A 71845-nucleotide genomic window follows, 5' to 3' on the forward strand; every position below is an offset into this window, starting at 1 on the left:
CCATGCAGTCATGCGGGAAACACGATACAAAAACAACAACTGAAGATAAATGGCTTTATTATAGTTATTCACCGGTCATTTCGTGTAGGGCCAAGTGATTTTCCGCGAAAATCTGTCTGCACAGTATCCGGTTTACATTGCCCGCGAAGGCTATTAATAGTCGAAAAGGATAATCGTGGAGAAAATCCTCTACCCGTAGTGATTGAGCATTTATTTTTATCATTCGTACGGACGCATCATCGCATCCTTGCGTCACAACCTGGATGGTTGTCCCTTTCAGTCCTGTTTTATCCGCCTCCGCAGGCTGAGATACACCGCACTCATCAGTAGCACGATCCAACAGAACAGGGCCAACAGATCGTACCCGTAAGCGAGATCCGGCATGGACACGAACTCAAGGAAGCGCTTCAGCTGGCGGAAGTAACAGAACACCTCCGGGCAGTCGAGGTCAGGCCGGTCGAAGCCGTAGATCGCGTGTATGGCACCCTCGAAGGCGTACCGAACAAACGATATGTACAGGAGCGGCCGCAGAAGGATGCTCGCGTCACGCAGTGGTACAAAGAAGCCCGAGAACAGGGACGCCGGTACCATTATCAGGATGCTGACGAAGACGGAGTTCTGCACGGAAAGGGCGCTGCCAAGGAGCAGCCCGAGCATCTGCGAGATCCACCCGAATAGGAGGCAAACCAGTGCAAACGTTCCGATTCGGAGCCACTCGAACGGCTGCGAGGTAAAGTAGTACACGAGCATGAAGAACACCGACGAGGATAGGATCTGGTTTTAGGGGAGAAAGAAAAATTAATAGGACACCTAGTCTAGCGAAGATGGGAGTGAAGGTTGCACTGTTACGAATGGCTTACCAGGGTGGGCAACTCGACTACGATTTTAGCCAAATAGTATGCCCGCAGGGAGTACCAATTATTTTTGCTCTCCAGCACGAAGCAGGCCGATTCACGTGGGTCTGGAAGTGAATTCGAAAGGTAGTGTAAACCACAACCAAACAAAAAATAGAATCTGGAAAAGGACTGACACCAGCCTAGCAAACTACTCACAAATCAACACAGCAGACGCGATGCTTGTGAAGAAAATGGCGTACAGGTTGATGATCAGCACAGCGGTGTTGGCCAGGATGCGATCCGCGTTGTTACCGGTGTTGTAGAACGCCACGCTCGTGATGAGTGCAATGGCGATGTTGATGAGAATGCGTGCCTTAAATTGGTACTGAAGAAACGAAGGAAAATATACTGCACTGTTGGTGCATTTCCTTCTGGGTGCACTAAAATAATTCATGGACTGAAAAGATCCTTTTTCACTTGAACATAATGACTAGGGAGAGTGTTGGTTTGCATAAAGTTTCTCGATGAAAAACTAGATTACAAAAAACATCATGGTTTTCTGCACGGGCTTTGTAACATCGGATACTGTCCAGAAAATAGAACAGTTAACTTTTTTACCCATAAAAATACTACACTAGTTCAGCAGAATTGTTGCACCGCATAGAAGTTAGCACAAAAGCAATTCAATCTTCATTCTGCTTCCAGAAGCGTTGTGTAGAAATCCGTTAGAATGCTTTCCCTTCACGTGTTTCATCGATTGATTGAAATTTTTTGCAATATCCTCGGAAAAACATTCCAATTGAAATCAAATCACCACATTGAATTTTCCATGGAAATGATTTCCGTTTCTTGACGCGTGGACAAACAGAAACAAACCTAAATTAATACTATTGTTTCCATTACGTAGCAGATAACAGCGCAGGAAGTTAAAAACGTCCCTTTGTGCGTTTGAGAACCACTCGAACACTTTCCACTTTCACACTTGCTGGCGTTGCAATAATGACACTTATTCGGCTTAGGTTCAACGTGTCCGTTACTTACCGAGTCCCGTAGCGTACACCGGGTCGTCCGACGAAGCAACACTCGCAGCTGCTGAAGCGTAGTCAGTGCGTATCGCTGGTAGCCTCCATCAAAGCTTGGCTCCACCGCCAACTGGGGTGGGTTACTCTTAAAAATGTCCTGTTCCTGTTCCATCACTAACCGACTCAATCGTTTGTCCTCCTGATCGAGGCTAGCCACTTCGAGCGCGTAATCAGCTGGATTGTGCGAAACGGGACACTCGAGTCCGAACCGGGCGAAATACGTCACCATGGCCGAAGTTGGTCCGTTGTAGATTCGCCGGCCCTTCGCTAGCACGTACAGATCGTCAATCAGCAGCAGCTGCTGAGAGTTCGGCTGATGGATGACGCAAGCTATTACGCGACCACGCTCGGCGAGCTGCTTAACATGCGCCAACACCTGCTGAGCAGCAACCGTGTCAAGTCCGCTTGTAGGTTCGTCCAACAGCATCACTTTCGGATCGGACAACAGCTCCAGTCCGATCGAGAGTCGTTTCGCTTGACCACCGGACACACTACCCGTGAGAGTGTCCGCACATTCTACCAGACCCAACACCTGCAGTAGCTCACACACACGCGCTCTTCGTTGGTCCCGATCAGTTGATGATGGCAGCTTAAACTCGGCCGCGTAGTTTAGGCTCTCCTCGACGGTTAATGCTGGCCACAGGCACACTTCCTGCTGGGTATAGGAGATGATCTTGCGACTCCGTCGTTCCGATAGTCGCTGTCCGTCCACGCGTAGCTGCCCGGTGACGTTGGCTTTCCTATCGAAAGCACACACTGTTACGAAGCCGAAAGGCTGCGAGACTGATTCCCAAGGATATTTACTTGAATCCACTGAGCACGTTCAGTAGCGTCGACTTCCCAGCACCTGATGGGCCCATGATGCCCACCAGTCGACCAGATCGGAACGACCCGGATAGATTCTTCAAGATGGCGGTGTGTGTGCGATCTGTCGCGAATAAAATATTGCGTAACAAGACATTTTAAAAAAGGAAAAGGCTCCATAAAACTGCACCTACTTACCATGCCGATGCTTAACGCAATACGACACGTTCTGAAAGGACAGCTCAAACTCGCGCGGTCCTGGAACGCGCAACGGTTCCAGTTGAATTTCTTCGAGCTCGCGCTCCATCAGTGTGTTCGGTACGATGTTCCTGGGATGACTGGCAAAGATTGCGGATTTTGGCGGCTACCAAACGAGCCATACAAGAACAACCACACCGATAAGGTCTCCGTCGATCGACTACGATCGTTGCGGCTTGATTTTGGCGGGGCCGAAGTGTGTGCTGGTGGATCATTCAAAAATTATGCTCCCATGCTGTCATGCAGTTCGTTCGTTATCAGGAACTTACAGAGCACAAACACATCGGTTATTTTTGCCCGACAAGCAACAGGAGCAAAAAAGAACAGCCTCCGTTTATTTACGATCCATGTTATCGTGTCTCGGGGGATCAGCTGGGGGTTGAAAAAAAGCTGCGTGCTGAAAGTGGACGCCGTGATGGAGGTGAAATTTGGGTGAAACGTGTGATAATGTTAACCTTTTAGTTTCCACTCCGATCAGGAGAGTTTTAAGAATGAATGCCACAACTGAGAGGTGACGCGCCCTCTCAGTAGCATGGCGATTTGCTATCGACGGGTCTAATCTATCACTCGGTGGTCATTAGCGGCAGCCTATGGGAATTGGGAATTCGCGCCAAAGACACGCGATCAGGTCAGACAGTGTTTAAACATGATTAAATGGTTCGACAATCCGGTGGACTTTGCTTCAATGAACACCCGATGCAATCTTCAGGAGGGGCACATTCTTTCAACATTTTGCGCCCCATTCGCGTGCGGAGACCATTAGTTAATATTTTTATGATTATTGATATGGTGCAGGTTTGTTTTTACATTTGTGCCAGCCTTTTTATTGTGCTGTTAATAACACAGCTAGATACGATTTTTCTTACCACACTATGAACGCAATCATAAGCTTCTTATATATGTATGTTTAACAGCATCCATCTGTCTTGTGATTTTGAGGCTGACAGATGCACATGATCAGCTGTCGGCTTCCGAATAATGCATTGCCAAGAGCTCCAAACGTAAGTTGCTATTTTTGGATTGCTGCTCCCGGTGAAACTGAAGCGCAAATGCACCTATAGTATTAAATTCGGTGCCAAAATTAAACGCTAGGCCCGTTCTGGACGCAACGATGGTGCAAGGAGTGAGAAACAAAAAATAGGTCGACACAAGAGCCTTGCTGGGCTTGAGCGGTCTTGTGCCTCATGCCGGGACACTTCTGCAAGCTTCTACTCAAACATTAGCAAACATGAAATGAATGGGAACAGCAATCTGCATGGCCTGGTAGCCTTCGGGTTCTAGCCGGCATCGAAACCGAATCGTAACCGAATGTAAACAGTGTGTCGGAAATGCTACGAGTGATGTTTGGGTGGAAGAACAGCACCAGCGTATGGCATTAGAGCGGTTTTTACGGTCGACACAAACATGCAAAATTGTTGACAAAGGATGAGTTAAGGGAAAGATGAACATGAAAAAACTCGCACATATCCTCCCCCAGTGGGATGCTTTATTCGAGACGGGATCGTTAAAACGGACCACCAAAGATCTAGAGAGGCAAATCAACACAAACGTTTCAGCACGATTGCTAATGCGGTCAGCACCGGTGGACTGAGCAAATAAGGGACCTCCAGAGCTCGTCTTCGGCAGCCAGAATGCGTTGGAGGATTTGGGAAATCATAGCTGCCTCAAGAATAGCCAGGAGGTGGTTTTGTAATCTCCACTCATTTATGCACGCAACATCGAGTCGACTAACGTCACGGGGCCACTAGACTTGCCTGGATCGCTCCCAGGCGACACAAAGCAGCTAGAACAAGCTGCACCCGCTGTGGTGTGCGGAAAAGTTTGTTTGCCCACCAGGGAAACAGACGACTGAGAGCGGTTTTATCGTGCATTGGTGTCGTTGCGTTGTGGGACCATTTTCACACCACCCGCTATTCATGAGCACTCCATGAAAATCTCTCCCTCCCTGTAGCGTGTAATACTCCCGCGAGGACCAACTCCCGGGTTCAGTGGGATGGGTGGCTTTTCCCGGGTGGTCGTCCAATTGCAATGGTTCAAGTCCTCCCAACCCCGGGGTGTGTTTGTTGATCCGTGCGCATATCGTATGCAAGATGGGTACTGCCGATAAAGAGATAATACTTTTACACATTTCCTATTCCGGCTTAGTGTAGCGGCTACCGGTTCGGGTGGTTTGCGCCATCACCAGGGCGGTCCCGCCATTTCAGGGATTTCGTGCGTTTCCAGAGCATGGGAAAGCGCAACAACACCAACGAGAGAAAAAAAACTCACCTGCAACGTCGATGATAAATTATCCCGCCCGCTGAACGCGTCCTTTCAGCGGGATTATCCGTGAAATCCGTACAGTTCCGGGTTGTCTGATCGCATTCGGGTGGCGCCACGATGGCGAGCGAACCGGTATTAGGGATTAGGAATATGATTTACGGAGTACGCTCTGTGCCACGTGCATGGTGATGCTGGACGATGTTACAAAACGAGCGCTTTGTTTCACGTTTTACAATGTTGATACCAAGGCGCTTCGCGCATCTTAGGTCAAGGACGAAGAGGCGTAGGGCCTATTGGATGCTGATCCTTAGAAAAACTTACAATACAGCAGAGGGTTGGGGGATCTAGTATAACCAATCGCTTATGATTACGAAAAAAATTACTAAAATTAACGATAATGCTTCGAAGTAAACTTCTCTACCACGCTCCATTTTAGTGAGCTTTGTTCATACAGCCGTTCGACGATTGATGCGCCGGGCAGCTTCGCGTATCCTTGACGATCCCTATGCCCATAAAGACGAAATTAATGTAAGCTGCTGAACGGATAATTCATTATATGCAACATCATGCATTCAGTTTTACTCAAAAATTTACTATTTGGTTCAATTGATCCTTAGAAATACAGGACATGTTTGATTACGCTTTAGCGTGTAGCCGTGAGTGCAGAAAATGACCCGTTTTCAGAAAACGTACCAAAAGCTTTGCGTTCATCCGTATGTTCATTCCATTCATCGTGAACGGTGTATCTGTCATCTGTGGCGCCGCATATACGCGTGTGATGTACACGTTCATCCACGCCCGCCGGAAAAGGTAGCCGCTTTTGTCGCGATGTTATTTTGACATTTCGATGTAAACATTCGAGCGGTGCAGACGTGTCGTTCCGCGCTCCGTGTCTTCGCGAGAATTTTGTTTTGATAACGTAGCGTTTGGTGAAAATGTGCGATTCGTTTACTGCCGATAGGTAATGGTGCTTGCGATGGATAACGTTACCGGGAAGAAACGTGTCACGAACAATCGAAACGTGTGTATCTAAGGTTTTGATGTTCTGTGGCAACAAAAAATAAACAACCCCGAAGTGTTCACGGGGTATGGCGGGTCGAGTGTAAATAAGTGCTGCACATGTTTGTCTTATCAACGATTGGTAATGCTCGTTCCGGAGCTATTCCATTGATAAGCCGCAAGTGAAGCTGTTGTGTCTGAAAATGCAAATTGTTTGCTTTCAAATTGTCGTCGGAGAGTGTTTGATGTGGTGTACCAGCTTTGTAGTGTTTGGTCGTGTTCGCACGTAAGACGAATTTTCGACCTCTGTTCCGATAACTCCGCTGTCGCCGCAGTTATCGTCGTTTTTGTAGAGGTCATTGGAGAAAGAAAAGAAACGTGGTGGCCGGTGTGTGACAGCTGAGTGATCGAAATGGAAGGATCAGCTGATGAAAAATCGATGTGTCTCCATCGAGTGCGAAGGACCGCTGTGGGAAGAACGAGCCTGCTGTGTTTGCTGCTGTTCATCGTCCATCAAGCGGCGGCGCAGCTTATAATCAATGTACAAAATCAGGTTAGTTAGTCCCTTATTGCCATTACGTGGAACGGTGTGACGATTTTGAGCTGTTCTTCATCAACTGTTAAAAACTTGTTGCTTTAAAATGCGCGCCTCGGAATGCCGAATCCGCGCACGATGGTTTTTAATTCAAGGATTGTTTTGACGCGAACAAAACAAAAACATACGAATGAAAAAAAAAACGTGCACCCACGTTTGACAAGCGGACGGCACAGTCGGACTGCCGAACGCGTCGTGCGATGCTTTTTTGCGATGTTTTCTGTGTCGTGTGATGGAAATCGCTCGCAGCTGCGAAAAAGTTCGCGTTTGTTTTCCCGAAGTGTTCCGATTCATGCCGGGTCGCGTTTGCTCAAGGATCACATTTTAAGGAAAACGAGCCTTTACTTCAAAGTGAATAAGATTTCATCTTTAAAACACCCGAAAGATTCATCGTATAGCGACATTGTTGATGTCGATTTACTCTCACTGAATCGATTTTTATTCCTTTTTTTATGCTACGCTCTGTAGATCGTTTTCTATGAGCAACAAAATCACGCTCTTCCTTCATAGACCATAAAACGTGGAGGAAGATTTACAAGCAATTATCGCTAATTAATAAGCACCTTTCGAGCTTAACGGTTATAGCTTTTCCTTCGTCACACACCCTAAAGATACCATCTGGGGTGTTGAAATTCTTTTAAAGCTTTGCTTTTTTTTCGCATCATCCTCCTTCTATCCCCGTAAAGGTGGAAAATATTGGCACGTTTTTCCACGTGTCCTGGATGGAGACAGATTGCTTCCGGGCCAATGGTGCTTTTGCTAATGTTTTCCTTTCGCCGCCTGGAGGTAGCCTTGTGCTTTTCTTAGAACTGATTATTTTCGTATCTTATTTGGACAACCGCTCCATCATACCGACGTATTCCCCAGGCACCGCCCTGCGTCCTCTGTTAGATCGCTGTTGCTTTCCCTAGCTCTCACCCTCTCACTCTCTCTTTTTGTTTTCCCCTGTTTTTGCTTTTACACGAGTGAAGCGTAAAAGCCTCCACGCGGTAAGGCACATTTCCCTCGGTAAGAAAACAACGCTACCGCCGCGTTTCTCGGATCAGGGTAAATTGTTAATTGAACCAAAATATCTCCAAGGTTCCTGGCTGCCGGGCATGGTACCAGAATAAACCCCGGCCCCACCGCGTTTGTGCTTAGCCAAATATTTGCCCAAATGTGGCTCCATTCCTGCTCGCCCCATTCGCCCGTATCCATCTCGGGTGGGCATTCACCGCAACGCCCGCACTCGGCGGAGGATTGTTCGAGTGTTTCGCTTTTCGTCCTGACTTTTTTTTTGATGTTCAGACATTTTATTTTTATTTTTGCCTGGCCCAACTCAGCAATCCCATTCATTCTTGGGCCGTCTTTTATGTGCGCGTATGCGGCCCAAAACCGATGCCGGCCGTGGTTGATCGGAGGCGGGCTTATCGATTATGCATTCGAGGCTGAAAAATTCCACGTACGGGATGGCACGTTTTTTGGCCGGCGATAAAGAATTAATGGGTAGCCGGGATACCCTCCGTGCCGGGAAGCGCAGGTTGCGGCACAAAACCGCCGAGATGGGAATTATTGCTCGTCCATTCCGATGCCTGACCGGGTGTGTAGCCGTTTTTGGGATGTTTCGGCTTCTTTATTTCGCGCTCTGGCTGTTTAAATGCCAATGCCGGGCGCGTCTGGCGCGAACTCGGTTCCATATGCGCCATTTGCGCGGGTTTAGAAGGGTACTTTTTGAATGAAGATAAAAGAAACCCCAATCAATAACCTGTGGTTATGTATTGCTCATATATGCGTTGTTTAAATTGTTATGTTTCCGATGCTAGCGAGCATCGTGAGCGCTTCCTTGTTCCATATCTGTCGTCATAGAAATCGCACAGTATCTCATCGATGCTATCAGGATGTTTATGGGCATGGTCGTAAAATAACACATCAGCACGCAGCTGGTAATTTCGACCAGTAATGGTGATGCACCCGCAGCACGCCTAAAGACTCCAAAGGACTCATGGCCAATGCTCCTCAACAGCCGGAAGTAATTGCCGGGCATTTTAATGTCTGTCTATAGTATTAAAACAGAAAAATAAACAACACTACCATCCACTCACCGAAGTTGTTATCCTTTGCATCCACACTCGCCTCTGAGACGATGCAGGGCCGTTTCGTAAAGTAGCATAATTAAATATCGATAACATTAATCTGCATAATACACGTAGGGTGGCTTTCGTGTGAGACCAACCAGCTTTCCCAAGCACAGCCACGGGTTGACCGGTTCTAGTTAGTTGGCGTAATTTATGGTTTGATGGAGTCCTCTTTTTTTTGAGGAGGCATAAGAAGATCCACCGACGAGCAACATCGACGTTGTTTTTCGTGCACTTCATTCACGGGTCAACAGCAACGGGCTCGTCGACGACTCGAGCACGGTGTAGCACATGGCTTTTCGCACACGTGTTCGTACACACCCGGCGGGGCATGGTTTGATGTAGGGCGAGACTGTGCCAACAAATAGTTTCCGTCGCTCCGACGGGCTGGCGGTGGACGGGCAGATTGGAAATAAATTAGTTTTTAGGGTCGGTCCCGTGGGATCGGTTTCAGCTCGGTGAAATGCGCCCAGAGCGGAGCCAATTCATCAAACAGCAATCACGCTTATGGAAGCAAAACATACGCGTTCGTGCAAAAATGAGAACATAAAAAAGCTCCGAAATGCAGCGTGCACAAATGTTGAAACATCGGCCACTCGATTCAATCGTCGTTGTGGGCTAAATATTCGCAGCGATAATGTAAACACTTCTGTGAAACGAGTGAGCGTGCTTCTAAATGTTCTCGCTCCAGTCGATTGATGAGATGGATAGTACTTTTTGCTATTCCCATGACGCTTAACGGCGTTGAGTCATCGTTTGGAAGCTTGTGCCATAACGTTTCGCATCGCAGCAACCTTCATCTAATTGCTGTTTAAAGATAACAAGGCCATTTAAAGCGACTGGTTGAAAAAGCAACCCTTAACCGATTACATGTTTTTGGGCGCCTGTTTGTAAGTGCTCTAAAATCGTAAATTTATTGCCACATGTTCGTCGGCTCATCTCCGGTTCCCATCGTCGATTGTGGCCGTAACCGCAACCACGTACTGGGCTCCGGGCGTTGTCAAGCTTGTCAATGTCAAAAACAAATGCATCCATCGTGTCGTGCGCCCTACCACCGCACACTCGACACTAATGCCGGTGGATTTCCTTCACCTTCTCATACTTCTCCTGCTTAGCTCCAGCACACGGACCAACGCTTCTTTCTCGGTTTCAGCACCCGGGCAACGTGCACGGGACTTCTGCGTGGGTAAAATATTGCTCCGTCGCTTTTTCGCCGATAAGTCGCCCACCAAATCGCGTCTGAGGCCACAATCAGGTGCAACTTTATCCCGCGCCACGCAGGAAGATGAGCCCGGCAATGAGGCAACGGTGGGGCGCTGTTTGTTCGAACATTTACGAATACACGTTTTCGGTGGCGTAGGCGATGCGTAATACTAAATAACGCTTTTCCTTCTCCCCCAACCGACCACCGACCGCCCTTTTTGCGGGCTGATGCCACCGCTTGGTACTGATTGGACGTGGCCACAAAATTATGGTGCTTCCTGCAGATTAGTGTACCGTTCGTGGGGGTGTTTTGCGGACGAGCCAGCCATCCGACGGGAGGTGGGTCCTTGAGGCGTGCGGGCCCATAGTGATTTGTTGCGTGGTTGAGACATTCGCCATCGTTCGGCGGTGGTCGGAAGCCGTCGTACGTGTCAGGATAAGTCAGCCGGGTCCGGGCGTCTGATTTTGGGGCCAATCCCAAATGGCCTGTGCTGGTGCTCGGTGATGCAAACGTCGATAGTGTGCGTTGTGCGGCTGGAAGTGAGTTCTTCAGGTCGAACGTGACGGTGCGCGATTGCCTGTCTGATCCGTGGGGGTGGGCGCTGTTTCCTTTTTTGCCTTGCTGCCCACCGCACGAGGCTGGTGGGATCTGTTTTTTTTTGTTGCGCCTGATTCCGTGTATCGAGTAACAGGCTTGTAACGAACGAACAAACGTGGGCAACCATTTGATACCTGGTGCGTTCGGAGGCCTCCGTGGCACGTCTGTGAACCACCTCCACGTCCACGATGGAAGAACAAGAATGCCAGCTAAAATGGAGCCTCGGGCGACTATAGGACGTTTAGTGTCAGAAAACGGAGAGAGCCAAAATCGTTGATCCCGGTGCTAAAAGTTATTACTTAATTCCACCACCCATTGTCGGAAGTCGGAACATTTTAATTACAAAAATGGGATTTGTAATACATATATTTTTTTTTCAAAACTTATTAATGAAAATGTGTTTTCATTTTCGTTACAAAATAAATGCTCTGTATTTGCTTGCTTGATATTTGTAATTCTTCTGGGTATTTGTTTTATTCCTGACTCAGTTCTAAATTCATCTGGCAGAAGGCTACAAACATGCTAACAACTAACTAGCCTCATGCTGCTTTCCAGCGGCCAAATCCCACCGTGCGGCGACGGCGCACGAAACCCAATTCATTTTTCGGGACCATGGTGCAAATTTATATTGAGAATGTGGTCACGAAATTTAATCAGGACATTTCCCTGCACACCGGGACATCGCCGCCCGGGGCCGGGGAAAACTGGCTTGTACCTTTATGCGTTGTTCTCGGTTTCCCCATCGGTGGCTTTACACATCGCCCGTGTGGAAATTTCCTTATCCTCGTTGGTCCCAAACCAGCTAGGCTGCTGGCATGAGGTCTGATCAACGCATTCGTTCGTGTTCGCGATCGACCCGAGCAAGATTGACGGGGGTTCGCCATCATCGAGCCCGCTTTCAGATTCTTTCCCGTGGAAAAGCCTAGCTCTATCCTTAATCGGCGTTTGCGTGCTTGCGTGCCCTGGGATCGGAGAAAAAGCGCTCTCGCGTGCGAATCGCGCTACCCGTGGCTTGGCGCAGATGGTGAAGATTAGATTAAAGTTCGGCGTTTTCATTAAAAACGTTCCATGGCGCGTTGTATCCAACGGGATCCGACGGTGGGTGTGCTGGCATGATGTAACGAGCAGAAAACGTGTAGTGCGAAGGTTCGTACGTATGTTTATGTTTACGTTACATTTTATTTTGTTTAGCCAACGTGCAAACACCCCTGGGAGGTGGCCTCTCCGTGAATGCCTTTTGCGTTCGTCTTGCGCGTACGACGGAAAAGGTGATGAACTGTGAGCGAGTTACGGGGAAATTGTGATCCATTCCGCTACGCATGTCGTGGTGCCATATAATGGAAGCAGTGAAAAGGGTAACAGAGGGCGTCATGCTGACAAATTGAATTTATAATTGCGCTACACCGGCTGGGAGGAATTAGACGTAAGCGAGCTGCTGTTCAAATAAGAAACATCACACACTCTTTGGGGGGGTGGGTCGTTGAACACTTGCGTTGGCTTGGAAATGGTGTGGTGTGTTTTTCATTAAAAGTTGCGTGACATTTTGTGGACGACGGCAATGACGCATCTCGTTCAGCTTTATTTATTTATTAGCAGATGTAATCCAGGGGAACAAATTTACTCCCGATACACACAAGCACACACGGAGCACAAAGCGAACCATATTTGAGAGTCAAGTTTTCCATTGCTCGGGGGCAATGTAATTAAATTTATCACACGTCAAACGTAACTTACTCAAAAGGCCATTCGGTTGACGATTTGTTACGCTTGCGATTTACTTTCCCCTTCGGGGAAGCACTGCACCCCGAGTTGATCGATGTTATTTATTCGCTTCCGTTTGTATACCCCCATAAGGCTGCACAACGATAGATGCGACCGGAAAGAAAATATTTTATGCAATCCAATCGGTTATTGAAAAACAAATCATCCCCCTCCGCTGCCCGGCTGCTCGGTCGTCCGTTATCGATGGGGGGCGTGCTCGAGTTCGATAGGAATCAATCGCTTCACTTGGCAGCAGGTTGCGTATGAGCGGAATGAAATATTGGCAAACCTGCTGGCAGTCAAACAAACGCTACGCACGGAAGCATTCTGCGGACTTCGGTGTGGTGGATATAAAAGAGCGAAAAAAAAATCTTAATGCAAAGTTAGGCACTCGGGAGTAGCACATTATGCCTGCGGTTGAACCTCGTCGTCGACGTCGTTGTGGTTCCGTGCTTTAGAAAATTCATATCGCTCGCCCGACGTCAGTCGCAACGAACGCCAAACGTTGCTGCCCGTACATGCATGTCCTTGCTCAACTTAACACGTCAGCTTGTCAACGGGCTTTCACGAATTTCCATCGGGACAACTGGGTATGCCCGTCCGTTGTCGGTTTTTAAGTATTTTTTCCTCCCACCGGGCGGTAGTCGCATTCTAATGCTACCTCTCCGTGGTCGATTGTCGGGCGCAGGACGAAGGACGAAGCACACAAACTCACACACACACACACACACGCTTGAAAGTGCGTATGTTTGACGCACCGTGTCGCCTCGGAGCTTACAAGAAGCCGTGCGTGTCTCGGTCTGTTGGCGTGCGTATCGGCGTAAAACCGGTCCATGTTTTCATGGCGCAAGTATGCGTGTTCCTTGTGCTCGCTTCGAGCGTACAACTCCACTCGGGGTGCGGTGTGACACGAACTTCTTATCGACCCCGGTGGCGATGTTCGCTCGGTTATAAATAGGTGGTAAAGGGGATATTTTGGGGTTTTTTTTTCGATAGCCGTAATGAACATCGAGCAAACTTTATAGTTTAATAAGCCATTCATATTCAAGTTCATGATCCTTGGCATATTGTGCCGTCGTTTTGATCAGACAATGGAGCATGCTTTCGCTCGCGTTCTTTTACGTGTACGTGTTGGTTAAATATGCAAAATGATTACTTTGGCGCATTTTTATTTAACGCTGCGTTGGTCGCCTCGACACGATCGCACTTCCTCGAGTTCATACGTTGCTGTGTGTTCGAATTCTCCCTCAAACCATCCAGTTCCAGAAGTTGGTTCCAAATTTTGCAACATTTAGCCAATTGTCTGGATAGAACTCGGGGCGAGGGCTGAGTTGTTCCCGAACAGCACGTTCACGAATACTTCCCCATGGCAGTGTGCAACCTTCGCATGATTTAGTGGACGAGGGCGCAAATTTATCGTCCTCGCTGGCTTTTACTGGCCCACCCTGCTAGCATTCTGTTGATTCTGCAAAGGCACGCTGGAAAGGAATTTTGTTCTCGCTTGCACGAGTTTTTTTTCTTCGTATACTTTTCCTCCCCCATTGCTTTAGTTTCGATCGTCGCCTTTTTTTTCGTTCTTCTTTTTCGCCTTTTTCTTCTGTGGATGGAAAATGTGTGTGTGTATGTATGTTTGTATGTTAGCGCTGGTTGGCACGGCGGACACGGCGGAAAAGGAATCGTTGACGAAGGGTTCTTATCAGGCCAGTTGTCGTCGTTGCTGATGCTTTGCATGTTTACGACTCGCCGCCACCAGGAAATCCTGATGCACGCGTGTGGGTAGGCATGAGCGTAGATTCGGTCTCGTTTTGGTCTTTTTTTTATTTTTACATTTAATAGTGATTATGGTGGCACTTTTCCTCCATTAGGGCGTGTCGTGGCCCCGGTTGTGCCCCTGTCATCCGGGAAATGGTTCTCGCACGATTAGAACTCCTCACGGACGCGTCGGGAGGCGATGGGCGACGTAAAATAAAACGAATCTTCACCCTTAGCTGGCAATAATGCTGCTGCTGCTGCTGCTACTTCTGTAGCTGTACGCCGCATGCCTGTGCTGTAGACGCTGGCGAATAAAACCTAACGAGACCAGCGCGACGCGTTGATGATGATCGTTTCGGCAGAAACAAGTTAATGTGCCGGCAAACGTGCGTGGCGACTTAGCGTTTTATCTTGCGGCGCGAAATTTCCATAAAAGAATGACGGCATTTTTTCGTGACTTTTCACTATCGATGTGTATCAATTTTTGGTGTGGTTTGGAACCAGCTCGAACGGCGCTAGAATATACACGATGATAAACGTGTTCGAGCTGGACCTAAGGGCTTGGTTTTACCAGCAAAAACATTTGCATTTTAAATCCCAACAGCAACAATAAAAAGAATCACATTGAATGTGTTTTGTGCATTTTTCTTTTTGCATTAATGTTCTCCGCTAAAACGTCCCCATTTTCGGTTAGGGTTTTATTGTTTGAATTATTACTCTTTTGGCGATAAAAATATGAAAAGAAAAGGATCCCAGCTACAAACTCGCCGCCGCGCGGTGCAATTTGTGAGCGCCGTTCTACTTTGCCATGATTTATTATCAATTAATGTTGTTGTATGTGCCGAAAATCTGTATGTTGATGGCGGACGCAGATGACGTTTATTGCGTTTTATGTGCCGTTGAGCTTTGTCATCAAATCCCCACGCGCGTCTAATTCGTACGGGGTGGAATAATTTTACGATCCCCGGCGAGAAGCTTGAAAGCTTCCTCCGCCATTGAGTGCCATGTGAGTGTGAGCGTTTTCTTTGTCTAGCGTTCTTTCGCCTTTCGAGGCCTCTTCGAAGTGCTTCGCACGGATGCGACAGGACATCCATGGGTACAGGGCATGCGAGAGGGACGTGTGGCGCTAATGCTGTTTTATTCTCGCTGCGAGAAGTTTGTCTCCCTCTTCATCTTCTCTTCGGCTTCTCTTAGTTGGTCGTGAAAGAGTTTTTTCTTTGGCCTCGTAAATTTACGAGCATGTTTCTCGAAGAGTATGAATATAAATGCTGTTATCTCCGTGCTGCTTGGGCTCTCGTGTGGTTACTCTAAGCGTTACCCTGCTGCCTGCACGTGTGTATGAGTGTACGTGCCGGGCCGAGATCGTGGTAGGCCTCGCATGATGTTTGCGCTGCAAACCCAGTGAGGTGTTAGCAGGAAGCAAAAGAGAAAGAGACATGCGCCATGTTGCCAAAGACAAGCGAATCCGGCAATGTGTGCTTTTGGGTGGTGCGAGTGAGTGAGATAAAGAACGAGACCAAAACAAGGCTACCGGGGTCGGGGAAGGGGATGGAAAAACAGATCCAAACAAAATGCGTGAATAAATATTTAGCTTCCGGCCATGTTGTGCCAGCCGGGGCGAATCAAACTATGAATAGCATGTTGCCCGGGTGGGTAGTAGAGATCGTTGGGAGGGTGTGTTTCGAGCAGCGAGCTCGAGGGTGTGAAGCATTAGGCGCCCCAGTCATGGTGGGATGGGCCAGAGCAATACATGCACGTACCCGTGCCGACTAGCAACCAGCCGGAGAAAATGTGCACGGCAAGGATAAGGAAAAGCCCCGTGTACAAAGGCGAAAAGAAAAATGCGGCACAGTTGGCTCGCGCACAGTTGTGCTTTTCCGGAAGTACTCGAGTGTGCTCTCGAGCGCCGTGATTCGCTTCGGGAGCTTACCCTTCACCCCATCGTGGTTCCTTTCGTGTATGTGTGTGTGTGTCAGGTTCTGCAGTGCTCCGGATCATGGCACCGAACGTGTTTTTCTCATTGAGAATGGGAAAGATCGGACATCGTTGTTTCATAACTCGGAAGGGCACCAGGCGCCTCCATCGTGATGGATCTTTCTGTTTCATCTATAGTTTGCTGCTCATTTTATCATAAATCATCAGCAACTGGAGCGCTCGGTTCGTGTTGGGGTACAATTTTACTAGTTTACGCACTCCGCACACATTTTGCCCCGAATGTGCCCCAAGGGAGGAGCGTTTTCGAGAAAGTTTTCCCTCGATGCGTCCGCCACGTGCTTGGTTCCGGAGCCGAAGCGCCCGAAGCGTCCGATGCCGGCATCATAACTATTTCCATTATAATTTTCATGATTATTTTTAGTATCCTTGCTTCGGTGGGTGTAATTGGTGGCGTGCTGTGGCAGCAGAATTCGCATCCGGTGCCCCAAATTCCCGATGCGATCTGCTTCCCGTCCATGACCGTGTTGGGATTAAAAATTTATCTTCCAGCATCGATCTCGCTCGCATCGAGCCGAGGCTTGGGATGGGTTTGGCGATGAACCCTCGAAAGCTTGGCTACATTCGAGAGAGCTAGCCAGCTTCCCTCACCCCTCTATCGTCCCTCTCCCCACCTTCTACCTTGCTTCGTTACGGTTGGCTGGTCGGCAATGAGTTGAAAGTTTGCCAAGTCGCTCCCATAATGCCGGCTCGTTTATGGTAGGCGGTGCAGATCGAAATAATCACACTAATGGGGAGGCGAGCTGGAGCAAAGTTCGAACGCCTACGGGGGCCCTCAGAGTCGGTGATTAGGACGCGCTCACGACTGACCCATTCCCATTGCCCTTCATCGGCGAGTCAGCCCTCCAACAAAACGGTCCAGGCCTATATCGATCCGTTGCGTCGAGCTCGGGAATAAAAACGAGCAAAATGATTCGATTGCTACTGTAGCAATTAACGAGGGCAGAGATTTCTGCCGCCGGTCGCCCGGTGTGCCGCTTGGTTCCGGCATTGCGCGTTGCTTTCCAATCCTTCCGATCGCTAGCGATTAAAATGGTGGCCCTCTCGCCCAGCGCGGGGCCGGCTTTCAAGGCAACGAGGCAGCAGACGGTTTGATTAACAATCCGATTGGACTTTTATTACAGTTTTGCCGATTTTTCCAATATATCCAATATCGATCGCAATCAGTAGACGCTCTTCGTGGCCGATGAGAAGGGGGCGTCTTGGCTGCCAACGACCGCATGTCCCGCTGGGAAATGACGGAAAGAAATGGGCCGCTTTCCCGAAGGGTGGCAAGGACGACGAGCGACCGAAGTGGATTTCGGGTAGGTTCGAAGCTTTTCTCGCTTGCCTCTCGCCTGCTGGTGGGTTTCTATTTTTTTTCCTTCTCTCGCTCCTCGTTTCCTTCCCGCATCGCTTTGATTACGAGTCAGCCCTTCGAAATTGGTATTGATAAAATATTTCCTTTGGGCCAGATTTGTGCGGAATTGGTTGAATATTTCTCACCCCCGAGTAAGACCGGAGCGCCCGATCCACGTCCCGAGTGAGGCGCCTAGGGGTGGACTGCCGAACGTGGAGATTACCCACGCGTAAAAGCCGGTTCGGATGGTGTGGGTGAGTGGGAAAAATAGAATATGACAAAGTAGTAATGCCCGGTGGGTTCCCAAACGTCGCCTATCCCCGACCCGGTGTCCTTCCTCGTTTGACAGCTGCTTATGCCAGCATAAATTAGACCAGCAACAACGCGCTTTGCCCCACGGGGGGGACTGGAAGCCTTCCAGGAATTGTCGCCTCGGCGAATGATATCGACGTGATTTCTTTTTTTCTTCTTGCTCTTTTTTTTTTCTTTTTTCTCCTATCCGTTTTCCGTCGTCGATAACGATCTCCATCCCGGGGGGCAGTAAAATAATTCTGCAAACTTTGATGATTCGCAATTGGCATTCCGGATATTTGGGACGAAAAAAGCAGGGTCGCTTTCTTTCTCTTTTTGGTGTTGGTGTCTCCCCGGCCAGTCTGTTGAGCGCACGTAAATACGTTTTAAAATGCGGTACACGTTGAGGGTCAATGATTTTTCGTACTGCTCCAGGGATTATAGAACTCGTCGAGCAACCGTTTGCGCTCTCAAGTGGCCGATAATTCTTGCTCTGACCCGAGCCGCCAGGACGACTGGTAAGCTGCAATTTCTGAAGAGTTTCATGGGTCGGGCATTTTGTACCGGTATGAAAATTGTTGAATGGCTTGACGGCTTTTTAGAGGCAGGAAGTTGCTTGTTCAAGCATGGGTTGCAAGGCGATCATGAAAAAATAAAAATGCATTTGAATTCGTAATTCGGTGTTTCATAATCGACGGAGTGGTTAGCTAAGCAATTATTTTTGTACTTCCTTGAAATGTTGAACACTTGATTCCATTATCAAACGAATATTCATCCGTATCCTGAAGCTCCCATCAAAACATTACGTCGTTATGCAATTACGAGCACTTCTCGGTGTATCTCCAGTTTCGATGGCTTATCCATCAACTGAAGATTGCCCCTTAGCCATCAATAATCGAATGAAAACAATCCGACAAATTATGCTACTTCGTCGACCGGAATACACGTGATTTATCGTTCCGTTTCGGCCACTGTCCCGTGCTCTAGATGGGCGAACAGTTTGGGATGATAAATATATATGATAAAAAAAGGAGATCCGGAATCACATTACCATGCCGCGGGCGAAATTTCTCTTCATTATATTCTTTCGGGGAGCATTTTTTTTTCGTTCGCTTCTCCACAACGTCCATAATGTACCGCTTTCGGATACAATGTCTGCGGCGGAAGTTTTATACCATTTTCGGTTTCCTCTCTCCAGCGACCCGTCACTGACCCCCCGACAGGGTGTGCTCGTTCTGGCTCGTTCGCTTCGTCCTCGGGAGCCTGGAAAGTCGCTTCCTCTCACGCGAAACGCACAATAGGAAGCATTTATCATATTACAATTTTGATGTATGGAATGCTTTTATTCTCGCATCAGGCACACTTCCGATAAGCGCACTGGGCGCGAGCGAGAAATCTGGCGGAGTCAGCCGACACCACCGGCATAGGTCACCAGGCCGGGTGCTTCGCTTCCTTAAGGATGTGGGGTCCTAACAAAAAGCCATATCTAATGGTTCAATGCTTGTCGGTCGCCCCGAACGCCCGGTCTGGGTGTGGGTGGAAGTAAACCGACCCGATGAACGATAATGGCGCCTCTAGCTGTACTGGGGAGGAAGTTCGTTGGTTGTATGCTCTTGTGCTTTCTCGTACACCAGTGTGTGTGTGTGTCGGTCGGTTCCGTTTCTCGTTTTTCTCCACCCCCGGCATGCTGCTTCGCCAATAAACTTCCCGTCGAGTCGTCGAATCCCGACGGCAGCGGGATTGGTTTTCCGGTCATTGGCCGGTCTACTCAGCGTTGATTGCCCCCGGGTGTTGGTGACTCAACGTGAGCCACCGTCGAACGCAAAATAAAAGGTGGCGAAAAGGTTTTCCCACGTTTGCGGACGAAGAGGGAACGTGGGCGCGCACATTGGTGGCATTGGGGGACATTTTCTGCCAATCTTGATAGACAACGGGACGGAGAAAACAGAAATTAAGATCGCTTGCGAGCGTACGGTTGCTGCGTGAAGCTCCATCAAGCCAACGATGGTGGATGTGGGGCAGAATGCAGGCGCTCATGTATTTTTTCAGCTGCCTTTTTTTGTGCGGCAATCTCTCTCACTCGCCGACAGCTTGTCGAGACAGTGCGGCGACTTTTTGGGAGGCGACTGGAATTTTTTTTTGCCGTTGCCATCTTCAGTATCCTTCGAACCGAAGCCAGCGAAGCTACCTTCTGTGGGATGTTTTTTGTCGTTGTTCTGCTATCGCTAGCAAGTTGCCAGTTGAACGGCATCGCCCTAAGCGTTACAGCAGAGGGGGCTTGGAGACGGCCATAAACAAAATAAAAGAACTGGGTAAAGGACTAACTTTCGGTCGTTGGTTTGCTTGCCGACGACCATACCGAACAGAAAAATGCCCTTTTGTTCAGCCTCGCGAGGCTCGCTAGTTGTCGGCGAAGCGGACTCGAAACTAAGTGTGTTGCCTTGCCCCACTGCTAAGTAGGAGCCTTGTGTTCCGCATCTCGCAAGGCTGTTGCGTCTTGCGTGTGTTTAAAGTACGGTTGAATAGCTGAGCTGGACAGGTACCAAAAAAGCAGCAACGGAAACTATATACACTGCGGCACACTGCTGTAAGCCTGCTTGATTGAATCCACACAAACCTTGGGAACTTGGAGCTTGCGTTTATCCGGCCGAGGTGCTTACAATTTTCGCAATTGAATTTCGTATAAATATTATTACTATAACGCTTTTGCAGGCTCGCTATAACTTTCATAGGATTGTACCACAAAATCCACAACGTCTAGTTTTAACGATATCGGGCGCGGTTTATCGAATGCTAATGAAGCGTGCATTCATAAGAATCGCTCGGGGATTATGCAAATGAATCCGGCACCAGCGGTGGTTGTAATTAGATGCAATGTTAATGATTTTTTCCCGCTTTTCTGCACATAATTATGATAATCAGTGCAGAAGTGCAAATCAGTTTATTCATCGATTAATTAAAGCTGCTCTTCTGCTGTCTGTTTAAATTTTTATCCACCCGGGTGCACAGTGCCGTTTGGTGAGTGGCGTGATTTGTGAATTTAATTTTCCCAGTGGGAGACTACCGAAGAAAATTCTTCGCTTGTGTCAGGAGTGGAAAGAATCAAGCCATACGAATTAGTAGCTGCGTGTACGCACCGGTAGATGTAGTCACGCAACCGACGGGGAAGATTATTTTATGGCAGTAAAACAAGAAACAGTCCCTGCTAGAAAGCGACAAGGTAAGCGTGACTCCATCGTGGCGTTAGTCAATCCTTATCAACCGGCCAACCCATTGGTGTGCCCCGGGGCGTGCCCAATGGAGGCGCCTGGTGTTTTTGCCGGTTGCTGCCACATGTGACAAACATCGTTTGCGTCCGGTGCGGAAGATGCGGAAAGAACACAAACACCAGTATATAAAATACAGTAATGTGAGCATGGTGGCACCGTCCTGGATCGTGGCAGAATGTTCTCTACCTATTGCTGCACGTGGCTTGGCTCGTTGAGAAGCTCGAATGAGCTTATCAGGCCGGTAGCGGCGGGTAAGGCCAACTTTTCTTATGTAACAAAAAGTCGTAAAAAGAGCAATTGTTAATTTGACTCCTGCAGGCAAACGCGGGGTAAACGATGAGACTAAAAGCAGACACGAGCTCGCTCGCTCGCTTGCCTGCGGCAGATGAAGTAGATGTGCGCGGCACCGATGCCGTCGACCTTTCCTCGTTGGAAGAGCGAAAGCGACGTTTGTTGTGTAACGGGGCTAACCGAGAAGAGCCATAAATGAGATCGAGTTGCGTGTCTCGGCGAGCGGGTTTTACGGTTGTTTAGTTAACAGCGACCGAATGGGCTGAAACAGGGGGCGATGGGACTGTTTCCGGTTCGTGAGACCATTCTTTTCCCGGCAATCGAAACCCCATTCTGCGGAGGTGGCAACACCGATCCGAAGGACTTTCGAAAGGAAGCCGAGTTTCGCTTTCCTTCAGTCCGATTCCGTTTGCAGTCGCTACAGTCTAATGGCTTCTTGGTGGCTGTGCAGCGAATGTGGGCGAAAGGTGAAGAAAGTTTCTCCTTGCAGAAATTTTCACACTTTCATTTGAAGGGGGAGGAAGCCTGCTTTCTTTTACTTCTTTATCTGCTCTTTTTTCTTTGGCTCCCGTGCACGCTGCAAGAAACTTAGCAACCAATTGAGCCACCATCACGCCAGATGCCGTAACGATTTGCTGCTGCTGGCGAGCGTACGTCGCAACCGGAAGCCAATGTTGGGAAAAGTTTTCGCGTAACACCGTTTAACGTTTAGCAGCGCGCACCCTCGGCTGGTTGTGCCCCCTTTCCGAGGGCGGACTATAAATTTCGCAAGTGAAACTAATTTTTTTCCCTCGTTGACTAATGCTTCGCTGGGAAACGAAAACAGATACCGCTTGGACTGCCGGACCCGGTGAAAAGAAGCCGAAACCGAACGGGGTCAGCTTTCGCCGTAATTGGTCGCGTAAATATTTAATTTTAATTTTTCATCAGGCCGACAAGATTAAAATTTCTTGTACATTTCCCCAATTGGGATCGTGGGAGTTTCTCTTTCGGGAATGGGACCCGTAAATCAAGCCGGCCGGGAAACACCAGTGTGGAAAAATGTTTAACTTTAATTCACATAACGTTTCTCAATAAGTTTATTAATGCTTTTGGGTTAGAAAGTGTAGAAAACAGAAATTCATTCAAGGAATAAACTTGAGGGTTGTTTGAGTATTTAAGCTTGTGTATTTTTTTTGTATGCATTCAAACATAAAAACAAGGACTTTAACCTTCGAGTGACTTGGAACCAGCGGACCAGCAAAGTGGTGTAGTCGTCTCTTGTGGCGCTGCCTGTATCCGTGCAGGATCCCGGGAGCACGAGGGAGTGTTTGAAAGGAAACCAACTAATTGCTTGCTGGCACGTGATGTTTCTATCCAATAAGCCTAAATCAGAAACGCTTGAATGGTTTGGTATGCGTGCGCAGCAGGCCCGAGTGTGTGTGTGTGTGCGAGGGTAGGATTGTCAGCATGATCTCGAAAATGTATAAGTATGATGAGGCACTTCGTAGCGTCATAATCGTGTATGTGTGCTGGGATATGTATTTGTATGTGTGTATCAAAGAGAAAAATTGAGCAGTGATCAACGAGCGGCAGTGGGGTGGGCTAGATCGGGCGATGGAAAGACACCGTCGTTCCCTGGGGTTGATGACGAAGAACAAATATGGGCCCTCCAATTGAGAGGATAATGACGAAATCGAATCATGCTCGTGTCGGAACCATTAGGGAGGCAAAAGTGTGGTGTCCTCCGACAGTTATGTAAGCGGCTCAAGCAAGAATAAACCTCGAGTTTGCGGCCCGGCCCGGGAGACCGGTCGGGGGAGGTGTTTTCGGTCTCGGTTTGTCAGGAACCGTGCTGCTAATGGCTGTAGGGTGATTTGTTCGGGTTTGTGATCGTTGCTGGCCGTGGTACAAGGCCGAGAGGGTGGATTGTTTGTTTCCGTATTTAGTGTTTTATTGAAGGACAAATTCGGTTTTATGAGCGACTTGCCTAGCCACCCGCTTGCCTACCATTTCTAGAGCTACCCGTGCTTTTCATAGGAATGTGTTTTTCATAGCCAGACATTAATCCAACCGAAAGGATTATGATTCATGGTAACAGCGTGAGGAACCAGGCGTCTCCATTGGCGTCGAGCTGAGCAAGCTTTCATAAGTGCGGCGTGCTTTTTATACATCATGATGGATTATTTCCTGCAGAGTTAAGAAATAATCGATGAGCGAATATTATAGTGCTCATTTTCTGTAATAATCTGTTCCATCGGTTAACGAATGTCATCGCAATGAATTGGGCAGCATAGGTAAACATAAATATTATGGCGTTATAGTTTCCTAAGCCTTACGTTATGCCAGCAGATTTCATTTTGATTGAGAGCAATAGAAAACAAGCTCAAACTGTTCTGATAGGTTTTTCTGTTAGTATTGATGTTATTTGTTCCACAATTTTTTATCAGTTAAAAAGTACGTATATAAGCCATCCATCTTTTTTGTCGTTTTATTATTGCATGTGGCAAAGCTGTACATAAAAAACCCGACGAAGACAGAAAAAAAAATGCATATCATAAGTAAATGATGTAGCAAGAAATATTTTTCATTCAATCTTCCTTGATAGCCAATGTACTGTTAATATTTCCTTCTTCTCTTAATTACACTCATTCTGCATGCTACTAAAGCATGCTTCTCTGCATGCTTTTATGAACTGTTATGAAATTTGGGTTTTTACTGGAATTCATGACTGTCAATGTACTGTTTTTTTTTCTCTCGATTAAACTCACCCTGCATGTCACTAATGAGGTACGGTTGATGTATGACATAACATGCTGTGTGAATGGAAAAGCTCAGAACCTTCCGATCGAATTACCGTACCACCGGTGTTTTAGAGGTGTTGGTTTCGGCACACCGTAGCCACTTTTCCACACGAACTTGGGGCTGAAATTGGCGGCACCTGTCATGTATCATTTAGCGGAACAAAAGTGTAATCACCTGCACCCGCGAGCTGCCATTCACCACACGCAAAAACATCACTGGTACTTTACCGGCAAGTAGCAACACCGCTACATAATGGTTACCCTGTTTGGGGGAAAAATGCGAGGAGCGCACCGGTTTTCAACAAACGGGCAAGGGGTTGGCCTCCGATGCTACAGTGCTACTTCAACCGAATGTGTCGAATGCTCTCGTGTCGATGGATCGTATGCAGTGCAACGATGGGAATTCCGTGAGTGATCGGATCTTCGGAAGACCAGAAGGAGCGCTCTAGGGCACGAACACAGCGCCTCGAACGTCATTATGCATAACGGCCATCGTTTGCCATAACCATCGCCATTGACCGGGCTGTGGTACCGTATCGATATGTGGCGTACGATGGGCGATAAACATTTAGATGGCGATCATCAGTGCTAAAGCGCGCCGCAATCAAACGTGCATTTTCCCTGGGCATAGCCTCAAACGAACGTTCGGGTCGAGACGAGTGGAACGAGCATCGTTGCAGAGCTTTTGGCCAGGATGCGAGGTAATATGTGCGATGGTCGAAACCACCTCGACGGGGAACATATTTTATGCGATACAGATGGTTCTGATAATGATACGATGATGTGATTCTGTGGCGTCCATAATAGGCGTACCAGGAAGAGCATTCATTTGCATAAGGTTTCGATGTATGGATACGATGGTGAGTCAAAATAGCCATCATTGCAAACACCATTGACTTTTAAGTGGTTGGGCGTAAGCTTAAAATGTAACAGATACTTTTGAAGAACGTTATAACGCTAAAACTTGGGATTAACTAAATAAGTCGCACACTATATTTATGTATTTATAAATGAACATCATTCAAACTGTCTGCGATAAAATATCAATTGTTTAAATTTTTTTTGAATCTTGCTTACTTGTTAGTTTACTTGGTGAGTAAAAGTTTGTCATTTGAGGTATGTTTCGAAAAGGTTGTATAAATGTTTTGAGTAAAGACCCAAACGGTAGATTGACTGCATGGTGTAAAACTCTTGGCTCGTGTGCGATCGTAACTAATTTTAGAGCCAGCGGCTTTAGGTCATCATTTACCCTTCGACCTTTTCGCTAGAACTTCTCGGGAAGGGAAATAGATAGCCCGAAATATTTTCCCATAGGTCAAACTAGTCCAGCAGGGCTCTACTGGGAGATAACTTTGAACGTGAGCATTGTGTGGCTGTCGTTAAGTGTATCTGGGGCTTTATGGCCGCCATCGTTCCTGTCTGAAGACGGAACCATTTGACGCCGCCGAACCATAAAGGTAGTCCTCGCTGATACGGCGGTGGCCGTCCCGTATGGCTGCTAAATAAACGTGCCATCGTTGCCAGGCTACAGCGTCGGCCAGTTAATGTCTCATGCTGGTGGCAGTAAAGCCGTAAGTCCGGACGAAAATAAACTCCTGGCCTATTACTTTTGTTATTACGAAACGGCTAACGAGATGGCTGTCGTCAATTTATTGCTTTATTTCATTCGAATGACAATGTCGGACGGCGTCATTCACGAAGGCAAGATTATGTTTGAGGCACTCAATTAGTAGCAAAAACGCGAGTCCTGTACGCAACATGTCACAACAAATAAAAGCTCGTTGTTATGATGAAATTTCCCTCTTCCAGCATTAGTTTGAACCCGAGTTTTGTTGTCGCTTTTATTATATGCAATCTCTTTTCATGTCTGCTATATATATTTCTTTATAGGTCACTTAATGCGATCATGAGAGAAATACATATTTGTTTGCAAGCTTGCTGGTTACATAATATGTTTCCTAGAATTTCAGCGAGCTGTAATCGGCTGCTTTCATAAACATTTCAGTCTTATTGCTGCCACAAATTTATCGCGATAGTTGAGTGATATTATAAACTTGAGTTTAATATTTGAAATTTTTGAAATACTTTGATAGGGTTATTTAATGTAAACAATAAATCCTGTTACACATGGTAAACCTATGAATTGAATCCAGCAGAGACGTCTTTCAATTGATTCTTGTTCTGTGTTCTTCTCTTCGTGAGATATACCTGGGAAGCTTCTTCCAAGTATGCCTTCGTACCAAGCATCATAAATGATGCTCGCATAATTTACTCACGTCACTTACGTACCGCACGGAATTCTATTTCTCATTCACACATACCCATGATGGTACGGTAGTTTGTCGTGTTTGTCGCTTGCGGCACCTGTTTGCTTCCGAAGTGCAGGGTGTTGCAAGATGCGATTTGTCTTTGGTAGAGCTTTCCCAGTCGGGACGAACAGCAGAACCAAAGCAGAAACATCGCATGGGAAAAAAGCACGCGGCATCGCAGCATAACACGGCTGCGGATCTAATGCGTGTAGTTTGTCGGAGACAACAGCTCGGAACGGGTCTCGGAGCACACCTTGAGTTGAAGTTGAGATGCACTCTCGGGACACCACGAGAATGTGATTTCTCCTTCCCGATTACAACGACCGTCTTCGGCACACTGTGTCACACACTCGTACCGCAAAAGAACCGTCATATTTTCTAACCTAATTTTCACACCTGCTCTCGAGCAGCAACCATCAGTTGTTTCCACCGGCACTTCACCGGCATTGCAACGTGATGTAATCGGAGCCGGCTTGTTGTTCTAGGCGGGTGGTGGGAGTGGTGCAGGTGGCTGACTTTGACAACGGCACCGACTTTGCTGGGGCGCTGATGCAGAGCGTATGAGCTGAGCCAATTTGCATACGGTTTAGCCGGCGGGTGGTGTGGGCGGATAAAAAATAACATACCCTCACACGGGCGCTCCCACGCGTCGGTGTTGTCGCTGATGTCCTTGGGCTGATTTCACGCTCGATCCCACGGTCGGTGTGGAGGCGCACGATGTGTTTCCGGTAATAGCACAGCCGATGAGTACGGTTCCGCTGCGAGCGTTAGGAGGCGGTTTTTAACGCTGCATAATGCTCCACCGACTTCGAAACCGGAAAGATGAACCCGTCGGACCAGCAAGATGGTGCGTCGTTGTGTGTGTGTGTGTTTGCGTGCGTGCATGGGTGTGCGATGATGAAGTGTAAACGAAGTGTTGAATGGTCTCCTTTTGCACACTCGATGCGCCGCGCGGAAAGGAATACGCCGTCAGTCATGGGCCTCTCGTTCTCCCTTGGAAGGTCCTCCTACGCAGCCTTGCAGGACATTCCGGCCAGACGTTGGGGTTTAGGAGATTAGTGGCGATGTGTGGTGTTGTCAGCTTGACTCGTGTCGTTCTAATGATACGGATGAAGATAATTGCGCGGCTACGGAGTAATGGTCCATGCACGTTGCAGTGGAATTTGTATGTCAAGGATATCTTTTGATTAGACATAAACATTCACACCACGAGCTGGAATTCATGGCTGTATATCCACTCGATGGTGACAGGATGTTTCACGCACGCCAGCATCAGAATGAAGAGAGCAAATTAAAGGGAAAAGCGAGACAGTTTATTATATTTTACATTGATACAAAATATTTAGCTATGGTGTATGTTCAACGACCATCTAGCTTACTATGAACAGGGATGTCATGCTAGCCACGTTTGCTCCTATCTTTTATTTGTATTTATTTTCAATTCATAAACACATATCGCTCATACATACCACTTTTATCACGCATCATCCGATACATTGATCGTCTCACCGATAAAGAAGCAGGCTTTTTTTATTATCAATTATCACCTCTCACGGCTGGAGCGGAGTCTGTTCGTTTCGGTTACGAGTCCACTGGCACAAGATGTCCCATCTGTCTGACACCTGGTGGTACCGGATCGGCTCCTTCACAGGTCGGCTTCCGATGTTCGAGCACGAATTATTCCATTTTCGCTCGGCCGGCCGATTTGACCCAATCGTCCAAATGATAGCAGCAACCAGCCGCTAGAACACTGGCGCTAAAAAGGACCGTCTGGCGAAGGAGACCGGCTCTTTTTTCATCCCAATAAAGCATGTGAATGGCGATTTTTTTTCTTTTGCTTTCCGGTGAATGCCCCGATCCCTTCGCAGTGAGTGTGCTGATAAATTTTCCTATCTTCACTGCGAATCGTCGTAGCGTTTCGTTTCAGTTCGTTCGGTTCTGCACAAAACCAGGGACCGTCTCGAGCAGATAGGTGGGGAATCCTTCCGGTACTAACGACGATTTCGTTTTCTACCTGATCTACCTGCTCCGATCTGGGAAGGGTTTGGGTGCGGGCCGAAAGGAAACCTCTGGCTCTGGCAGATCAGCCATCAGAGCCAAGGCCACCAGCAGAGAGACAAAAACCGAAATCTCGGGCCAGCAAGAAAAAAATAGCACAGGTCTCCGATAATGGCTTGAATATGTATTTTGTGGCAAATGTGAACCTGTGCTTTTTGCTTGCTTCATCGTCAGTACCGCAAACACCAGACAGGTTGGAGAGAAAAGCTGCTAACCATGCACCAGACGGGGTGGCGTGCGATTTTTTTTTTTCATGTCATTTTTCTTTCTTTCGACATTGTCAGCGTCAGTCGGATGGACGGAGAGGAAGGAGGAGAAAAATCTGATCCATTTCATGTGACTTTTATCCGCACGTTGGCTTTCTCCCATACAGAGAGGGTCTGTTGAATATGCACATCCGGTAGTCCTCGTGCCGTGAAGGAAGCAGCACGAATCAGGACGTAGAGCTCGTCGTTATAGGTCAGGATTTTTCTTTCCTGCTAATCCGTGCTCATAGAAAAAGAGAGAGAGAGAGAGAGAGATCCGGTGGCAGGGATAGAGCTGATCGAGCAGCAATCGAGGGTGAATTGGGTAGAGATTAGCATAGACATGAGCTGCTGGTGCTGCTGGTACTGCCTGCTACTGGCGCTGGCAGCTGGTCGGTCGGTAGTGTTGGGCTGCGGTGGGTCGTGTGTAATAGAATCGATCGCAAGCGGAGACGACGGTGTAGGTGACGTTCTCAGAAGTCATCGGGAAAAAAGGTTCGTTCAGGATTCAGGCAGGAGCTGGCCGTAAATCAACGCATCAGTTCTTGTTCGGTATGGGCTTTGGAATCAATCAGCCACCGTCGTCGACGTCGTCGTGTTCGTTGGCCCGATGACAATTTCAATCGTCCGTTGGGACCACACTCGAGAGCACATTAACGAAATGATGTTAATGCCAATGGATGACACATTGATGGCAAAGCAAGTGCCCATGATCGTGGCAATTTAAAGTCACTTGCACGAGCCATTCGGATGCAGCTAAGGGTATTGGAGCGTTAAAAGTGTTCTTTATATAGCGTTTTTATGTGCATTGAAATACTTTTGTGTTAGTTGTTTTATTCCCTGTTTCCTAGTTGCTATCAACGATGTCAAAATTGTCTACGGAAAATAGATTTTTTGATCAAAAATTTGAATGAAAAACTCTTGAAAATATCGATATTCTTGGGTAATCGTATCGGTTTACAATTGTCCTACAATCAACATGTGAACTTGATGTGCTCATCATTGTATTAAATTCTTTACTTAACACTACCACAACACAAACTAAACCAAGATGTTGCCTGTTTCGTGCCATCACCTTGAAAATAGTCTTGCTCGGTTAAGATAACACCATATCCGAACCGTTCCGTGGCTGTGCACTTAAAGCAATTTCGCCAGGTTCGCGTGACTGACCAGCCGGATGAATGATGAATGCACTGTCGACCATCGAGCCACCCCCTCGGTGCAACCGGAAGCCAAACGATGGCAACGATGGCCGTTACCGGTATGTCCGAGTAACCAGTTGAACGTGCACCGTGTGCCCGGAGAGGTCGCCACGTCACGGTCGTTCGCACCGTCAGCCATTTAGCTCGCCAACCACACAGCGCAAGTCAACTCCGGAAGTTGGACTTTTCAGCCCTCTGAAACGAGCAAGACGCCTCACCCTCAGCAAGCACCGAGGGCAGATAAACATTTTAAGTAGAAACAAGTGGTGGCAGCAATTTTCACGCCCTCCGGTCACACCTTCCCTGATGATGCGCGAGAGAGAAAGGGCCATGGTGGGACGTTTGGCTGTTGATTGCCAACTCCCCGATAGCATCTCGAAGTGAAGTGTCATCCCCGGTGTCTGGGCCTGGGTGTCGACCGGTCGGCCATGATGATGGTCCGTTTCGTCCGTTCGTTCGTTGGCTTCCGTTGGGGTCCGTTTGCTGCTCAATTTGTACCGTTGTCGTGTTGCTCTCTGGAAGCAGGTTGCATGTGGGGTTTGGATTTTTGAAGCAAAAATCCAACCCCGGCTCGTCCCGATCGGGAGGAGGTAGCGCGCTAAGCATGAGTAGCATAAATATTTTCAATAAACTTAAAAGCATCCGAGCAACCCTTAGCGTCCGGCTTTGGCTTTCTGTTTGTCCCACCCGAACGAGAAGTGACGTAGCGCTCATTCAGTCGGAAGCGTCAGCATGTCTTGTCGGTCTGGGTCGGGGTAAAGGACTTTTTTTCTCTCGCTCGACCGGCTAGTGTCCGGAAAGGACGATTCACTTCACTGACTCGAGACGGATCTCTCGTGGTGGTGTAGGATCGAAAGCAAAAAGAAAAAGAAACACCAACAAGGACACGAAGTTTGGTCAGTTAATATGGTTCGCTCGGTCGACCAGTTCGGGCTAATGATGGTGCTCTGTCCGGATTCGCTCACTTCCACGAAGGGTTTCTGTCTTCTGCGCTTTGGTCATCAAAAATCCAGATTCCGAGCGTTCCGCTGGGAGCACCGGCGCGCTCGGTCGGATCGCCTCGCGTGCATCGCCCGTGTCGCCCTGTTTTCGTGACCGAATCCGCCCCACTGTCATCCGGCCTTTTGGGGTTCGTCCCACATCCGGTTTTTCGGAATACTCGAGCCTGAGCTTTGCAGCAATCCACCCACGCACCTCATACCCATGAGCACATGCCTCGAACGAAGGACGTACCTGGGCAAAAAAGGCTGGACAAAATGTCACGGTCATTGGGATTGGGACCGCGTCCGCGTCCGGAATGGCCGGAGTGATCTCAGGTGTCCAATAAATTTCAGTTCTCCTCCCGCCGTTCCCAAAAAGGGTTTGATGCGCGTCCGTCACGTCTCGTGTGGATAATTTCCGACCTGACGGAGGTTGCGGAGAAACCTCCGCGCGGTTGGTCCTTTTCGTCCGATCAGAGTGGGTTCGGCACGGACCAAAGCATTTTGCGTTCCGTTTGAGCGGGACGCTGAGCTTTTCCTTTTGTTTCCCATTTTTCCTTCACTGGCGGGCTCGTCCGTGTGTTCCGGACTCCCAGCGGCATTTGGTCAGCCTCCGGGCTCGGCGCGCCGTGCACATGAATAAATCATTGCCGAAACAAAAAAGAACAATTTTTCATCAGCAAACCCGCCGCCCGGACGGTGGGCTTTGCGATTTTGAGTGAACGATGCGCGCTCGTCACGGTTAGCGGAATGATGGTTCGCATTTTTCAAGCGAAGCAAATCTTCGCTCAAGGGAATGGAGAACCGCACGGGCCGTTTGTTCGTTTCTAGAGAGCAGAAATTAAAATGCTACAAATCAAATGCCCGGTGCTTATTCGTGCGCTCGCAGCAGCAAAGTGGCTGCTCGCGAGTGGGCGTTATTTGAATGAATTAAGTATGACTAAGCTCATCGAGCGACGAGCAAACGAAATGAAATGTACTAGCCGTAAGTGGACGAAATAAATCACGATTCTCTCTACCGTGAGGTGTCTATGCAGTGAGCGATTTGCTTTATCTTTGTGCAATCTGACACGTCTGCCGCCGTCTGATAGCTGTTTTATCGAAATAAATCCAACGAGTGGTTCTCTCGAATCGACCCGTGTCGATGTTGACAAATTTCCCGGAACCGGATCGTATCCGACCACTTTGAGTGAGCGCAATAAATCGACGTAAATTAAATGTAAAAATCTCTCCCAAACGACCGTACCATCGCCTTCCTCCATCCGATGCCAACATCCTCCTTTCCCGACTGGCACGATGACAAAGTTTCAGGTCGAGTTTGTGTAAAGCTATTTAATTTATTTCTCAATAGGATTAGTCGATTCACCAAGCACCCACTGGCCCACCGGTTGGGGCGTCAAAAGCGTGCCTTTTCGGGATTTGTCTGCCGCTTTTAATGAGTTCTCAAGGAGATGGCGAGCTTCCTTCGGTTTTCCAAGCGCGATGCGTGTCCTTCCGTTTCTTGGGAAATTGCGAATGGGTCTGTGCGCCTTAGATAGTGTAACGGTAGGCTCGGGAGCTGGCATTTGTTGCTGAAGGATTTGTGTTGTGCTTCATATTTAATAGGAGATTGGATTTTAAATAAATCATCCCGAAGAAAGCCCTAATTGTTCGTGGAATTGCCCGACAAAAATCGATTCTACTTTGGGCCGCCAGTCTTACTCGGGATTTTATTCATTCATTTTATTTCCGTTCAGTCTCGTTCACGTTTGGCTTAGGCTTGGAAACGAATAAGAATGTTCGGAATTTGTAATCCAGCTTATATTATTTCAATTTTGTTAAATATTTCAATCATTTTTGTATTCAACTGTGATGCAGTTTACATTAAAATAATCAAAACATTCAAAATTGTAAGTCATCAAACTTCAAATAGTGTTTGTATTGTTTAACAATTTCAATATGTTTTTGTTTCTTCCAGGGAGGCGAAATAGTACAAGAGACAATAACGTCCAGCGTTGGAGATGAAACTTGCACGTTGGAGTTTCAGCGAAGCGATAGCACGCTGATAACGAAACTGATTGACTTCAAAAGTGTAAGTATTACGAATGCGGCATAGATATATTATTTTGCTATTTTTTTTTTTCGATAAAATCGACCCAAAGGATGACACTATAATCTTTGCTCGTTTCTCAAGACGTGTTTTTTACCGAAGAGGATCTCTTTCGTTGCTGGGATTAGTCAGATGTACGTGTTTATGATATCCTATTAGTTGTTCCTTATAAAACAGCAAATTCTTCTCGTAGCATGTCAAAATGCGACACACGCTTAACCCGATAACGATATATTTCTCATGCGTGTCTAAACCACTGCTAAGTTTACAAACCCTACGGACACACAAGCCGGCAAGATATTGCGGCTTTTCTATTTTTATATCAAATCCACCAAAGGCCTGTTCGGGTTCCTATTCGGTCGATTTAGAAATAGCGGCATCAGGCACAAGGTCGAGGACAACGGCATGATAAGAACCAACAGCCGACAAAGCCGCAATGCAGTGCACCATGCAAATGCTCGAGCGCCGGTTTCAGCATTCGGTAGTAGCCCCAGGCAGACCTGGAAAATGAGTTCCTTTCGCCAGGCGTTGCAACGGATGTTTTTTTAACCCCCGCCATGCCGTTTCCCTTTTTTCCGTTGTTGTTGTCAACAACACATCGAGCGGATAGATCAATATCCGCAACCATGTCAAACACTGCGTCACGCTGTCACACAAATTCGTCCGTAATTCCGTCAGGTCTATCGTATCGTGCGGATGAGGAAGTCCGCCGCACGGTGTTCGTTTGACGGGTTTCGTGATTTTTCTGGTCTCTCGCTCCCTCCCGTTAAATAACCAAAATCCGTGCGACTTCCTGGCCGCTGTGCAAACATCACGGTGCCGTCCACGTCGATGATGACGCTGACGACGATGATGATGATGATGAGTAGTCGCCCGGTGGACGGATGGGAGAAAACAAGCGTCCTAGTTTCCGGCAGGACTCGGCCGGCGTCGTCTGCGGAAAGATTGACATTTTAATGGCAGAAGACTTCGGTTCGGAGGGTTGGGTGAGGTGTTTTTTTTTCTGGGATTAAAAAAATCGTCCATTCCCTGGCAGTTTCCCGAAGCGAGGTATCAGCTTTTTTTTCTGTCAAACTAATTGCGTTTAGTGTGTCTGTTGCAGGGAACCGTAACTCAATCCACGAGAGTGGAGTGATGCGACAGAGGATTGATGTAGGGCCAATTTCTCGAATCAAATACACGATCTGCGCGGAAAAGAGTATTGAATTAACATTATTAATGAGAGAACCGCTGGCATGGCGCCTGAATATTTACCGAAAAAAATATATACATTTCTCTAGAGAATGTATTCCGGGCACTGGAGTGGTTGGTATTCTGCCAACCGTATTTCGTGGAGTGATTTCCAATTAGGATCAACAACCGGGTAGCTCTATTTGTGTCAACAGCAGAGCACACGTACCCAGCTTCACGATCGATCGCATCCAACGGTGTCGTCGGCATTGCAATCGATGGAGCAACTGGAACTATTTCGCAAACAGCGTGCATCCGAAACATCAAAGTTATTTGTTCTGTTTAGAAAAGAATCCAACGAGTGCATGCGACCGACGTACCCAGCTGGAATGGAAAAAACGACCGGACATGTGAGCAAAGTAGGAAGAAAAAAAAAGCTTTGTGCGCCAACAAAACTTCAAAGTTTATTCCCTGCATCCGTGTGTGTGTGTGTGTGTGTGTGCTGGGCATGAGGAGGACAAATGTGTTTGCAAAGATGGATTGCATGGAAGGGATAAAAACACCACCAGCACAGGTGAACAGATTTCCGGAAAGATTTAGCTACGAATAAAGCAGCTTGTAGCAAAAAAACCCGACTCACCGGCCCATTCGCATTGTTTCGAGAAGGCACCAAAGGCACAGAGAAAACTCCAACCAGTCGTTGCACATCGATGAAAACATATCTCTGGGAAGGAAGTAGCAGCAGAAGCGCCAGAAAAAGAGCCTAACTAAGAACTAGTTCGCGGAAACTATCAATCTTGTTGTTTGATGTAGCTAGTGCCGGGTTCTGCAGACGTTCGTCTGTGTTTTTTTTGCTCTAATGTTTTGCACGTGCGTTGCTTCCATAGCGCTTGAATAAGGATACAAGGTTTTTGTGTTTGTGCCCGCTGGGGACTAATGGCAGACTTTAACTTTTTATTCCAACATCGCTGGCTGGTGTGCATCCTGCATAGTTTCAGCGGCATTTGTTGCGAAACGCCAGAGTCTCTTGCATCCATTCTCTTCGTCGAAAAGTGAAACAGCGTATCCTCTCGCGAGTGTTTCCGGGACCCGCTGAACTGTAGATGAACACCGGAAGCACCGTTGAACAGGGCTGAAAGATTGGACCCGAGAGGGCTCGTGGCGCACGTAGGCATCATGACGCACGAAACCTGGAACTCACCGGGCTGTGCGCGATCGATAGTGCAAACGTGTGCCCTTTCGGGGCCGTCCCGGCTAAGCTGCGCTATTTGTGGATAATCATTTGATATTATCGCGGAGCCTGTCGGTCTTGCTTCTGTTTCGAGTGCAACCTGTTGCAGCGCATTCGCATCCGCCTGGGCGCTCGTGTTGGGGAGGATTTCCGCGACATGTACTCCCGGCTCTCCGGTGGCCGTACGGTATTCAGCGTGGTTTCCTGGTGAGGCAAAGTCAAGCTAAACAAAAAACGACTCCCTTCCTGGCCCGTGACGGTGAGTAAGCGGCCCTTCCGACGAGCGAACCGAAGGCCGAACAGCACCAGCGTCACTTCTGACCAGAGAGGAGCCTGTTTTCGTGCATCGCTCTTAATGAAGCCGTTCTGCCGGGCTCGTTCGCTTGCTGGCCCTCCAGAACCACCTCCGATGGTCGCATTGTGGACGCCGGTAGTGAGCTTTCGTGCCTAATGAAGAAACTAAAATGATTGACTTCGTGCTCCTTCCGGTCGGTGGGGTTTTAATTTATGGTTCCGCGCCGGACGGGTGGTTCATTATTAATTGTTTCCTTCGAGCGATGGATGGCCATTAAGCCCAGAGAGAGAGAGAGAGAGAGAGCGAGAGAACGAACTGAAACATGGCCGGCATACGTTACGATCGTAGATAATTCATCAATGGCAAATGAACTGGGTTGAATTCTGGACGGAAGCGCCACTGGCCGGACCGGAACACACGCTTTTCTGACCCGCACCGTTGGTGGGTTGCTGTTTCATCGATTTTACATTTGCTTTTATGCCGTGGGATAATATTTTAATACCGGTTTTCCCGTTGTCTGGCTGCTTTCGTTTGTGTTGTCCTTGCTCTCGCCTCCCGCTTTTCCACCTCGTCAGTAACAATAGGAAAAGTTTGGTTGATTTTTTAAAATGTTTAGCTCGAGTCGCTCATCTGCAAATAAATCTTGTCACACGGCGACTTTGGCTGACTTAGCGAAACTTTTTCATGTCTGCCCTCTCGCACACAACTTTCAACATTCTATGTTTGACTTTTCGAAACTTTCTGCAAAAAGTCGCCATTTTTGTCGCCCACTTGCTCACCCTGTCCGTTGCGCGTTTCCTTCACCCGCACACGCTTAGCTCAGGGCCAAAGCTGAATTTATTTTTAGCTGTTCTTGTCCCGATTTCTCCTTCCAAGTGGCGTGGATCGTTTTTTTTTTACTTCGAAAGCGGGGTGGATGAAATCTAAGCCCGGGTGGTCCCTGTTGAAGTGTGTGTGTTTGTGGGTTTAGTTGTGCGTGGGAACGGGAGCCCGCAATCGCCCCAGAGGGCCACGATGCCGTGGATGCCACGATGATAATGAAGATAAAAGACTGTGGATAAAACGCGCCGCTGCATGACGCTTTTATTCATCGTTCCGGGGCGTACGGTTGGGTAAACGAAGCTGGGTGGTGTCTCAACGTTTTAAGAGCCGTCCCTGGCGCGAGCCGTCGTCACCGCGTGGGCGTCGGCGGCAAGGTGAAAAAAGCTATTTTTCGCCCATTTTCAAAGACACCGGTGTTCGCACTTCGCTTCCTTCCACAACCACCGTGCCACCTGGCCCGGGGGACGGGAAAGTTTTAATGAATTTTCGCACCGCACCGATCGAGATTGGAATTCTCGGCATGCCGACTGCTGCATGCGTCCCCGGTGGGTGGGTGGGGGAGGGAATCCTGGCCGCAACCGAATGCTGCCGGGACACGAGTAACACTTGTCCGTTCGTGCTTGGGGATGGGTTAGGACGGTGAGGGTGAGCGTGAAGGTTACCAAATTCGCCATTTCTCGTGCGGAATAGAATTGTTTCGTAGCAAGCGCGAAACAACGACCCCCTGAGGGGTTGTTTTGGTGCATTCTTTTCGCGGCGGTAAGCAACATGGTAGAGGTGCTAGGGAAGATTGTGCCGGAGTAAAATTTGTCACTTCACGTTGCCGTGTTTGCGCTGTTGCGAGTGATTAAACGAAGTAGATCTTTTCTTTAATTCTTCCCAGCCCGACCTGCCTCTCATGCTTTTGCTGGTGGTTGTTGATAAAAATATCTACGCCCCATTTCGTTGTTGGGATGCGGCGCCGTCGAAGTTCGCCCAGAGAAAGGCATTTTTCCAATGTTCTGCTAGCAAATTCCAGTTTCTAGTACGATGGGGGGAAGCATCGTACTACCGGATGTCGCCGACTCCGCTGGGTGGAATGTCGCCACGCGGTGGGAATTTTCAATTTGTTCATTTAAATGTAGATGTCTCGTGAGCTGCGCCGCACACCGTCAAAGGGTACGTTTCGCAATTTAATGTCAGCGTCAGCGGGATGTCTTGCCGAGCAGTGCATGATGACTGTATCTGTGGGGTGTACAAGTCATACCATGGCAGGATATGTAGGAGAGCGCATATTTCTGGTTATGCATTCAAAAACTTACGTGTAGTTCTTTCTTCGTTTAAACTAATCTCGTTAAATATCGGAGAATGTGCAAAACTATAGGAACGCACATATCGCATTAAAAGTCTGTTAGATTTTAGTCTGTTAGGCCAAAATACGTGAAATGTTTGTGTTGAATGTATGGTTATAGGTGTAAAACCTCTTCCCGTACAGTGCAAAGGCGAATAATTTTGATAAAGCTTTTGTCTCAAAATAATGCGCTTTACGAAAACAACAAACACGGCTATGTGGTCTGGGCCGATGGCACACTCAGGCGAGCGAATTAAGTTAAGTAATCTGCAGTAAACCATCATTTGTTTAGTACCACCGTTCGCTCTCAGATCACCGGAGAAGACGGCACACTGCGAACCCTAAATCAACAAATATGGAATTAAACAGACGGAACGGCTTTCGCTTCAGCATATAAGGCCGACGAGGACAGGTCTTATATCTACATTCGATCATTCGGTCCGCTTCTTCACTGGCCTTCTTCCGGATTTTCTCTCTCTTTCTCTCTCTCTCGTTTGGTCGTTGTTAGTCAACGCGTCATAAGACAGCCAACATGTTTGCGCCGGATAATAAACCCAAATCCGGCTGTAAGCGGTTCGGCCAACACAAATGCGCCAGACAGCTGCTATTAAATGTGGCAATCCAGCCGATGAAAGCAACCCGGAATAATAAGGCAACGAAGAAGGCGGCAGCAAAGATACCGGGTTTCAGGAGAAAGACGGCGAAGCTCAAATCTAAGAAAATTGCTTGGCAAAACCCTCGAGTGTGGTGTCTGTCGAAGGACGAACCACTTTATATGGGGTGGGAATGCTGGAAGACGGGCAAACGGTCACCATTTCTGGGGAAAAGCTACAAAGCTGCGACCTGCCCGTAGGTAATGGGGATGAAAAATAAGGTAGACGTTCGGTGGAACCGAAAGCAGGAAAGCGGCGATGGTGTACGGATGATTCTACGTCTGTCTGAACGGAACTAAATGGACCACTCGGAGATGAATCCATTTCCGTGTATCCCACTCGGAAGGGATGATGGAGCGAAGTGAGGGATATAAAACTGAACCAGGTATGGACTGTACGTGGATGGAAGCTGATGTTCACCTTGCTCCAGCTTTATTCGGGTCAGGGTTTCGAAGAATTATCGTGCAAAATGTGGAAATCATGAGCGAGAGATTGATAGATTTTTTACACCGTCCTCTGGCATGTGTTAGCAAGTTTGTTTTTGGCTCGGGTCGAATCTTTTTTTTTAGTTTATTTTTAGATGGTAGAACGAGGCTTCTCGGATCTTCTTGGTCCCTCGTCAAGTCAATGTCCGTTGGGAGTAAAAACGAAAAAAAAAAACAAAGTAAATGGTGAACGGAGTTCCGGTTATAATGTTGCGCCATTACCTGGCAGCGGGCTTAGTCCTTAGTCCTTGCCTAATTTTGATGGACGACCAGCGTTGTTGTTGGCCACGTTTGTTTGCGGTTTGCGTGTTTTATGTGCCTACCGGCCAGATGTATGATGTTCGTGAATGAAGGTGAAAATCTCCGAGCCCAACCGCATAAAAACCACCATAAACATTTAGGGGGATTATGAGGGTGAACCACTTGGAAAAAAAAATATATATAATGCTTCGATTTTGAGTTAGCCCGGAAAAGTTAGCCCCGATGAGGGTTGGTCTGTGGTTGGTTTTACAGAAGAAGGATCGATGGAAACTGGTCTGAAAAGAGACCGGCCCAAATCGGGCTGGATTAATCAAGTTTGTGTGAGTTTAAGTTGTTCTTTTTTTTGGTGGTCAGTTTGTATTTTTCGTATTAGAGAAGAGAGCCCGTCGTTAATAATCCGGATATCCTGAAAAGCGTTACTTGCCTACTTCTCCCTTTCAAATATACTGTTCGTTATTCAAATTTTATAATGAAGTAATATACATTTTCGAAACAGAATCGATTACTATGCGTATATTGATACAGTTTTAATATTTTGATACAAAATCTTATAATGTTATGGACGTTTAGGTGACCGTTTTGGTTGATTTATCATGTCATTAGCCATAAAATTGTGTCCGTTTCATTCACATCGTATGTTCTACTCCCAACTAACAAGTGCATGCGTAATTATGGTATATGGACTTTAGCAATTATTTCTCGTTAGCATACGTATTGCCTGGCTGGCTAGTTACACTATAAAAACATCGTCAGCTTCCGGCAGTTTCGCACAAGCTGTTAAAATGTTGCGTCTACTCCAGAATGTGCCCTTGTGGTTTCCAGAGGGTATAAGTGCCTAGATAATACCCACATCCCGCAAAATCCTCCTTCGTCCCATCCGATATCCAGAACCCACTTCCATCGTCAACTTTGCAACTGCTGCGTAGAAGTAATTTATTTTTTCGTTTGGAAATTTCCCTTTTCTGCTTGCTGGGCCTGCGGGGGCTGCAATTTTATGCCGAAGAGGGAAAGGTTCTGCTGAAGCTTCCCAAACTTTCCAACCGCGTTGCCATGAGCAGGAGCGTGTGAGAGAGAAAGAGAGAAAGATAACGAGAACCTGCTAATGGAGTGGATGAACGGGGCAGAAAATTAATTATTCACAGCACTATTAAACTATTATCAAGCGGAGTGAAAATTATTTTCGCTTCAGGACAATTTATCCACCAGAGATGCGGCTTGTTGGGGGCTTAGTTTTTTTTCTCATACCGCTTCAATATTGTTTCTTTTTACACCACCAGCACTAGGCTAGTTTTTTTTGTCCCTTTTTTGTAGTTGAGCGTTGTAGGGACCACCGCGGCTGTGGTGGCTTATGAATCCTTGTTTTTGTATCACCGCAGGATAATACCGCAAAAGAGATTTCTTTAGGAAAGCAAAACTTTTCAGCGGTTCCGTTAAACCTGTTGCACGAGCCCTCTATTGCCGTTGACGTTCAAATTACCCTTTCGAAACAAGCATAGTTCATTTGGATTGAAAATTCAACCCATTTGGAAGGGTGGTACTTAGATCAAAGGTTAGGTTCCCGCACATTCCGCGTGTTGAACTCAATTTAAAGTTTCTCATTTATGCGTGCCGTACATTTCTAAAGCGCTGCATGTGAGCGCGGTTATTTTGTGACTGTGCTTGCTTTTACCACCTCGTTCGAAACGGGATCGAATGCGAATTGGGTGAAATTTTCCTGCGCTTTTCATCTACGCCGTTGTAATCCAGGCAGCTTTTCAATTATCACGAGCACACCGTCCGTGCCAGTTAACTCCGGCTAGGCTGCGAACAATTTGATTATGCTCAACCAACCAAACCGAGTGCTTTTACGGCGCACCGATAGCACCAACGTCACTTGCCGAATCCAGTGTCAGACCACCTTCGCCTTCGTATCCTCGCGATTCCGGGACCCGTCGCCGGAGAAAAGAATGTAAATATTGTGTTAGGATTTCCTCTTCCAATTTGCATCGATTCCTGCACTGGGAATATATTTACCGAAAGGTTTTGATTACTTTGGGATGAGCGTCATTCGATAGCTGTTGCTGTGGCTCCGCTCCGTAGCTGTGTAGATTTCGCCTCTGTTGGATGAGGGTTAAATTTGAATAAGCACCTGCTAATAGGGTTATCATCGAAACGTACGGGCACGCTGCCTTTAGAGTGACGAGGTTGAGTTTGGGAAGCAACCCTTACATTTTATCTTATTATGGACCCGACACCACGCTGAGCGATAATTAGGTTTTAGAAGTTCAAGCGCTGATAGTAGTGAATGTTGCTTTTGAATCTCGTACTACTTGTCATTTGATGTGAAAATGCTGCAAATGCTTTGTGAATTTTTTGCGAGCAACTCGTTTCAATGCTATGCATAGGGCAAGCAATTAGAGCAGTCAAATACCGCATGAATGCGCAACGCACAAGCATTTCGGCTGCTCTTGTGTGTTAATAGAATTAACAAAAATATTTCCAGCTCGGTGGGAATTTTCCTAACGAAATTAAATCCAACCGAAATGCTTCCTAATGCACACCGGCACAGCTGGCTCTTCATCGGGGTACGTTTCATGTGGTCGGCGCACTGCAAATGCTGTTGAAATTCCATCGCTCATCATCACGCTGGGGAATGCCTTCTCTGAACGCCTTCTAACATGAATCGAATGAATCGGCTCACGGATCCCCACAGCGACCGTGTTCACACGAGAAATCTGCTCGAGCGCTAGGTGAAAGCTTTATGACTTGCGGCGATGATTTGCCCGTTTGTGCGGAAACGAATGCGCATTCGACGCTGCTCAGTTTCCGGTTTCCCAGAGCAGCCGGTGCGTTTCCTTTTTTTTTCTTTTCACTCCCGAAGCTCACACCAGGGGTTTCCAGGATGACGGTCTCTAGGCAGGAGTTCCGAGTTTTACTCGTCAGATGAAGGGCGCCAACCGGTCGGTCTCGTGGCCGAATGCGGTCCTATCGCACGTTAAACTAATGGCGGACGAGCTGGATGCATTTTGTAGTGGACGACGGACGGCTAAGAGACGAAAGATGTCATGGCGATCCACGACCGTGGCGCGTGATGAGGGTTTTTCACCGCCAAAGGCAGACTCGCCTTGCGCCAGGTAACACAATCTCGCGTATCGAATTCGAGACGTGCCGTTTTTGTGTGATGTATGATGACAGGCATCGAAATCCGATTAAATTACGCCCCACCTGGCTGGTGCGCGTTTCCGTCGGTGCCGTTTGGAAGCGCACGTTTTTCGTGTCCACCGTGCGGTCGTGGGTCAGTGTGACCGGACAAACGAAACACGCTGGCAACGACGACGGTGGGTGGATTACAGCTTGACGCAAAAAGCGCCAATCACTCGAACCCATCGGCGACCAGCAGCGTTGCTTGCGTAAGGAACGGAATGACGAGCTTTTCACCTGAGCGGGCACTGTTTGCCCATCGCAGCTGGGAAAGTTGTGTGAAATTCCCATACGCAACCCGATTGGGGAGCAGTGGAGCATAGGAATTCATTTCACCGATGGAGGCACGTCAATGTTACGTTTCGCTTTGATCAGATCTTGGCGATGGGTCGTACCGTCAGCGGAAGCTTCATGCTCGTGCGATAGGGGAATTTATCTCCCATCAGCTTATCAGGCCGTTGGAAAGGTGACGATTTTAATGAATCATAACGAGAGCTGAGTGCAAACGCGGAGATTTTTTTTTCAATTAAAATATATAATAAGTACCCATAAATGACGCCCCTATCTGTTTTCCTTTGATGCTTCCTTTCGGGGTGGTAGCTTAACGAATGTTTGTGAGTGTTAAGGTCTTCAAAAAAGTGTAAAATGATTTTCACACGAAAATTAAGTTTAAATTAATCAATATGTATTCTGTAACAGCAACGGCGTTTATATTCAATACACCGAACGGCATCCGTCGGTTTATGGGTCGATTTTGTTCGCGTAAAGATTGATTTCCAGCGCATTCCACCAAAATCTAACAAATTCCATGTTCCGTATCCGCTTATCTCTCCGCAGGAAGTGCAGGTGCTAAAAGCGCTCGTGCTTGGCGAGGAGGAACGAGGACAGAGCCAGTATCAGGTGATGTGCTTTGTGACCAAATTCCAGAAAGGAGATTTCATCACTGCCGACGCGATGGTAAAACTACGACAGGTAAGGAATACAAATTCGCTCGCCCTTCGCACTAGCGATAGGGAAAAGGTACAACAACGAGAAAAAAAAAACGCAGCACGCGCCCACCGGCCCGTGGTGGTTCTCGGCGAGTCAGATTCAGGATGTCGCCATCACGTCACGTCATCGGGTGAACACGCCTGATCGGTGCTGGGAACAGTTAAAGCGGGACGGTTACGTCTCTTTTTTTTTTGCTATTTCGGAAAGTAACGAACCATAGCACCGGTGCCGAGCCCCAGTGTAGAGGGCGTTGGCATCACCACCCAAGGGCGATACTCTCGGGACCAATCCGCGTCGCTACTGATGGAGTAATTTCCTGTGACAATCACTTCCGTTACTGGCATGGCTTTTATTTCTTCTTTTTATCATTCGTTTGGCACCCACACGAGTAGGTAGAATGCAGGCAGCGTAGTCGCTGGCGTAAGTAAAACATGTTCGAAGGCAAATTGAGACCTCGCGACTCGAAGGCGTACGTGATCTGTCGTGATATAAATGTACATTTCGGCTAATGACGCTCGTCGGAAAAGCAAACGTGCCTGTCACGACGTACGACGACGTCTCGATCTCTCCATCTCGTATTGAGTGGAAAACTCCAGCGCACTTCCGCGAGCACGAGTAAGCTCAGACGTGCATTGATTTGATTGGTGGCACGAAATATGTGCATTTTTGTAATTACATCTCACTTCACTAGAACGCCCATTGGCTTCGGGCCTGTAAATAAATCTGCTATGGCTACGGGAAGGAAAATAAATTCAAGCGCACACCTAATGAATTGAATTCTATTTTAAAGGAACAGAATATTGCGTTGTTAATATGATATTTTCTACTTATCTCCACCGTCTTTCATGTCGCGCAGCGGGCCCGGCTTGAGGAATGTTTCTGCCCACGCGATGGTAGATATAAAACGCCTCGATGGGTAAATTAAATTTCTCTCCACCGACGGCAGGGCAGGCATTTGATGAATTTCGCGTGACGTAAAGCTCCACCGAAGCACGTTCCTTTCCAAGCGTTCGGGAGTGCAAATAAAACTGCCACTAAACGGCGGGTGAGAGAATGTGCTAAAGAAGGAGCGAAAGAGTGCTCCATCGAAGGAAAGTTGGCTACATCATAGCGCGTGATCATCTTCTCCGTGCGGCGACATTCCAAGAGCGCCCCGTGCTGGAGCCAAACGTGTGACTTATTAGAAAAGTTTTTGACGTAAAATGAACTTCCGGATGTATTATTTCCGCTCTGTTATTTTTTTTTTCTCGCTTTTTCGCTAATGCAATTTTTACTCGCTTCTCTCGGCGTCTTCGGATAAAGTTGGCAAGTACCGGGACGCGATGACAGCGTGTGTCGCTATCGAAAGTAATCGTTCAATATTAATTTTGTTTCCTTTCGCGAAGGAATTCTGGCACCGGAATGCCTGAGGATGGTGAAAATAATAACCACTCGCGATGATAGACTGCCGCTGGTTATTAGTTTATCCTACATTGTTTTTGTCTTGTGAATAATCAATGCACGGAAGAATGTCAATAGTAGGGCAAACCTTTCTATTTCTTCATGAGTTTTCCTTGATGTTTTAAGTAAAGTAACTAAAATATTTTTGAATTTTATCCGTCTGGACTCTTTATTGGTATTTCTATTAATTTTAGTTTTCCACTAAAAAAATCAATATTTAAATGCAATGAAGCTTATTTCTAACTGTGCTCCTCGCAAATAAAATCTTCTTTATATGACCAAATATTTACAGTAGCGACAGAACAAAGATCAATAAACAATTCGTTGGTACAATTGAGCTTAATTTTGTTCCAGCTATCTTGGAATGTTTCCTACATGCGCTCACGTTTCTTCTGATCTGTTACCTAGCCCTTGCCTGGCAATTCATTCACTTTGCTTTTTCTCACCCACTTCCGTTGCCACACTATCGTTTGCAGAAAAATCCCAGCACCATCCGCACACCGGAGGAGGACCGAGGGAAGGAGAACTACACGATGACCGGCTGGGTTTTGCTGGACCGAGCCACGCCAATTTCTCGTCACGTGGCTCCGTTCTGCGTGGAAGCGCAAGAGGCAACATACGTGCGCGACGTCGACCTGAAAGCGTGGGCCGAACTGCCAGGTAAGCGTCGTGTGGAAAGTCTTTTTTTTTTGCATCTCAAACACAACCGCCAGTGGGAAAATAAACGGTGTGATTCATCCGCGAAGCCTCCGGGCTGTCGGAGGTGACGAATAATGTCCAAACGCAAACGTTCCGCGAAGATGGCGTACCAGACATGCGATAGAAAAAAAAAACGAACCAGGCGAAATCTCTGTGCAGTGTGAACAATCCGGCTCTGGTTACCCGGTGCCATCGGTGGGATGCTGGTCGGTGGTTTGTTATTTTCGTGACGAGATAATTAAGATAATAGTTACGGGCGTTTTTGGTGTACCATCATCCGACCACGGGGCTCGGTATCCTGCGACTAATGCCGTACCTGCGGTATCCTAGGGAACAGCCAGCCCCGGGGGCGAAACAAGCCAGCCCTGCCGAGGTTTGCTAGCAAATGTTTGCCGTGCTTCGTTACAATCGTTATAGCTCGAGTTGTTTTGCGTAATGTACCAGTTCTGCCTTCCTTGCGCTACGGGTCCTTGCTCACCCTTGCGCCACTTCTGGTAATCGATACAAGCGGATTTTTGCTCTCAAACAGCGGTGAGGAATGTGAACCAAAAAAAAAGGCCCGGCCAGCCCGAGTAACCTCGTTGACGGAACACGAGCCCACCACCGAGGGTCATAGCCAGCGAAACGGCGAGGACGACGATGATGACGAAAATCACAAACTGGAAATATTTAAATTGGAATTTTATTTAGTTTCACCGTCGGGCGAAACTCAACTCCGCAAGGATACTTACGCGCGGACTCGACGCTTGGTTTAGGATAGCGTTGGTTTTCCCTAGCTTTCACCTTCACCGTCGAGTGGAAGCGATCCGCACCGAGCCGGAACGTCCGGCTGGAAGCGCCATTATCCTTCTACGTGGATAACCCCTTTTTACAACGATTTACGAAACCGGTCGCCGAGTGCACCCATCCACCCACGTTGCCGAGCGACGAATGCGACCGATGGGGGCGAATTTTCCATTTGCTAAAAGAGCTTTTTTCCACTCGAGAGGTCAGTTCAAACAGCACGCTACGAGCGGGTTGGCGCTTATTTTGCCCTTTTTTTCGCTTTCCACTGCCCAACCCGTATGGCAGTTGATTTAAGGAGTTTTTCTCTTGGTCGCCCACTTCTTTGGGTCGGATTTGGGGTTTGTCTAGCGTTTGTTTTGTCATTACCAGAGACAATCCGACATCCGGCGCTCGTCGGGAAACTAAACCCCACGAGCTTGCGCCGGGTTTACGTTATGGCCGAACCTTCGCCCAGGGTAATTACTGAAGTGTGGCATATTCGCAGCGCGTGAATTATCTCCGACCGCACCGGTGCGGGTCCTCATTTCGTGCATCTCTGCCATTGTAATGTGCGGGTTGTGCTTTCCTGAAAGGACCAGGATCCAGAACCGAGCTGCGCAGACAAGTGACTGAAAAAGGACTGCTTAAGCACAAAAGAAGGATGAAGGCACACTTGTTGCAAAGGGTTTTCTCATCTCTTGGTAGTTGACCTCAGACCATTTTGTATCGTGTTTATTGTTTGTGAATTCCACAAATTATCTGAAACAATGCAAATGCTATTATACCAGCTCCATCAACGGATGCAAACCAGTGATTTGCGAGGAGATTTTTTCTAAGGAATAATACCTTCGTGCATTAATCTTTCTCGTAGTAACGTATACTGTAACAAAACAAAAAAACGATTGCTACTCTTATCGAGTGGTTTGTTATTCAATCAATGCAAGCGGATCCATCCATATTATGCATAGTGTCTAACGATGTCGTTTATTGCTCCTTCAGCAGTTTCCTGTATTCTTGGATACATACTGTATTCATAGATTCTTGCGTTTCCATGGCGTGCATTGTTCGAGTATGAGTATGTAAAACCGATCATCAGGATTTATGCATTCAAAATGCATTTCTTCGAATCAATGTGATTCTATTGCACAACTGCAGGGACTGTTTCAATCGTGCGAGTCGTAGCGGGCATTCGTGTTTAGCACGTTCTCAGAACTCTTCTTAACGGTATCGTATTGATTCCGATTGTGTGGTTTTGGGGCATTCGCTTCGAGCATGCGGTATGTGTGCGCACTGTATATCCGCAGCTTGTGAACTGTTTGTAGCTGGCAGACGTACGGAAGAGCTCATAAATTTCCAAAGCTGCATTATCACGGCATAAGAATGTGTGCACGTTCAAATGCAGAACAATACAAGCCCATTCAGTTGAAAAATATATGTTTCGACAGTTTGTAAGTGAATAAAACCAGCTGGTGTTAAGGTTCGACGTCTCTGACATAAATCCTCCAATGTGCTTTGATGTTTCCCGTAAGTAAATTATGCTTTGTGAACAAACTGAACCAACAAACTGCCTTTATTTATGTACAATATTAAACGCGATCGCTTTGAAGTTATTCTAAACTTCGTTTGCTACTTTTCGGCGGGCCTGTGTCTAAACCCGTCTTTGAAAGTATGTACTCGGGATGCTTTGAATGGGTTCTATATCCTTTTCCAATGCAACGGATAGCAGATCTGGCTGAAAAAGGCTCTCACTCGTATATATGTATGAAAATAATAACAATTTTCTCTACGATGGCAATGAATGCCTGCTGGGGGTATTCTTCCGGACGTGGACATGGCATTTGTAGCAGCGCACAACCAACTCGATTCTAGGATACATGTCGAATTTCCGTTTATCATATTTTATGAGCGTTTTCAGTGTCCTTTTTCCGGTTGTATATTTCACCCGTGCACTGTGGGATAGCATAATCCAAACAAACATTTTTTGCTGCTAATTTTCGTAACAACATTTTTTTTTTCAAAAACGAAAAAAAGAATTTATACTTAACTTACATTTTGCATGCTGCCATATCAGCACTTATACCAATTTGTTTACAATAATTTTCTGGTTTTTTTTTGGTAAAACCGGACACCATAGTGCTCTCCCATAATCCCACAGTGTAGAGGACTGCCTGCAAAAGCTCTTCCGTACTCCGTTTCCTTTCGGTGAGCTTTGGGATGGTATCGACGAGAGTGGCAGCCCGGTTTGTACATCAAAGCACGAACACGATAGCTGTTAGATCCCTCCAAATCGACACAATTTTCCCGGCGACCAATCGAACGCATGCAGCATCATTAATGCCCGCTCCATCCATCCATTGATCGACCGACCGATCGATCGATCGATCTAATAAACTGCCTACGGAAGCCGGTGACCGGCTACCGTGCAGCCGGTACGACATTCACACACACAGCCCACAATGGCCACGGACACACTCATAATTTTCACTCGAAACCGCTTTTAAAAGGCAATAATTTATTTATTTTATGCCCACAGTTTATGAAATTTATTGATCCGTTGTATCGTCCTTTTATTGCCGTTCGTTCCCGTGCGTTTGTGCTGCCGAAGCGTGCCCAACGTCCCGGTGGGCTGCTCCAGTTCGGTTGCGGGACTCTGCAGCAATTTCCGGGTGCCGACCACATTTGTGTGCCGGTGTCCCGAGCGCACAAGGACGATTGTTCGTGGCACTGTTTCTCGTCCCGTTCGATTGGGCTGTACGATTAAAGCAAGTATTCCGATGTTTCATGCCATCCCATTTTGTGGGCACCTCAGGCGAAAACGGGAAAATAACTTTTATTTCAATGCATCTTCCATCGGTTCGCATTTAGATCTCCTTTTGGCGTCGTCCTCGATTGGATTTTCAATTCCATCTCAGGGCTGTGGGCTCCCGTGGTTTGAGGGGATGAATGATTTTATGTATTCCGAAAAAAAACCGAAAACAATCCGTAACGGTTGCGCTCGAGTCGCCATGTTGCTATTGAAGCAGAATTTCCCACACAAACTAAACGCTCCCGGACGCAACCCCAGGGTGGGATGATCGAAATGGTGAAAATAATAAAACTGATATCAAATTAGTACGTTCGTGCAGTGGCAAATGTCAATCGTGCCATCGTGTTCTCCCGGGACAGTGTTCTTCCGGACACCGTAGTCGCCGAGAGTCGCCGGGGCGAACATATTCTTGCTTCGGGCACTAAGAACCTTAGCAGTTGTGCTTCCTACGTGTTCCTGTCCAGTCGGCACCGAACACGGATGGGATTACGCAAGCAAAGCAAGCAGCAACACACCAACCCACGATGCTTCCACACGGAGGAAAATGATTCCGCTCACAATTTACGAGACCGAGAATGTGCCGAGGTAGGGATCCTCAACCCATGTCAAACGGTACACTATATGAACCTTTTCCGGTGTACGAAAGCTTCCTCTGACGGTACCCTCCGGATGGGGAGTTGTTCACCTTGCCCTTTGATTGACAATTGTTGCTCGAAGGCGAGCAGAGGGCGTATGCGAGATATGGGTGGAATTTCGATCTTTCTATTTCTTTTTTATCCCTTTGCGCACATGACAAAGGAAGGCGGAATTTTCCGCCCACCACTGTTGGGGTGTTGCCATAGGCACACGTGCGCGTGCAGGGTTTACGTTTTTTTTTTGCTTTCCTGCTTTCCACATTCGGATGTTGCCGCTCCATTCTTCGTACCGGTGAACGTGTAAATTAGTTCGCAATAAATCATAATGGCAGCTCATCAGCCATGATTGATTACATTTTCACCGTTTGTCGGTGTGGGGCAGATGTATAGGAGGCAGTTGATGGAAAATGCATGTTGTTCTTATAAGAGGATAAAAATGAAACCGTCCCGTTGCTAAAAGTAGCTTAGAGACGTATAATTGATCGTTGTATCGATTATTCTTGACGTATTTGTGAAGGTGTTGTCGGAATATATAAAATTCTGACTTTCCTGTGCAGCAACCCGAGGGATGATTTATTTGGGCGAACACCTTTCGCCGACGCAACCAGTTTGCGCTTATCTGCAAGGGAGCTTGATTAATGTTTACATCAGTCACGTGAGCTGTCAGCACCACCGTTTGCCGATTTGAAAAATGTGGCATTACTCCACAGGCCAGGCCCTTGTATGTGTGACGGTGTTTAAAGTTAAAAACTCAACCCCGCTCTCGAATGGAAAAAGTCTTTCACCAGGCCACCCGAAAGGCAAGGGCTTCAATATTGTGCCCACTCATTGTGCGGGCACCTGAACCAGACGGGCCTGTTAAGCCAGACAGTAACGGTTTACCGCTCGGCAAACCGGTTTCACTATCGATTTCTAATCCCAGCTCCATAATTGATTAGCTCGAAAATCGTGGGTCAAGCTGTTCCACGCTGGAGTTCTATTGGCGTCATCAGACGGTGTCCCGTGTCTGGAAAGCCCTCCAAGGCACCAGCGCGAGGAGAGAAATGAGAGAGGCCACGCTGCTTTCCATGCTGGGGGGGAAAGGCCACGGAAGGACGCGGGCCAAGTGGCAGTAATGGAGATTTATGGAAAGGGGTGCGCTACAACCGCGCGAAATCCGTAAAGCTATTCAAGATGGTTCTCTGTTCTTGCTCTCCCCGCTGTGTACTGCTGCTGTTGCTGCTGCTTCGGGGCTGAAACTTCTATAAATTATGCAGCGGTGAGAAAATGACAGCTGTACGTCGTCGGCATTGGCAGGATCGCATGTGCGAGTCTAATCCTGCGCTCCGTCGAGCACCACCGAGCGGTCGATCGATCGATTGAGTGATTTCCGTCCCGCCAGTCGGCCGGTTGTCGTAGCGAAGCCGACACGTAATGAGATGTAAGCCACATTTTCAAGGTATCAGGTTCCAGTGCCACCGGTTGCCGGGGCCGCGTCCGGCGCTTGAAGCCGGAATTTAATGAAGCCATTTTCGGGTCGGCATGCGAAATGTGCGTCCCACGCCAGTACCAGCAGCCCGGAGGCGCTCAAGCGGCGAAGGTGCTATGTGTTCCGTGTGTTTTGCGCGAAGGCTGCTCCTGCGCACATACATAGCCTCGAGGCGAAACATTGTCACCCGTACCGGAGCCGGGTAAATACGCGCGGGAGAGCTTATGCTCGAGCAAACGAAGTTTCGTCGTACGTACGTCGGTAGCAAAATCTCTGCTCGACGCCCCGCGATTACAAGCATTTTCGGCAGGAATGTTAAATGGGAGTTAAATTTTGAGCATAAGTTGTATAAGAAGCTGATCAACACTTACGGCCACATCGATCGCTACGTTGAGTTCATTTCCTTCGACTGTTGGAATCGATTGGGGATTATTTCTTATCTAGCAAACAAAGCTAGCCCATTTCGAGGCTTGTGAATGTGCCGACAACATATCTTTGTGTACGGAACCTTTTCCCCCAACCTGATCAATTAAATCCCCCAGCCGGGCGGCTACGAGATCGCCGATTGTAAATCATTAGACACCCTCCTCTTATCCAGTCCGGTCGATTCAATCGCAACTAAATGAAGATCTACACTGATTGGATGCCCATTGTGTGAGAGTGGGGCATAATGAAAGAGGCATGCCGTTTCCGCATGGCGATAATTATGCTAGCTAGGGTGGTTTATTTGCGCTGTTCCATTAGAGCACGGTCGGTGCGCATTGCCGATGGATTGCTTTCGCTTCTCTCGCTCGGACCCATTCGCTACATTGTTCGAGTAGCCCGTTCCTCGCCTCGGGGATTAATTTGAAGTGGCAACAACCTGGACATGCGGACCAGACAGGAAGAAATGCGAGTGTTGCCCGTTCGGAATGGGAGGTGGGATAAAAACACACTCACTCTTCCCTGGCTGGTTCTCTATTTCGATTCCATTTTCAATTACTACACGGTATCTTTTTCACTCATTTTTCTTACTTTTCCTTTCACTCTTTTTGCCTCTCTTTCTCTCTGTGGGCAGGTTCATCGATATCGATACTGGAATCGGCGGTGAAGCTGTTTCCATCGACGAACATGGTCACGACTCCGTCGCGGTGCAGCGACGTCAGCGCCATCTGGGCACCGTGTCTGTGTACGCTCGAGATGTGCATCGGATGGTACCCGTGCGGGCTAAAGTACTGCAAGGGCAAGCCGGAAAGTGCGCTCCAAAACAACGGTGGCGGTGGGAGCTACCGGTGTGGGATCAAAACCTGCCGCAAGTGCCACCAGTTCTCGTACTACGTGCGCGAGAAGCAGCAGTGTCTGTGGGATGAATGACCGAAAATGGGCCAGCAGTGCCCTCCTCACTCTCAGCAACCATCGCCAGCAGCAGCAACAGTAGTAACAGCAAGCCCAGCAAAAGCATCACACAGCACGGAACCGGCCTACGATGCTCGGAACGGTGCCGTACAACGCCGACGAACATCGCCCATCCGGGAAGGTAGCGTGCGGATACCAGCAGACATAAGACCATCCCCTAGTGCTGCCATCGATTACGGTAATCGCCACCAATATCGGAAGCATCGAATCCTACGCCAACACGAACGCTCGGTCGATTACATGGGGGACCCTACGGTGGGGTCACCACTGTGGCGGTTATCGCTGGATCTGCTGCTGGCCTGGGCGCTGATCCCGGAGGTGGCGCAGTGGACCAGCAAGCATCATTACAATACCGACTTCCCAGTACCCGCCACCAGTAACAGTAGCAACGAACGCTCGCCTGCGGAAGCTGCTCGAGCACCGTCAACAGCATCTGCAGGCAAACTGCAGCAACACCAGCAGCAGCAGCAGCGGGAACACGATGCAAGTGATCAGTGGAGTATGAAACACAAATCTCTACCATTCGCGTCGATGTGCCCGTGTCCCGCAGTACTTCTGCTGCCAGGATCCACTCCACCGGAGAACGCCGCTCCCATGGAAGGCGCGGCCGAAACAATCAGTGAATTTAATTTTACTACACGAACGCTATTGCCAGCAACAGTGCCATTGAGGGGGACCGGGAAGCCACGGGAAGTGATACCGCACGAGCGGCGGATAGCAATGGTGGCGGCCGCCAGTGGATATTCCCCATCAGCAGCAACGGAGGCGCCAGCAGCAACAGTGCCCTTGGAAAGGCTTGCGCAGTTTAACGAAATTATTTTATAGCACAAATAGGTTTAATGAGTCCCGGTCCTCGTTCGGGAGGTGTCCCGTTCGGCCTACGGTCGCGCAGTATTTCGCGTTACTCCCCGAGGGGTGGCGTACTTTTTACGTTTGGTATTTCCGATCGGTTGATAGGGCGGACAGCACAGAGTTTATGTCGGTGCCCCGTGAAAACCCCGCGAACGGACGCCAAATCCCAGTGTCAAACGCTGAGCAAGTGGTAATTTGAACAGGCACCTCACCGAAGATATATCGCTGCCCGTAATCAATGCGCCCGTCGTCCAGGCGCGTCGGCGGTGATTCGTTGGTAGCGCTAGCACAAATAGGATAAGGAGGCTTTAAAGTAACCTGTAATGCGGCGCCCGGACCCAAAAACCCAACCCCCGTGTGCCCGGTCGGTCGGTAAATGGATCGGAACCGAATTACAAAGGAAATGCCGCGCCTCACCGCACATTGTTAGGTGGGTCCGCTTCGGAAGCGCCCACCTTTACGGTTTGAGGCTTGAAGCTCAAAAGCTCGTCGGCGAACGCCCGTTGTGGGAGTGGGATGTGTAAAGGCAAAAGAAACCCCAGTATTAAAACACTCAACCGAAATGGAATGTACGAAGCCATAAAGAGAGCTGTAAAGCACGGCGCAGCGTGGCCCTTTGGGCGGGTTGGAGGGTCCATTTCGTACGCTGTTTTTTTCTTTTTCATCTTTTTCTTTTTGCTTTCCCTTGCGGAAGGCCAGCGGACTCGGATTCGGCAGCCGTGTGCAAAATGTTCAGGTTGATTACATTTCTGTGAGTTGGCCGTGTGCGGATTGTGTGTTTTTATTTCCGTCCACGGTAGGTGGGCGGACCTTTCATCGGCCTCCGGTGGTCCTGCTGATCCTTCAAATGTAGCCGCTCCTTCGTTTGGGCCGCCTTTTTTGCGGCCCCACCATCCCTCCTGATTGGAGGAGGGTGAAGCATTAGCCCCAGCACCGGTGGAATTATTTCAAATCTGCCTTCCTCGTCGTGCCTCGTCGGTCTCTCGCCACACGGCCAGCGTGCGCGCGTGTCCGTTCTGCGTGGCTTCCCGGTCCATCTTGAGCTTGAAGGAACGTCCCGAGACGGCTACTGGGTACCGAGGAAATGGTTTTGCTTTTATCTGCTTTTCCTAATCTCTCGCACTTGCAATTTACTTTCCTTAATTGTTTCTTCTATCCACTGTGCGAGGTGGTAAGGTGTGAGGTGGAACATGCTTCCCAAGGCGATACGAAAACCGTAGCAAAAATAAAACGCACCGGTGGAGACGCCCAGTGTTTTACGTCCAATGGAGGCGCCCAGTGTTTTACGCCCGGTGGTCGACGGCTAGCTTTCTTCGTTTGTTCGCAAACCGGTGCCCACGTGAAAACTCATCAAAGAAATTTAAAAGCACTGAATTGTGTTACGCAAGTTTGCTACTTTTACTGCTCTACCACAGGACGACAACAACAACAACAACAAAGGAAAAAGGTTTTTTTGCGAGTAAAAGCGTGGATGTAGCGCTTGCTGGAGGCGCCCCGAATAGATATCATATTTGTTGCGGCTGCTTCCGCGTACTCTGTGCAGCGCAGGATAATTCATTCTGCTGTGATCAAAACAAAAGTGCTCTTACTTTTGGGTTGCTGGTTTTCTGGAGCGTACTCCGCTCGGTCCTGGAACGAGCTCGAGCTCGAGTTCACTTCAGATGATTTTTTTTTCGTTCCTTTGTATCTTCATCTCATTTCATTATGTGTTTTGCTCGGATGGATATTTTGAGTGGTCATTGAAACAAGCTTGCCTCGCTTGGAATGGCAGCCAAAAAAAAAGGTTGATTTGCTCGTTTTTTTTCTCGCTCGTTCTAGCTTCGGCGCAACAAAACGAAACCTCTCAACATCTGCAATCAACATTCATAAATGGTTCTTGTTCTCTATTCCCATTCCGGTGTATGCTTTGGTTTGGTTTGTCACGCTGCCTTGGAGATGGTTATGCATGATAAGTACGAAAATAAGTGGACTAAACTCACTCCTAGCGATACATTCTATTCAGATGTGTAGTTGGCGCTCAGTTTTCAACGCTACACCCGATGGTCATTAAAAAGTTCGCGGTCCAGCTGCTGGGCACAAGTGTGTTCATCTGGTTTTTCATGGAAAACAATAATGGGTGTGCATGTCTGGTACGGTTAGGAAAGCCCTTGATCATTCCTTTTCAATTGCAATATTGGCAAGCATTCGGGTTGTTGCCCCACTTCGCTAGAAACAATAATATTGCGCTACAGCAGAGTGCGTTTCACCCGGGCGCGAACCAATCCTAAAGCGTAACAAGCGAAAACACAACACGCCTGAAACCGGAGCGCTGGAAATGACTAGGCAGATTCCGGACTGGGTAATAGGGACAACCGACACGGTGGTGCAGGATGGAACTCTTTAGGGAAGGAAGACACGAGAAAAGTGAATTTTTTTGCCCTCCTTTCGCAGAATAACCACGCGCTTCTGCCGTGCCGTGACACTTGACATCGTATCGCATCTTCGGTACCGGTGCGGTGCCGGTTAGTGCCACTACAGGGCTCCGACTAGCTGCGTCCTTCGGTGGCCAAAGAAAATGTACTTACGAGGTAGACAAGAGAGAGAGAGAGATACAGCGAACCAAACAGCACACTTCAAGCAACCAACCAAACAACCAACGAAAAGAAAAGAAGCGGAACTCAAAAGCGAACCGCTAGTAGTGCTTCTTCTCCGACGTTCCCAAAAGAATCAGGCAACCGTGCGGCATTCTTACCAATGCCGCCTTTGCCCACTTCGAGTCTGTCAGGATCTTTGTTTGAATACATAATTTGTTTATGCAGCAAGCGGCAGCATCAGGCTTGGGTACGGGCAGAGAAGCCCAGCTCAGCCAAACCAGGTCGTTCGTCGGTCGAACTCTCCTCCGACATTCCGCCCAATGTCGCTGGTTGGTTTTGCGTAGTAAGTTCATTTCCTGGACGTCCCGTTTCGGTGCCGCCATCGTGTCCTGTGGTGCATGTTGTACCTTCCATCCCCGACGACAGGCCTGGTTGGTTGGTTCTTGTTCTTGTTGCGCTATCGTCCTGGCTCTACGGATCGCTGTGCATACACACTCGAGCGGCAGACTTTCGACTATTCCATTCCGAGCGCTTGTGTACCTGGCTGCTGCTTATTTGCGGTGCCATTGGTTCCACTTTCCGGATGGTGCGGGTGGTTAGATACGTTTATTTTTATTTATCCTTGTCGTCGTCTGTGTTCGTTTGCCTATGATCAAACAGGGGAAGCAAAAAAAATATGAGAGACAGAATGGAAAAGAAACTCCATTCCCAACCGGGCGTACAAAGAGATGCTAAAAATCGTCTTCTTGAAGTGATGGCGATGGCGGGCAAGTAATTTTCGCATTTGTAAATACACGTTCGTTCATTCGCTTGGCATTCGTTCGTCCGTTCGTTCACCGGGCGAGCATTTTGTGTTGCAGCTTTTCCTCTTCTCTTTTCCTTCACTTCATTATTTATTCCGTTCGATTGACATCCGGTGACGGAGGCTGCATCGAGGGTGGGATGTTTCGCTTTTTTTTGTCACGCTGTACAGATACACTCTTGCGCTCGTCGACGAGTGGAAATGCTATACATGATGCAATAAATAATACAACGTAATGACAACCCCGGGAAAGCGGCGTGTCTGTTGGCAGGCGACCGAACGAGGGCCATGAGACTGTTGAGGGATACCTTTACGTGTAGCAGCTAGCAGAAAGTAACTGAATGCAACATACTGCATCTGCGGTGGAGTGGCGCTAGTCGTAAGAATCAAACAACTAGTATTATAATGTACATATTCATGCCTTTCGTTCACCGTCAACTCTAAATCTACGAGTCGAATCGGGAATGAGTGATTCGGTTATTTGTTTTTATTCCTATCCCAAACTTTAACAAAGGTGTTGGTTCGATAACATACAGCATTATTTGAGTATTGTAATAATCTCGCCTGATGCGATTGCATAATGTATTTTGAAAGAGGCGTCGGGACTGCCATGCCGTGGAAAACAACCCAAGCCAAGCAACTAGTATTTGGCATGTATTGACAATACCGTTCGATATGATTTCATGTAAACCCATATGGCCGAGTATCGCCATACGCAGCATTATGTGACCCAGTGCCATCTAAAAGGGAATGACTCAGTCCGGTAGGGTCGCTAGATAAAAACCGATACCCTAACGAAATTATGAATTATGATCTAATTGATGCCATGTAAAAGGATATCCCATTTCCCAGGCGTCTGCCACCGCGACTGGTGCTGTACAGAGTAAACAAAAAACAGAGCCCGTAATATATAAATTATACTGCAAATAACACACACACACAAACACATCTAGTAAACACGGTATAAAAAGTTGTATAAAAAGAAAACTTCTTTCAGAAATGGAATGGTAGTGATAGGAACAGGAACAGCAGCAAACTCTCGTCAGACATAGACGGATGGAGGACATAAAAAAAGAAATATTGCAAAGAAGAAAAAACATAATACATCAACATAATACGTGGCCTTAGCTTTCCTCTGATACTTCCTTCTTCTCTGCAAGTAAGCAAAGCGTGTAAATTTGCGTGTGCGTTTCGTGCTGCAAGCTAGACGCACTTCAAAGCAAAACCCTAACGGCAAGTCGTTATAATGGAAATGGGAAGCAATCGAGATAGAACAGGGGGAATAAAAGACGAATATAAAGACGGCGTAGTAGGGAATCGAAGAGAGGGTGATGTTGGATAAACAATACCGTAGTGTGATAGTAATCAAAGCGAACAAATACTAGCAAACAAAGGGAAAACTAAACGAAAGCACATCGAACGACGGTTGAAATTAAGCCATGGTGTGCCGGGTGGTGCAGTGAACGAGGAAAGTAATTAACCCTGGGTGGGAAATAGTTTCGAAAAAGAAAATAGAAAAACAAAAAAGGCATTAGAGGGAAAACATCCTACAAGAAACCCCCGAACCGGAAGGCGACCGATGGCTGATCCGGCAGGCTCTCGCCGGACGCACTGCGGATGCCGACCCAGCCCAAGAAGCGAGAAAATATGATCCGAGCATGAATAGTGTGTTTCTTTAGAAACCCCGGACAAGAGAGAAAAAAACACACACACACAAATGAATGAAGAAAATACCGCGTGCAATACGATCCCCACCGACGCCGGTACCGGGGCCGAATGGAACAACTGCCAACTGTTTATTTTGCGTCAAAGTTGAAGTAAGTAATTTTTCATGTTGCCCTGCAGGCCGGCGGAAGCTAACGAGGAGAGCGGCCCTCATCCGCCCGGGATTCGGTTTTCCACCCTCCGAACACGGATGGTGCAAGTAATAAGCGCGGTGGGTGTTGAACTTTCCCGTGAGCGTGGGCGCGAACTCCCGGCGTTGGGAAGGAGTTACGAAGCCGTTAAGTTCGGCCGTAACTTAGACCCTTCCCGTAAGTCAATCAAACGTTGGGTTTTCGGTCGAGCGCAGGCGTGGCAGACCATTAGTATGGTTCAGCAAGCGAGTCGGTTGAAGTTGGTGGTGGAGTAAGTTTCCGAAAGTGTAATTACTTCGAAGATCCGCAAGCCTCAAATAGGAGGAAGGGTGTTTGTGTGTTGGCCTGTGCGGACGGAAGGATAGTTTGCAAAGGAGGTGCAAGTCATTTGGTCTCGTAGGTGTAGACGAAGGCCTCCCTGCTCTCTTAAGCGGTTCCAGTGTACCGGAACAGCGATTCCGTTGAAAGGAGCCTCGTCGGTGTTCGTGATCGTTTATCCGAGCGCGTGCCGGTTTGCCACAGGGCCTAATGCTTACTCGCACGAGGTTCGGGTTTTAATATTTTTATTACTTCCGTGGTATCAAGTGTGCAAATGATGCACGCGACAGTACAATGTGCATTGAATCTTGTGCACTCCCGCCATTTATCGGCATTTTGCATATTTTCTCGACTTTTAATGTGGTTACGGAGACGCTCATAGAGCTGCAAAATATTTCCTATGCTCTGTCTTGTAAATTTCATCCACATGTTGCCCTCACATCTTTGCAACGATTCCTTTGTAAACGTTGCGAAACGAAAGACGCTCAAAAGGTAATAAATGCGAATAGCATAAGCTCACGCTTGCTTGAAGGTATAAAAAAATCCTGACATCGCAACCGGTAAAGTAATTGGCAGCTGAGTGCGTGAACGCAGTAGCGGGTACACAGACAAAATGTAGCTTGTAATGCAACCAGTGTATGCAGAAAAAAAAACGGCTAAAGGCCGTATCGTATATATACACAAACTCACATATATATGAAAAGAAGCATATATGATATAGTATATATTTTATACGAAACTGTAGAACCGACAGAGAAAGTTAGAATATTTCTCAAACGGGGTGGACGGAAAGAGTCGAAAAAAGATAAAGCACACACAAAAACGAGTAAAAACGTGTAAAATAGTTAAACTTAAATCCTAATATATCTACATTTGAAAGCAACAAATGGAGCTGGTCGTGCGTAGACTAATGTGTTGACGAATTACAATCCGAAGTGTTTAGTTAACCTTTTAATGGACGGATTTTTAGTTTCATTGCTCCCATTAATTTAAATTTTTGTTAATCGATCGATTCTTTATTCAAAGCTTCATTATAGGCACATAATTAGATTAACGAGACCGCTCAACCAACTTCGCATTCATCGGCACTAATGAGAATAGGGTTCAATGTCGTCGTCCTGTCTTGTGCGTTTAACACTTCTTGATCCTTGTCGTAAGCTGATAGTGTCGACGTATCCTGTATTACGCTAACGTAGGGAGTTCCCAAAAGGGTTGATATTTTTGACGTTTCCCAAACCCATTTGACGCTAACGTCCTTAACGATCGTTTTTACAGCCGTCTCCGATGATGCGGTCCCATCCAGCAAACCTGTCGCTATTGAAGGCGCACAGTTATGTTGTAATAATTTCGTAACCCGGAGTACATTATCGCTGACGCGATGACATGCGCCAGATTGGCATGTTTCGAATAGTTGCATCAGATCATTCGGCACCGCTAAACGACCTGTCATTAGCCTAGAACGTGTGTAGTTGGCAGGCAATTTTCTAAAACTGCTCACTGGATTACGCACAAAGCATAGTCCCCGTGGGCCGTCCCACACCGTAGTGCCACCACGTATTTCCACGAAATTCATCAGCGGCAGGATAATCTGCCCGCACGCGTGCACCTCATCCACGTGACGGCCACCTGTCGATTGCGTCAATTTACCGCCCCGTTCCGCGGCACATCAAAGCAACGCGAACACGATCGGACCGGCGGAACTGCGTGATGTTACGCTTCGGTTCCCGAAAACCATTAAAAATACCGCGACGGGTGGGATCGAAACGCGAGGCCCACGGGATAACGCAACCGTCACAAATTTAATAAGCCCCATCAATAATAAACAAACTTCAATTAGTGAACGTTGAATAAATCACAAACCATTCCGGGCCCGGGACTGGTCCATGGGAATGGAATGTTGGAAAGGACAACCGAAACGTTTGATTGAATCGTACATAATCACGGGTACGTGAGTGTGCGTGTTTGTGTGTGTGTGTGGGACCAATTGCGTTCTCGTCAACGTTCCAAAGTGTCAACGGCAGTAGGCGGTGACGATGTAACACCACACCGCTCGTAATCGCGGGTTTGCGCGGATAAAGCCAAAATCCCCATGCCTGACCACGCTGCAGGGTACCGTGACGTGGTGCAGGACACGTGTTTTCCATCGCCTTCGCCTCCAAAACCAGCCTTCGACCAGGGCTGCCTCGGAGCTGAGTGGGCGGCGACTTTCATTTTCGGGCGTTGGCATTATTGTTTGTCAAACAATTTTGCTTTATTGGCCCCGATCCGGCTGGAGGTGCTTCTGAACCTAGCCTTTTGTTTCGTTTCACCACCCCTGGGGCGGGTGAAGTGAGCGAGTCCCTTAATTTATCGAACGCAATGCGAGCCCGAACCTCTCGTGCCCAAGTCCGGAGAATGGGAAAACTAATTTCAAACTTTTGATTGTTTTCACTTTTGTGAGCGGCACGGTTGCGTTGCTTGCGCGACTACGTGAAGGATTCCCATTGTTGTGTGGGAGCTTATCTCCGTTCGTCGGTTGGTGCGACTCTGCCGCAGCCAGGCTTTTGGAAACGTTACCGATGAACCATTATCGATCGAACGCCTCGGTGTAGTGTGCTAGATTATTTCGTTACAATTGCCAGCGGCGTGCTGGCCCGTTGGCGTCTCCGAGATCCGATTAAAACGGATTCCCATTATGAGCTAACACACAGGTGCCCTGGCAGGGTGTTTATTTCGCGAAGACCTGCAGCATGGATACAAAATTTGAAAATCGGATCGTTTGGCTTAAAGCCTTCCTTTTGTGGAATTGTACTGATTTGGGGAGGCTTACATTATATTCGATTTTATTGTTCACGCTTGAGCTAATTGCTCAAATGTTGCAGAATGTCTTATTTAATGATAAACTGTCTGGCATGAATTCAATCATAATAATATCAAACCATTCAAAGTATTTAAATTAAAAAAATCAATTATGTGAAGCTTTTGCATCAATTTAAAACAATGAAATAGCTCACAATGAAGCAAAGTGATTTTCGTTGTACTAATTTTATAAACAAATCGACAAAACCTGAAAACGTCCCTCAATAATGGTTAAAGATAGCATCGACAGTTTCCACGTCGACCGTGGCGCATTGTGACGTAGTTGATTCCTTTCCCAAACTTTACCGCCCGTCATCAATCATTCGCGCGGCGTGTAGCAGCATTTAAAAGCATAAAACGCGCAATGATGCAAATAAAATTTATTATCCTCATAAATACTTCCCGCGCCAACGATGGACACCGCAACGCCACGCATGACTGGAGTCGATAAAGATGGCTTTCACCGAACCGTGCTCGCTCTCTCTCTCTCTCGGTCCTGCTTTCTATCCCACTCTACTCCCCCGGGAGTCTTCATCATTCTCCTGGCTTGAGTCCTGTTTCTTGCGAATTATGAGAAAACTTGAGCGGTTGGCCAAGCTCCCGAACTGCTGCTGCTGTTGCTGCTGCTGCCCTGGCTTTCCCATGCCGGAAAGGACGAAAAACCACACCCAGGAACGGGAACCCCTGCACCGGTACCAGCTGACGTCGCCGGCCGGCCGGTCAACCAGCAAAACCACAAAATGTTGTTGCTAAAAGTTGCTCCACCTTGCGTTTTCTTGGCCCTACGCCTTCGCGGAAAACCGCACCGGCTAACTTTTGCTCCGGAAATCGACACCCCGTGTAGGTGGAGGTCGGGAGAAGAACGCCAGACCAAGACACCCGGGTGGCTAAAGGGACAGATTAGCCTTTAAAACACTGCGTTCGATCGGTGTCGGCTTTCGACCCTTCCCTTGGTGACCACCGATTCCTCCATTCGAACCTGAGCGCAGCCATAAAATAAAACGTACGTTTTTAATCAGCACACGTCGGGGATACCGGATGCCGAACCCAGGTAGTTACTGTGTGTTCGGAAGGACACATGTGCGCACCCACAGCCACTCAAGCTGCCAAAACTCGTTAGCCCTTCGGGGGCTGGGGACATTCCGGTACGGGGTTTGCTAACCCCCTCGTTTTATGCTGTTCGTACGGGAGAGTTAAATTAAATTTTCATCGATCTCGTTTCCGATGAAACGTAGCCGAAGTGAGTGGATGAGCTGGGGTGGAGGCTCTTTCCTGGTTCTCCACATCCTCAGCCACCCACTGCAAGCGTGGAAAGTGTGTTCGTGTTTCCCATCTAATCCGGTGCTCCGCAAGCGAAACCGCAACGACGCATACCAATTATGTGCACTTTTACCCCAGAGCAACACCCCCTAAAGGGTGGTAGTAGGCGATGCGGGAAGTCAGAAAGCCACCGGAAAGCCAGCGAAGAGGAAAGCCCGGTACGGAAATCACAAAAGGCTTCCCCGCCACGGGCCACGGGTGACGCTTGGCGCAAGGTGTTCCCGTTTCACTTTGGATTTTTGCCACTGCCGCCTACACTCCCGGCTAGGACTAGGTTTCCTTTTCCGGTGCTAGAACCCCGGGGCCGGGAAACACTGGCTTCGATTGCCAGTCTCTAATGCCGCTGGTGGTGGTGCTGCTTGGGCCGGATGTGGTTTTTGACTTGCGGTATGGCTGATATTCTAATGCAATGCGATTTGCTGCTGCGGGGAGAACGTTCGTACGTGCTTAAGACATTTGCTGTGCTGGGAAAAGCGCAGAGTGGGTGTTGGGGTGGTCAAAAAACTGGATTTTTGGTTATGGCAGCGCATGCAGTTTAATCAAAAATTCGCTTTTCATGAGTCACCTAGTAAAATAATAGTGAAAATTCAATCAATCGAACCAGCGCGGCTTTGGCAGCTTTTGGTGATTTAAAAGTGATAATTTATCATAATAAAGTGCAATGAACTTTTATATCGTGGAATCTAAACAAATGAAAGACTTTTTTCAACATTCCCAAAACACTGGCAATGCTGGTGATGAATAATTTTCCAAATGCTGCATAAAGCTCCAAAGACAACCATGATAGAACAATCAATTTTCCCCATAAATATGTGCGATAAGCGTGAAAGGAGCAGCAGTGTGAGAGAGCACGAGAAAGGGCAACAAAAAAAAAGAGATACCGAAGCCCGTGGCTGTCCCACACCTGGCTGGCGTTTGACGTTAAATATCCGTTTTAAATGGGCAAATCAAATAATCATAACTTAGTTTGACCGGGATCGTTATCCGCACCGGCCAAGACGTGCACCGCATTTTCCGGCCATTTGGTGCCCGAACGCGCGGCATGCCGGGAGCATGGTGAAATAACACTTCCACGCTTCACTCCCACCTAGCTTCTAGGCATCCGATAGGCGACCCCCAAGCGTCGGGAAGCGCAAAGGATGCAACTTTTCCTTGCGGCAACCGAAGCAAACACGAGGCCGCCTACCACCCACTTTCAAGACACTATTGGCTCCCGGTGCGGTTCGCTTTGATCCCTTGCCTGGTGTCCTTCTTCCACGCGCATCCTTGTTTTCCCGGTGAAGGCACGCCACTCCCGGGGTGCTGACTGCAAAGAAGATGCAACACCAAAGAAGAACCTATTTCCTATGCAATCGGAAACGCAAAGCAGACATTCTGTAAAAGGGCCATAAATAAAAGTTTATTGGTCGTTTCCTAAAGGCAGAGCCCGGTAAAGCCATCCTTTTTTTCTCTCTCTGCCCTCTCTACCTGGTACTCTCTCTCTCACTATTCGCCTGGCTCACTAGTTCCGTTTCCGGTTGCAAACTTCCCCCGACGTGCCGTTGGATGTCGACTCATGACGACTTGCATGTGTGAACGAACGGTAGTTTCTGGAGAGCCCGGTGGCAGGACGAAAAAATACCTAACAGCAATAGCTAACCCACACAACACACAACAGCACGCCAACGTTTGCTGGCTTGCGAGAGAGAGAGAGAGAAGGTGGAAAGTGTTGCCCCAGTTTCCTCCCCCACATGGCTCCACCCGCTATGCTTTTCCGATCAACCGAAACACGACCGAACCGGTCAACCAACCAGCCAGCCAGCAGATGCCGTTGCCGCCGTTTCCGGCCGGTTGGCTAAAGTTTTGCTTCATAAACTGAAGTGTCGTTATGAAAGTTATCCTTTTTCGGGCGTCGCACGTGTGTGTGTCTGTGTGTGAATGCGGGGCTGGGAAGAAGGTTTCGCTAGTTTTTGTGCCCGCCATTTTCGAGAGATGTGGAGAAAAAAATCGCGGCGAAAAAAACAATCTCCCGAATTGGCCGAACTGGTCAGGCCATTTTTCTCTAATTGTTTCGACTTTTGCTCGTGTGCTGTTTTGTGGTGGGAGCACCGTAGGGCCTGTGACGTTTTAGCCTCGTTGTGCGGGGATTACATGGCAAACAAATGTGGCCGCTCACGTGCACACGCAGCTGACTGCATTTTGGGCGCTGAATGGGCGCTTTTCGTGCCCCTAAACGCCGCTTGAATTAATCATCTCTAACTGCGTTGCATTCGCATGGCAAAGGATGCAGGTCCTGGCTAATCTCACAAGGGTCGAAGCGTGGGTGAATTTATGATGAGTCGTATCTGTATCGGCTGAATGGCTGAATAGCGTTTCGGAACAATGAACATGCATTCGGCATTGTTGTAGGGTCGGTCGAGCCGATGCTAGTGAAGCATTGGATTATCGATTTTAAGGATATGTGAGAGTTAGCGGCTTTTGCTGCTGTTAGATGGCTTTTGTTTGTGACGTCGTACGTGGCAAAATGTTTATGAGTGTGCTTTTACAAAGGTTGTACGGATTACGAACGGCCATAGGTTGCTGGATTGTTTTATTTTAGTTTCAGAACAGTGTACATCCATTACAGGCCTGGTGAAAAGCGACGTTCTCGATGACGCTGGTTGGCTCCGCTTGTGCCGTTTCCGGAAGACGATGATCCTGGCTTCAGAACAGCACGACAAATCGTTGGCTACCAGCAAATAGGAAGTGTTTTCCAATACACTGGCGGCTTGAAACTATTATGAGAAGAGTGAATAAATAAAATTCGGAGACGTTTTATTGAAAAAATGTGACTACAATTGGAAAAATGAAGTGAATAAACATGCTTTTTTATTTTGAAATATGAAAATAATACGTGTTGCCTTTATTCATTGCCCATACCATTAAATATCACAAATAATTAGTTTTCATTAATTAACAGGAACAATTTATAATATCCGCTGAAAATATCACCACTCATGCGATCACAATGCGAAAGAAATCACAAAAACAGATTGCCTTCTCAAATTCATACCGCCCGGAGTGATCCGCTTCTTGCGCACGCAACTTTTGCTTCCAAGCGCGTCGAAAATTTTGGCTCCGTTGGCTCAAAAAGTCACATCTTAGTAACAGGAGAACATGCATCCTGGAGGCTGCTGTTCAGATCACCATGGTAACATATATGCGTCTCTCTCTCGCTCGTGTACCGTCGAACGCGCGCACCTGAGCGCCAGCACGTATGCGAAGAACGATGATCGATAAGCGGAGGAAGCGAGATCGATTGACCTTCGATGAGAGAAGAGCACAAGCATAGCAGAAGGCATCCGATAGACGCGCGTAGGCGCGAGTAATCGGGTTCAACCGAGCAATGGGTTGCGTAAGCGAGAGATACCTCACTGAAGCTTGGAGTGAGGGTGACGCAAGATGCTGATCGCTCAGTACATACAGCTTCATGGGCAACGTCGAACACCACCTCTTCGAAGCATGATCGCCTGGTACCAACGCGACGATGTGGTGCGAAATTGTAACGAAAACGACGCCGGTCGGATTTGTTGTTTTTTCGTGGCTTCACGATTTTGGAAGTTGAGCGTTGTGCGGTGAGGACCAAGTTGTTGCTATTTAGTTGTGATTAAACAATGCGGCATACAGCAAAATTAGCTTGATATGTTGAAAATTGTTTTTGGATTCTAATCAAAATACTTCTATAATGAATAATAATATCGTTATATTCGTTAAAATTCGTCAAAGTAACTCAATATATTAAAAACATTATTTTTTAGAGTAGCATCTATCGCTCAGAATTGGGCCGACTTAAGTTTATCAAGAATTATTTTGATATCGAATTAAAATAATTAATGCTAGTGTAGCACAGACTTTAGCATCATTTTTATCCAATTTCAACATAAGATATACAACACAAATCAATTCAATAGCTAGTGCTATAATACTTCCCATTATCTTTATCATCTTTTTGTTTTAATTTTGAGCTCACGAAGCCCCGCTTAGACATAGTTCAAATGAACAATACTGTGGTCGACTATCATAGAAACAGGGATTCTGGATTCAAATCTGAAACAGTATGATTCATCGCTTCGTTATGCAGTTGATTGAATGTTCAATTATGCAAAATTGAAGGTTGCATGACGCGATATATCACATGCCCGTTCTCGTGCAAGATCGGAATCGCGGATGCAGAAAGTGAGTGACCAATGCGTTAGCCGGTTTTGGGGAATGATTGTGAGGGTCAAATGGGATAACAAACAAAAGTTGATAAAACCCCTCTCCCGATGATGAGTACAAATGATAGCTTTAAACTTTAAACAGCCCTCTCGTCAAGCTATCTGTTGCGCTTTCTAATGAAACGAACAAGAACTGTAGGACCAGCTTCAACGCACTTGAATGCATTCCCCTGCGGCGTGATTCGTTCACCTTTCACCGTACGACATGAGCCTGCATTTTTGGGAGCAAACACCGCTAGACGAGCTGTTCCGAGCCCTACCACAGCTCGCACTTGTAAGCGTATCCGATTTACCAGTAGTTTCTGTTTTCCAACGGTCACGGCGTTCGATCGACGAGGGAAGCTGCCGTGAATCCACTTCCAAAAACCACGAACTTCCGAGGCACAAAGGGAAATCCGGGAAGACCGGGAAGTCCTTGGCCTGTCCCACTCGGTGCTGCTGGCAAAAAGGGTTTCATTTTTGCGAAATCACAATTTGCAATTTCAAGCACCAGGACGCACGGAGAGTCTCAGCCGCTGACGAGCCCCTGACGAGAAAGGGGATTTGTGTGGGTAGCTTAACCCGGTCCCGGAATAGGATTCGTTCTGCACCTGCCTCGGCAGATGTATCCTGCTGCAGCACTCAAACAGCAAACTCGTGCCTCGAGCACGGTTGCTGATTATTTGGGTCGCTCGGTGCGAGTCCAATCCCCGGTGTTGTTTCTTTTTTAACCCCTCCGCCAATGTCCTTTGTGGCCGCTTCCCTTACGCCGGAATGTTGTGTTGGCTTTTTGAAGCTCGAAAGAAAATGCTCGTCGCCGGTTCGAGTGGCCGAACGCCGGATGATGGCCCAACCACAAGTGCCACGCCATCCGGTGGAGGAAGCAAGCTCACGAACCGGAAAAATTGCCGCGATGTGTCATTAGGAGGTCCTGCGCTCTCGCTGGTGACGCTGTCGGTCTGTCGGTCGGTTACTTTGGCCGTTGTTTCCGGTGCCGAAACTTCAAACTCATCAGCACTGCACCGAGTGCAGCACCCCTGCAGGAAGGGTGGGTTTGCATGAGCAGGGCGTACTCACAATCTAGCTCTATGCACTTGCATCGGGACGAATGCACTTTAGCGTTCGGTGGGGTGTTTGCCACGTACAAACGAGCGTGGAGCAACAACAAAAAAACGCCACCTCGAATGCAGCAGCTTTGTGCGGTTCGTCCTGGCCGTGGAAAGCAGCTGAACGGTTCGTCAACGGTTCTAATGATCGTTTTGGTTTTTTTTGTTCTCTCCTCCGAAAGCGTTCACTTTGCAAAGTGCCTGAAATGGAACGGTTTGGGAGAGCCTTATAAGAAATAAAAGCGAAGGGTGGTCTCGAGATCTCTTTAAAGATAATCATGTCAATTTAAACCTAAATTGCAAGGATGGCGAACTGTGTGGCGCTATGAAGACCATTCGTTTTTGCTTTGTTTGTAGCTACGTTTTGAAAATGTTTTAATTTGTGTCTCAAAGTGAAGGCACTAAAACAACTAACGAACTAACATCACGATACACTTGATAGAGCCGATGAGATTTGATATAAGTTAATTTCAATTGATAGTCGACTGTTTGGTGTAACTGTTTTATGTAGGTTTTTAGCATGAATTTGACAACCTGATTTTGAGCTATTGAAAACACTACTAGCATTAAATAGTAGCCTAAATCAATATATTGTCCGCTTTGTAAAATTCCTGCCTATATATCAGATGATCAAACCAAAAATCCAATCCCTCTATTAGCATATTTCTCTCCAAAATGGCTTCTAGTGCTGAAAATGTCAGTATCGCATGAAAGCTATATTGCATTCCCGCAGAAAGCGTATGCAACCGTGCTTCGTGTTAACCGGAAATGATACCCCTACGCTTAGCCCCTCGAACCACCCACTTGCTCTTGCCCGTATTGCAGAGAGGAGAGTTTATTATCGCACGAAAATAACCCACCCGTTCGCTCGTTCTAGTTCCGAGAAAGACGGGCTAGTGGGATGCCCTTTTTTCCAGCCAGAGGATTCATGGACGCTATTTGCCGCGCATTTCCTGCGCTTCAACCCACGCCACGCGACCCATCGTCTATCGCTCAAGCGAAAACCTTATCACGCCGTCATTATCAGCATCATCGACGCCATCGGCCACCCAGCGCATGTGGGTGTGCGTGGCTGGCTCAATCACTTTATCCTTGCGAGCGCGCGTTTTAATAAAAGTCATATCCGTTCCGAGTGCGAGTGGTATAAAATGCCGGAAATTGCTCATCAGCTGGAATTGCATTTGATTGAACAGTCATGACCGCTTTCACCACCCATCCGTGTTCTTTTCTGCGAGGGTGTTGGCCCTCGTTCTACTAGTGTTCTTTTTTGGCTGTGGTGCGGCTGGCGCTTTCCGGAAATCGGTACAGACGGTCATATGCGAATTTTTTACTGTTTTTGTAATGAATTTTCAATTCAATGGCTGATGAAAACAAGCAATTTCACTTACGACCAAAATGTATTGGGATTAGCTTTTGTTTCTTTACTCCATTTTGTGAATAATGTTAGGAATATTTTTATTCAACTTTTACGAGAATCAAGCAGCCTAGCTTCAAGTAACGATCCATTGCAGCAGAATTTGTCGACGGAAACGCGTTTCGCTCAAATACTTCCACCTGTTCAGGGAAACCATATTGGATCGATCCAAACGACCGGTAATCGGATGATATCAAAAATTAGAATCGAAATGTGTTTTCTACTGCACACCTGTGTTCGCTTTTCAGTTCGTTTCGGTAGCCGCTGGTCTGGTTCAAGCAGAACGTTCTTTTTATAATTGCAGATCTTTATCTCAAGCCAAAAAAGACGCTGCCAAGCATTTGAGCAACCATTGGCAGTAACATTTTCGTTCCGTTTTGCTCGGACTTCTCCGAGAACTTTCCCAGGGAAATCTTTTACCGTAATGGAAAAGTGTAAGCACTGGGTGGCAATTCACCATCTGTGTGAAGTCTACCTTTTCAGGTCTGGTTGAACATTCTGTACTAGCTTTAAATGCTTAATGTGGATGATAAAATTATTGGCATTACGAAGGGCTTTAAAAGAACAAATGATGTTATTACATAAGCTGTGCGGCTTCCAACTACCGTATCCGAGCTGCATCGAATTAAAGTATTTAACCTCTTGTATTGAGAAATATGATGCCTTTTTATGAATCATAGCTATTGTTCGATTGATGTTATGAATACCAAAAATAATGGCACAAAACATAATGAAGCTAGGCGTTGATCTAAAATCCACAAACAAAAGGATTATTGCAGAATCCTCACCAATGTCCAAAAGAACCACCAAAAAAGTAGCCTCCCGTCAATCATTTTCATCCAAAATAAATAATGCCATGCAACCGCCGTACAAAATCCCTCTTCGCCGAAAAACGTCTCGCCAAACCGAAATCAAGTAAACCAAGATGTTACCCCGGTAACCGCACCAACTGACAAGGAAGGCAGGTTAGGGAAGCGAAAATTGTTCTCAAAATGGTTTCGCACCACATTCCCGGTGCCGTGATCCGTTTCTTTGATCCCTCAGCCGGGTTCTAACCTCCACCGGGTGGCTGTTGCTGCGGTTTTTGAACCTCCACCCTTCGACGAAGGGATAACGACCGTGGGACAGCATCCCATAAAATGGCCGAATGGATCGCCGCGGTATGACGGGCACCGACGTTTGCAGGTGACGAAATTATAACCGGTGTGGCCCTTTTTGCCCGTCCCGAAGGATAAGCAAAACCAACCAGACCCGGCCCAAACGGCTTCGCATTCGAACAAGGTTCTGGCAAAGGAGGCGCCCTAATGAAACAGATAAAATATCACAAAATTCGGTTACTTGTTGACGACCGGCCTGGGGGTGGAAAGGTGAACACCACAAGCATTTCTCGGAACACACTCACATACACCATTTCGTGCGCCATCTTCATCGAGCACGGCGTCGTAAAAGTTTAAACTCTTGAAACGAACACCCGGTGAAGCTTTCCTGCGGGATCAACCCGGCCAGCTGGCACGGTACGTGCCTCTACCTTGCAAGGACCTCTCTCACTTCAATACCGGGGTTAGATGGGGTGCGCCTTAGCGATACCATCCTGCAGCCTTTTGGTGGTCGCGTGAAGCCAAAACGTCTCGTGCAGCTGACAAGGACCAGGCGTCTCCACCTGGGTACGGTGGTAAACACATTTTACGCCGGCGTGTCCTGAGCACGTGTTTCGCGTCCGTCAAGGCGCGACGCAATCCAGGAGAGGCAAGGGTTCATTAAAATTTATAAATTGACTGTATGTTGGCAGAATTTATAAGCCAACCGACAGGGCGT

At 47.6% G+C, this 71845-nt stretch overlaps 2 protein-coding genes across 2 annotated transcripts; one reads left to right on the forward strand and one right to left on the reverse strand.

The window, feature by feature from the left end:
* Positions 1 to 276: 276 nt before the first annotated feature.
* LOC128723882 (ATP-binding cassette sub-family G member 1-like) lies at positions 277 to 6034 on the reverse strand. The gene is made up of 7 exons (XM_053817649.1): positions 5936 to 6034; positions 2921 to 3086; positions 2723 to 2846; positions 1878 to 2658; positions 1053 to 1221; positions 861 to 961; positions 277 to 774 (listed from the first exon to the last, which is right to left on the reverse strand). The coding sequence occupies exons 1-7, from the start codon at positions 6032 to 6034 to the stop codon at positions 277 to 279; spliced, it is 1938 nt and encodes a 645-aa protein (XP_053673624.1).
* Positions 6035 to 6653: 619 nt separating this feature from the next.
* LOC128723883 (out at first protein) lies at positions 6654 to 52695 on the forward strand. Its single transcript, XM_053817650.1, has 5 exons — positions 6654 to 6794; positions 32981 to 33094; positions 43377 to 43511; positions 45446 to 45629; positions 52400 to 52695. Exons 1-5 carry the CDS (start codon positions 6654 to 6656, stop codon positions 52693 to 52695), a joined length of 870 nt encoding a protein of 289 aa, XP_053673625.1.
* The last annotated feature ends 19150 nt before the right edge of the window (positions 52696 to 71845 follow it).

Source organism: Anopheles nili, chromosome 3, assembly GCF_943737925.1.
Source record: "Anopheles nili chromosome 3, idAnoNiliSN_F5_01, whole genome shotgun sequence".
Taxonomy (NCBI): Eukaryota; Metazoa; Arthropoda; class Insecta; order Diptera; family Culicidae; genus Anopheles; species Anopheles nili.

Bases quoted from the DNA above. Each gene is read 5' to 3' on its own strand.
- LOC128723882 (XM_053817649.1), bottom strand. From the start codon at position 6,034: ATGAACGTGTACATCACACGCGTATATGCGGCGCCACAGATGACAGAT. The intron at 1,222-1,877 runs GTAAGTAACGGA...TCGTTTCTTCAG, and splicing joins GGTGTACGCTACGGGACTCG to TACCAATTTAAGGCACGCAT. The intron at 962-1,052 runs GTGAGTAGTTTG...ATTCACTTCCAG, and splicing joins CGCGTCTGCTGTGTTGATTT to ACCCACGTGAATCGGCCTGC.
- LOC128723883 (XM_053817650.1), top strand. From the start codon at position 6,654: ATGGAAGGATCAGCTGATGAAAAATCGATGTGTCTCCATCGAGTGCGA. The intron at 43,512-45,445 runs GTAAGGAATACA...TATCGTTTGCAG, and splicing joins CGATGGTAAAACTACGACAG to AAAAATCCCAGCACCATCCG. The intron at 45,630-52,399 runs GTAAGCGTCGTG...CTCTGTGGGCAG, and splicing joins AGCGTGGGCCGAACTGCCAG to GTTCATCGATATCGATACTG.